Source organism: Mixophyes fleayi, chromosome 2, assembly GCF_038048845.1.
Source record: "Mixophyes fleayi isolate aMixFle1 chromosome 2, aMixFle1.hap1, whole genome shotgun sequence".
NCBI lineage: Eukaryota > Metazoa > Chordata > Amphibia > Anura > Limnodynastidae > Mixophyes > Mixophyes fleayi.
In genome coordinates, this window is record NC_134403.1 from 78,485,107 (window position 1) to 78,557,195 (window position 72,089).

Genomic DNA, 72,089 nt, shown 5'->3' on the forward strand with positions numbered 1-72,089 from the left:
TACTGACAATCATATGCCAGGGAAGGCTTAAAAGTATGCTCTTTATATTTATGTTGTTAATATTATTATTCACAGTGTAACAGTTGTTATGAGTTATAGCCCTGTTGTTGTTCCTAGTTGCATTAAATGAATGATATTGTATTTCATTGTATAGGTATATAGTGTGGGGTAAAACTAAGTACTTGTATAATGTATGGTCTGCTATGCCCATAATACTTCTATACAGATATGTAAAAGAGTTTAGTAATTTACTACATCCTTAATTATTAAATCCATGTTATAGATTATGTGCTTATGTTATAATAAACATTTGTCCATACAATAGGTCATTGTAACTGGATTTACTTGTGGGCTTCGCATAGCCCAATCTTAAAAAAAAGAAATACTTGTATTAACCCTCCAATGAAAAGAAGTAACATAAAAATAACAAATAATCTTAATATAATATGATATAAATGAATCACATTAACATATGCTTAAAATTAAACATAGTTACAATATCCAAATGGTAAATTTTATTACACGAACCTTTCAAAACAACATAAAGATAAAAATACATTTATGACGCAGATTACTCTTACAGTACATTAAACTGTACTTTATGACATTGACGTTATATATTATGTAACTCATAGAGCAGGCGATCTTAACATGGGCTCTATGGGACCCTTAAGTGGTTGGATAGGTGCACGAGCTATGAGAAGAGGTTCATATGCATAACCAGACTGCCAGAGGGGTCCATGGCACAATAAATATTAACATCCCTTTTTCTAGAGTAATTGTGAAACTCCAGACATTTATTTATTTCCCTATAATTTGTATATAAAAATGTAACAGTTTTTACTCACTTCCAACCATATACTCTAGCTGTAGAGACTTAAATTACATTGTATGTATACGGTAGGTATACAGCAGTAACAAGAAGAAATGATAGTTCCCTGCTCCAGAAAACTTTATAATCTATATGGTGTAATGGAAAAACATACAGACACAAAAGTGAAGATTCAAATCTAATTTTAAAGAAGTGTTCATTCAGTTCTAGAATTAGTAAGTGCCGGATTAAGAGACCAGTGGGCCTGGAGCTGAAAATTACAAGGATACGTATTGATATAACTTCCATTGCCAATAATATATTGCACAGATATAACTCCAATTGTCAGTTATATATTACTAGGAGAATATATCCATTGCCAATCATACATATATTGCACAGGAATAACCCCCATTGACACCACCCTTATTAGTGTGACCAATGTCATGTGTGGACTTACATACAGACAGCAATTACATGAGCCCTTGTGTTACTCCTCAATGAGTACGTTGTATGACATAATGGTCAGTTTTGCACTCCCCGCAGTATCTGCTTCGCTTAAATTGACGAAGCTAAGGGGTATGTGGCAGAAAGAGCAGTTGGCCACAGGCCTTTAAGGGAAAAACTAATAACTAATAAATAATAACTTCTCACTAAATAATTAATGGTTTAGCTAGGTAGTGCTTGGGTGGAAACTTAAATAACTGGACTTGTGTTGTAGGCAGGGTAACCAATGCCAGCCAGTGGCCGGTTACTTGTCAAGGGACTGTGTGTCTAGTTAGCAGCAGGAATTGCAAACACTTTTGGTTTGTTTTTGTGAATTGCTGGAACTACAAGAGTTGCTGTTTCTACCATCTTGACATTCCTGAATATACTACAGCAAAGTGGTTCAGCATACCTGTGTCAGCATTGATTGTTTGGTGTGCTTTTCATAGTTGATATATATGGACAGTCTAATTTATAGTACATCATTTATGTAACACCCTTTTTCTCACCCAGGCAAGCGGGTGTTTCTTTTAAAAAAAATGTGTTTGCTAGGCAGTGTAGAATATCCTCTCACCTTGAATATCTATTAGCGCAGTGCCTCCACCTTGGTCAAATTTAGTAGGCTCATCGTCGGGTAATATCCTATGTCAGTGACACCAGAGGGAGACCAAGGAACCCCCTTCCCCCTTCAATGCCGCAGGTACAAGATAAAAGCAAAGGCAATACTACATCGTGGGTTTTGAAAGCCATTTATTGTTTGGCTCAGACCATCAAAACTGGGTTTTATGTCAAGTTTGAATTTTATTAGAAAATTAAAAGCTGTATTAAGAATATCTGCTATAATCTATTTACTCTAACCAGCAAACTAGCATAAAAGAAGTTTCACTATAAACACGTCACAATTTAAACTAGTTTGACAAAATCGGGCTTTTATAGGACCCTCTGCGTTTCATCATAGAGTGCGTCTCTTTAGCACTCTGGAGGCCATACTCCCCCCCCCCCTCCTATAGTTTAGAACCAATTCTCCTTCTCTTGATCCACGCTTGGTGCAGTTTTTCGCTCATTTGCCTTTTTCTGATGGTGGCCTGGAGCTGCAGTTCCATCACCGCTTATGTTAATCCGGCCCTAAAGTTAGAGATAAATGTGTTCTAGGGCATTTTATAATATGATATCCACTGTCCAATAACAGCTTTCAGGAGCTATAAAATGCAGTAACCATAGTTGAAGCCACACAGTATTTTATGACCAATAAATCATTCATCTACCTACATTTTATGAGTGTAAATCCCTAGGTTGCTGCCTAAAATTTCCCCACCAGTAACCAATACAGCACAGTTACACATTAAAAGCCAAGAAACAAAATTCCCACCATGTTATACAAACTTTGTGAGCAGACATGGTAATAAATGTGTAAACATGATAAAACACAAAATAATAAAATACACATACATATTATTATAATTATATAGCATTATAAATGATATCCTTGTGTCAAATATTTTAATAGATACAATGGTTTAAGTTTCAGTTCCCCTGTATGGATAGCTTCTCTCTTCATGCAGTCAGATGATGCTGATTGGTGGCTCGGTGCAAGAAACAGTGAGACTTCCCCAAGAGAGTGGCTACATAAAGAGGTAGCTCTTAAAATGTGGAGGTTAGTGTGGATTTTTTTATTTAAGATGCTTCTTGTTTATTATTTACCTTCTTCATCATCCTTCTCCCTTAATGGGATCTATACCATACAAGTGCCATTCTGTTCAAAGTGGAGCCACAGTAGCTATTTGGATGAAAATGTGTTACACTGATACTGTAATATAAAGTAAAAATAGGACAGAAAAAAATCAGTCATACCAATCTTTTGTGTATCCGTTCTATACATTTCAATTTGTAACAAGTTAATACATGCATGTAATAAGTTAAAATTATGTATGTTCTAGAAGGCCTCAGTTACTTCAGAATTGCATGAATATATTATGTTCTTCAAATATATGATAAACAGCAATGCATTACATAAAGTTTAAAAATGCAAGTCTTCGCATATATTTTTAAAAACTAGTATACTTTCCCAACCTACTCCAATGGCAATAGCTTTAAAGGCAAGTTTAAGGCAAAACTTGTATTTAAAGCTATTGCCACTTTAAATTTACCATGCAAAGTCACCGGCTATCAGGGATTTGCAAAAATCGCTATTTGATACATTTACCCTCGGGAATAAAAAATGTTGTAGACAGAAGCTTTCTTACAGTTTCCATGGAGATTGGAGAATACAATCTACTTTTTGGTATGCAGACACCAGATATGAAGTCTGAGTGAGCCAGCAGAATTCAGTTGGCTATCTTTACATGAAGTTCATATATGTGTAAACATAATTTTGATGCTTTAGGGATAATGAGATTTCCGTGTGGGTGTCTAGAGAATAACAATGCATCAGAAAATGCCCCGCATTAACGGATGTTTGCAATCTATATAAACGTGCTTCAAACCATAATCATTTTTTTGTGCCTCCAGATGTAATTTTACCCAATATGATAAAGTAAGTTTTGCTTCTTGCTGAAACATATATTTACTAATATGGCAACAGAAGCACTCCACAGCATACACCATCAGTAGCTTGTAACAAGCAGCCAATGTATTCAAATTCAACGACTGCTTGATGAAACATAAAGTGATACATATCACCAAGTCCTTCCACCTGCATTCACTTTATGAGGAGCACAGTGACTGTAAATTAGACTGAAGGCAATTAAAGAAGTATTCTACCTCCTATGTACCTTCTCTACTCCTTTCCCCCTGATAAAGTGATTGCAGAAGGAAGTACATATAACCTTGCACATACCTTTGAAGCAGGGTGATATTCAGGAGCCAGGTTAGAAAACACTTGTTTCTGCTAACCTAGAATTGCGCTGTTTCCCTTTTAATGTACAAAACAGCCCTTTCATTAGTGCAAATCTCATTCTAAACTGCATCTGGACCTTTATTTGTGAATATGGTGCAAAGTATCTATTCACTCTTTTCTGTTCTTCTTTAGCTCTATTTTAAAAGGAGTTCTTCTGTGTGTGATATATGTTCGCCTTATTAGACTACTTTTTCATACTACTAACGTAAACTTTTTATTTGTTAAAAAAAACCAACATACAAATTATTGAAACTGAAAGAGTGCAAAATGCTTCTTCTAGTTTGTCATTGTGTCACGGGCACTAGGAGGCTTTACCCAGTATCACCCGCTGATGGTCTTATCAGAGCAGTAGAGTTGGTATATGATACTCTGATGGCAGGGTGATAATGTAACTGGAAACAGCAGATGGTTAGAGAATGCTCAGAAAGTCTATGACTAGCAGCACTGGTAAACAATGGGTAACTGAACACGAGGATCTGGGTGGACAAGGCACGTGAGGGTAGTCAGTGGTCTGCGCACGGCAAGTTGTACCACTGCTATAGTGAGAAGAATGTCCAGGAGTAATAAGGAGGTGGAAGTCAGCGGTCTGCGTATAGCAAGTTGTACCGCTGTCTGTAGTGAAGGAATGGAATCCAGGTGAAGGTCACGGGGAAGTCAGTGGTCTGCGAGTAGCAAGTTGTACCACTGCTTATGTGAGAGGATATATGCAACTGGTGACACAGGGAAACAGGAATCAGTGGTCTGCCTCTAGCAAGTTGTACCACTGAATATATATGTGAGGAAGGACACGAGGAGATAAATGCTATGCAGAGTCTACACGGGTACACTGAACTTGATCCCACGTTGAACTGCACACAATGATAATAATGAATGAACAGCACTGCACAGATAAACAAAGTCACTCAAATAGTCCAGCAAAAGGAAACACAGTCAATAATAGCAATAGTCTCAGAGGATGGAAACTCCGGAGGAGAACAACTCAGTCCAGATGGATATGCAATACACCAGCACAGTCAATGAGAAGTATGCATACCGTGGTTCAGATGAGCAGGCTGTTAGGGATAGCTGCAGGGATACCTGAGCGGCCGGGAACAGACGAGATGCGAAGTCCTTGCAGAATGGAAGCGTCAGGTAGGTGCAGCGCACTGTAGGTAGGCCAGCAAAGATGACAAATACTCAGGAAGCAGTAGTATATTGAATAGAACAGCAGGAGACCACGGGAGAGTTGAAGCGATGTAGCAAAGCTGGAAGCCGAGGAACGTAGACTCGATGCAACAGGCGAATTGACACAAATGGACACACTGTAGAAGCAGTAGGCAGTGGGTCAGCTGACGGCAGGTAGAATGCAGACTGGAGCGCTGAGACGAGCAGACTCTGTAGACACGCTGAAGTAGCGAACAGGAATCAGCGGGAACAGTAGTGATGTAACTCAGGAGAGTTTGCAGTAATCTGTAGCTGTAGACACACGGAGGCAGCGGATAGGAATCAGCTGCTGGAGTCACGAAGAAACACAGGAGAGTTTGCAGTAATCTGTAGCTGTAGATACACGGAGGCAGCGGATAGGAATCAGCTGCTGGAGTCACGAAGTAACACAGGAGAGTTTGCAGAAATCTGTAGCTGTAGATACACGGAGGCAGCGGATAGGAATCAGCTGCTGGAGTCACAATGAAACACAGGAGAGTTTGCAGTAATCTGTAACTGTAGATACACGGAGGCAGCGGATAGGAATCAGCTGCTGGAGTCACGAAGAAACACAGGAGAGTTTGCAGTAATCTGTAGCTGTAGATACACGGAGGCAGCGGATAGGAATCAGCTGCTGAAGTCACTAGGAAACACAGGAATAGAAGTGGTCTGGAAACCACAAACGGCAAACAGGAATCAGCATTAGCTGAACACACGAGGAGGCACTGGAACACCTTCAGAGACTCATGAGGAATGAGACTCCAAGATCAGGCAACGTGGTATTGACCACAGGTGCTTAATATAGGGAGTGTTGCCTGATCAGTCAATTAAGTTAAAGGAACAGAACTAAAGGTTAAAAGGGACTGCACATGCGCAGTACCTCATAATAATGGACGGACACGGTTCCTAGCTACTTTAGAAGTAGCACTCACAGTCCGGTGAGTGACACATTGCTATTAACAACACTCTGCTAATTTAACAATACCACAAAAGCTCTCATTAAATACAATGGCAAAATGAAGGGTCTTCATTGCATCTTTATAAGTCTTCATATGTCATTTGGCACCTGATATGCACAGGGACACTTCATCATAAACAACTTCTTAGGTTTAAAAGCATACACATATGTTTGGTTGCGTGCTAATAAGACCGTATAAAAGAGCATAGTATAGACTAATGGAATACTATCTATTGTTATTGGCCCATGCCTTGGTGTGTTATATATAGGAACATGTGTCCAGCATTACTTCAAACAAATCCTGGGGGCTTCTGTTCTTCTTTTACATCTCCCTTGGATGTGAGATCACGTCAGTACATACAGCAACTATTCATGTCACACAGGTGTATAGAGTTTGTCAAGGTAAGCAATGTTTTCATGAAAATAAATGAAAGCAGGAGACGGTAGTGATGAATAACACAGTATTACAATCACTTCTGGGGAATTGTTAACTGTGTTTGCACGCTTGATTTTTCAGTCATATTCACATAATCTAGTAGTTTTGCTGCATTTGCTGGTAACTGGGGCTGGTATCGGTATTGGTATCCATATGCTCTCAGATGGTAGGTAAAATATTCCAAAGTGTGCATGAGTTCAGCATCAACATAGTGATATGATATGGCCAGGTCTGAGCAGCACTGGGGACCCTGAGAAGAAAAATATTGAAGGGTTAATAGAGTGTTATTATTTAGAGAAATATTAGACATTATTGCAATTATTTCCACAATAACAGATTTATGCTTGGAACAGATATGCAGCAGTTGTGATAAAATAAAAGACAAAATAGCAGAAAAAAATGAAGTAAGACTGTAGGGGAAATGCCATAGGTAATGCATCATAGTTACAGATAAATCTGCAACCCTTTCATATTTACTACATTTGAAAGATGGTATTGCCCCCCACCACTCCTTTGATTTGGCCAGGGCTTCTCCAAGTTAGCTTGTATTCCGCACCACTCCGCCTTTTCAGAGCTGGATAACCTCTGGCTGTCCATTGCATCTACTTTTCTATGTATGGGAGGTATATGTGAATGCTGTAGATCATGGAACATGGTGGGCATGCACTGTTTGATCGTATGCAAAATATGGCACGTATCGATCGTCCTTTACGTGCCTTAATGAATCAGGCCCAGAATGTTTTTGTCCATTTGACTAGATTTAGATCAGAACCTATGCACTTTTAACCTGTTAACCAATATCTTTTATTGTCTCTATTTGCAGTGATAAGAGATATAGTAACTGAGCTATTTATTAGCCAAGTATTGCATGGACAGCTGCTTCAATAAGCCACTGCCCCTGTGAATAGTGTTATACCTTCCACTCAGAGCCGGATTTACACCTCATGGGGCCCTAGACAAGATACTGGTTTGGGCCTCCCCCCCCCCCCCTCCCCTCCCTCCGTGAAACAATCCATAGCATATATTAATTTTTGGTGAGGTATGATACGAGAGAGAAGAGGATGAGACAGAGTAGAGGATAGAGAAGAATGCAGGGGATCTGTGAAGCTGGGGTACATAAATAAGCATTGCAGGTGAAAACTTTTTGCAGTTCATAAATTAACATTCATGTGGGAAGTATTAAACATAGTGGTTGATGTATTAGCATAGAAAATATTGTTACACATACTGTATAACCAGAGATGACAAAAATAATAATAAAAATTACTTCCTGATAATCTTTTATTACTTAGCTACCTGACAACCAGGGGCCTCAAAGGGGGCTTGACGCAGTGTAGTAGCAGGCGTGCGGCAGCGGACTTGCGGCAGGATATGGGTGTCACGGTTCTCAAACAGAAGTACAGCTAGGAGTCATGAATTCGGTGAAAACACTCTGTGTTTATTTGCAGAGAGGTGATAACAACAGGTAATAAGGAGCAGTGATAAATACCAGGTTCCAGCTGATGCAGCAAGTAGCATGAATGTCCAGAAACAATCAGGTAAGGACAACAGGAAATGACATCAGGATTAGGACAACAGGAAAGGACATCACAGGATGGGACAACAATAACCAGCAATGACTGCTGGGAGGAACAGGTATATATAAGGGGAATGAGACACACCCAGGTGCATGAGATAATTAGTGAACATACAGGTTAACTCCTTAAGCACAAGAATAATGCACAATAGCAGCACCTCTGGTGAAAAGAGGTACTACTGGAACACAAAACAGCAATACAAATAATAGAGTCCAAAAGTCCAGGAGGCAGGTTGTTACAATGGGTTAGTGGAATGCAAAGTTTTGCGGCAGAAAAAAGTAGGGATGAGCGGGCTCGGATATCTGAAATCCGAGCCCACCCGAAACTTGCCGATCCGAGCCGGATCCGAGACAGATCCAGGTATTCCCGCCAATTGCAAAACTGAAAGCGAGGCTCCGAGTCATAATCCCGTTGTCGGATCTCGCGATACTCAGATTCTATAAATTCCCCGCTGGCCGCCGCCATCTTCACTCAGGCATTGATCAGGGTAGAGGGAGGTTGTGTTAGGTGGTCCTCTGCCCTGCTATATCCTGTGCTGTGCTGTGCTGTGCTCAGTCCAGTGGTGCTGTGTCCTGTGCTCTGTTCTTCTGAGTTCAGTGGTGCTCCTGGGTCCTGTGCTGTGTCCTGTTCAGTCCAGTGGTGCTGTGTCCTGTGCTCTGTCCTTCTAAGGGCATTGTTATTTCCCCATTATTCCCAAATTATAAAAAATTTAAAAAAAAGTTATAAAAAAAAAAATAATTATAAAAAAAATAAATAAAAAAAAAATATCCTAAAACAATCCTGCAGTATAAGTCCAGTGGTACTGCAATATTACAAAGTTCGCTGATTCTGCAGTATAAGTCCAGTGGTACTCTCCTGTGCCGCATATAATTTTTAAAGGCTTTGCCGAGTGTGTGTGGCTTAGGGGTACACTCTCTTGTGCTACATATAACGGAAAACAAAAATTTGGAGGATAAAGCTGTGAGGAAAAAGCTCAGTTTTCCTAAAATACCCGCTGGCGGGGATGCTGATAACATCTGGTCCGGACTGAAGGACCTGCCAATCATTGCAGACATATCTACTGTTGCTGCATTGGATGCTGTCACAATAGAAAAAATGGTGGAGGATTATTTTGCTGACACCATCCAAATAGACATGTCAGACAGTCCATATTGTTACTGGCAGGAAAAAAAGGCAGTTTGGAAGCCCCTGTACAAACTGGCTCTATTTTACCTGAGTTGTCCCCCCTCCAGTGTGTACTCGGAAAGAGTTTTTAGTGCAGCGGGGAACCTGGTCAGTGAGCGGCGAAGTAGGTTGCTTCCTCACAACGTTGATAAAATGATGTTTATAAAAATGAATAATCAATTCCTCAATGAAGTACAGCACTGCCCTCCAGATACTACAGAGGGACCTGTGGTTGTGGAGTCCAGCGGGGACGAATTGATAATGTGTGAGGAGGAGGAAGTACACACTGTATGGGGAGAGGAATCAGAGGTTGAGGATGAGGACGACATCTTTCCTCAGTAGAGCCTGTTTAGTTTGTACAGGGAGAGATGAATTGTTTTTTTGGTGTGGGGGCCCAAACAAACCAATCATTTCAGCCACAGTTGTTTGGTAGGCCCTGTCGCTGAAATGATTGGTTTGTTAAAGTGTGCATGTCCTATTTCAACAACATAAGGGTGGGTGGGAGGGCCCAAGGACAATTCCATCTTGCAACTCTTTTTTTTCTTTGCCAGCTCTTTTTGTGGGGGACCAAACAAACCAATCATTTCAGCCACAGTTGTTTGGTAGGCCCTGTCGCTGAAATGATTGGTTTGTTAAAGTGTGCATGTCCTATTTCAACAACATATTCCAAGGACAATTCCATCTTGCAACTCTTTTTTTTCTTTGCCAGCTCTTTTTGTGGGGGCCCAAACAAACCAATCATTTCAGCCACAGTTGTTTGGTAGTCCCTGTCGCTGAAATGATTGGTTTGTTAAAGTGTGCATGTCCTATTTCAACAACATATTCCAAGGACAATTCCATCTTGCAACTCTTTTTTTGGCATTATGTGACCATTTAACAGTCGTTTGCCATGTTCAAAAAGTAAAACAAAATGTCAACAAATTCAAAAAATTAAACCAAAAGTAAAATGCCCTGTCATTATTTAAAACAAGAGGTATTGACGTGCTAGAATAACTGTAGTGTTTATATGTTATAAACACTACACTTGGAAGTTGGAGGAGGTATTGTGGCCCCGGTACCAAAATTAGTACCGGGGCCACTCCACTATGCAGTCCAGATAGAGGTGTATCAGATCAGTGCCGTAACTAGACATTTTAGTGCCCTGGGCGAGACAGGGCACCGGCGCCCCCCATCTATGTGGGAGTGGCATTTGACAAGTGGGTGTGGCCAACCTAGTGTGTGGGTGTGGCTAGCACTTTACTGAAAGAATTCTGTTACACATATTTGATTTCTCCTGATGAAGTCTGACAACTAACAGACGAAACGCGTTGAGAACTTATCTGTACACTTGGATTTTATTATTGGACTTTCATTTTATTGCCTATCGCTATGTGTACACAGCCAAGCTGATTTCCAGCTACTTGATATGTAAGTAGATGCTGTGTTTTCAATAAATTGTATTTTTGAGCTATTACACCTGTGGTTTCATTATCTTTGAGATATCTACTGGCTCGTTGGAAATCCTGAAGGATATATGATCAGCTACATCCAGGATGTTCCCCTCATTTGATGAGCTTTAAAGATTATTTATCTGGTACGCACATTCACTACACGAGTGGTTGGTGTTTATGTACTATATATCACATTAAGACCATAGATTTATTCTATTGGTAGTAGGGGATTATTTCAGACCAATCTGGTCTAAAAGTTACTTGTATTGTAACAATATTACACTATTGTGCGCCTCCTCTTTACACTTTGTTTCTAGATCATTCCGTTTTACACCGATTGGCTCAAGGAGGACTGGCTGCTGCCTGCACACGGGAAGTGTTTTATGAGAGATTCACATTTGGACATTTTTGTTTATTTATATTGTTTATTTATATTGATAATTTGCTACAGCGCCATTGTTTTGGTATTGTTTCTTCTTTTTATATATATATATATATATATATATATATATATATATACACATATACATACACACAGTGGTGGGATTGAAATAAATTAACAACCGGCTCTCTGCCCTAATGACCATTTAAAGTATGCAAAAAATATATAGCGAAAGGTATTCTAATATCTCATGCACTTAATACTCACATAAGAATGTGTCTGTCTGTTAGAGAAATTTGGACTGTAAGCCCCAATGGGGCAGTGAGCATTACTATAGGATAACAAACAAAGCTTGTTAGAGCTTATTTTTAGAGCTTATTTTCAAGGGCCCCTATAAAGGATATAATTAATATATATAATGATTATATATTTTTTTTTTATTAAAAACTGGAGAGAGAGACTGAGACAGAGAGAGAGAGACAGAGAGATAGACTGAGACAGAGAGAGAGAGACTGAGAGAGAGAGACTGAGAGAGAGACTGAGACTGAGACTGAGAGAGAGAGAGAAAGAGAGAGAGAGACTGAGAGAGAGAGAGAGAGAGAGAGAGACTGAGAGAGAGAGAGACAGAGAGAGAGAGAGAGACTGAGAGAGAGAGAGAGAGACTGAGAGAGAGAGAGAGACTGAGACTTACTATGAATTCATTTTCAGCTTGCACGGAGGTGGGGAAAAAGGAAAAATAAGCCTAAAGTGAACTTCGTGGACTGAGATACTATTATGATAACAACATTATTCACAACACTTCAGGAAAGCGCTACGTATCTCCATAGCTTACTTGGCTACACTGCGGAAGAACTGCATGCAATGCTTGCCATTCAGCCGGACAACGATGAATAAAAGTATGGAGTACATTTGTCAGAAGCGCACAATTGTACTGTTAAAAAGACCAAACACCCAAAAATGAGCCTTTACAAAAGGAAGACGGCATGAAATTGACAGAGAACAAAAAACAATGTTATTTACCGTCCTATACGGCGATGTGCCTTTAACTTCTGCAGTGGAACGCATGTGCGTTCCACAGACAGGAAGTTCGGCATTTGTGTTCCAAATGCCGAACTTCCTGTCTGTGGAACGCACATGCGTTCCACTGCGGAAGTCAAAGGCTTTTCTTTTCACTGACAAAAGAGCTAGGTAGCGGGCGGCTGCTGCGCCCATTTGGGGCTTGCGCCCTGGGCGACGGCACCGCCCACACCACCCTAGTTACGGCTCTGTATCAGATATTAAACAACGTTGACTGTTGCTGCAAAATTTTTAAATAATATTGTGGGGAACACTACACTATGCAGTCCATAAACTTTTTTGGTGGAATTCAGACCCGTGGAGGGTTTTTTAATTATATTGTGGCCCCGGTAAAAAATTGTGTACCGGGGCCACCCCACTACGCAGTCAAGAAACTTTTTTTTTGGAATTCAGACCCGTGGAGGGTTTTTCAATTACATTGTAAGGACCACTCCTCTACGCAGTCCAGGTACATTTTTTGGTGCGATTCAGACCAGTTGATGGTTTTCTTATTATATTGTGGTGACCACTCCTCTACGCAGTCCAGGTACAATTTTTGGTGTAATCAAGACCAGTTGATGGTTTTCTTATTATATTGTGGTGACCACTCCTCTACGCAGTCCAGGTACATTTTTTGGTGCGATTCAGACCAGTTCAGGGTTTTTAAATTATATTGTGGTGACCACTCCTCTACGCAGTCCAGGTACATTTTTTGGTGCGATTCAGACCAGTTCAGGGTTTTTAAATTATATTGTGGTGACCACTCCTCTACGCAGTCCAGGTACATTTTTTGGTGCGATTCAGACCAGTTCAGGGTTTTTAAATTATATTGTGGTGACCCACTCCTCTACGCAGTCCAGGTACATTTTTGGTGCGATTCAGACCAGTTGAGGGTTGTTAAATTATATTGTGGTGACCATTCCTCTACGCAGTTCAGGTACAATTTTTGGTGTAATTAAGACCAGTTGATGGTTTTCTTATTATATTGTGGTGACCACTCCTCTACGCAGTCCAGGTACATTTTTTGGTGCGATTCAGACCAGTTGATGGTTTTCTTATTATATTGTGGTGACCACTCCTCTACGCAGTCCAGGTACAATTTTTGGTGTAATCAAGACCAGTTGATGGTTTTCTTATTATATTGTGGTGACCACTCCTCTACGCAGTCCAGGAACATTTTTTGGTGCGATTCAGACCAGTTCAGGGTTTTTAAATTATATTGTGGTGACCACTCCTCTACGCAGTCCAGGTACATTTTTTGGTGCGATTCAGACCAGTTCAGGGTTTTTAAATTATATTGTGGTGACCACTCCTCTACGCAGTCCAGGTACATTTTTTGGTGCGATTCAGACCAGTTCAGGGTTTTTAAATTATATTGTGGTGACCCACTCCTCTACGCAGTCCAGGTACATTTTTTGGTGCGATTCAGACCAGTTGAGGGTTGTTAAATTATATTGTGGTGACCATTCCTCTACGCAGTTCAGGTACAATTTTTGGTGTAATTAAGACCAGTTGATGGTTTTCTTATTATATTGTGGTGACCACTCCTCTACGCAGTCCAGGTACATTTTTTGGTGCGATTCAGACCAGTTGATGGTTTTCTTATTATATTGTGGTGACCACTCCTCTACGCAGTCCAGGTACAATTTTTGGTGTAATCAAGACCAGTTGATGGTTTTCTTATTATATTGTGGGGACCACTCCACTACGCAGTCCAGAAAGATACCTCGTTGCAACGTTTTGGACTAATAACAATATTGTGAGGTGTTCAGAATACACTGTAAATTAGTGGAAATGATTGTTATTGAATGTTATTGAGGTTAATAATAGCGTAGGAGTGAAAATAAGCCCAAAAACTTGATTTTTGAACGTTTTATGCTTTTTTAAAAAAAAATCCGAATCCAAAACCTTAAATCCGAACCAAAACCTTTCGGCAGGTGTTTTGCGAAACAAATCCGAACCCAAAACCTCAAGAAAATCCGAATCCAAAACACAAAACATGAGACACCAAAAGTCGCCGGTGCACATCCCTAGAAAAAAGTGGTTGTCTGCTTGACTGTATGCACCTAGAATCACATACACAGTGCATCATTCACCACAGGGGTGGTAGTAGCAGGCTAGTAGCATGATGGGAGAGGACCCGAAGAGAATGCGCATCTGGAGGGAAAAAGCCTGGTGCTAGGTAAGCCCCCACCAGGGGAGTGGAGGCCCCTGCTGAAGAATGCCTTTGATTAGATTGATAGCAGCAATGCAGAGGGGGGGGGGGGGGGGGCAGCTCAGACATATCCACAGTGCTTTTCTTATCCAGGGGGTGCAGGGATTGAAGCAAATCACAGATACTAAGTTAATAGGAGGCATAGTTATACAAGAAGGGGAGGGGTTTAAGGATACATTCAGCATACAGACACATAGAGATACCAATCAGTAAATCACATCTGTGGCAAAAATGGCGGTATGGCACACCGCCGTATAACGTCCCACTTCGAGCACTGTATGTGTATATATATATATATATATATATATATATATTATACACACACACACACATGTGCAATTACATTTTATTATGCTAATATCATGATAGTAGTAATGGGACCAGCAAATAAATGTTCACACATATGCCACATCTAAGTGCTCCAAAATCACATTATGCCACACATAAGTGCCCCCATATCACATTATGCCACATCTAAGTACTCCCAAATCACATTGTGCAATACATAAGTGCTCCCAAATCACATAATGCCCCACATTAATGGCCCAATACACAATATGCCCCACATAAGTGCCCCCAATACCCATTATGCTCATATATATAAAAAATCGAATATAAATTTAATATACCAAATAAGGCAAATATGTAAACATATAAAAATAAATCACACCCTCAAGGTAATACAATTCCCCACTGTTATGTGAATGATAGATATTATACATTCATATATCACTGGATCCAGATGATGTACAAACAAAAACAGTCCAATGAAAAATACATATGAGACCTTGTCCCAATAAAAGCAATGATCCTGATAAATTAGAGACAAACAGTTCCTATGAGGCGAATCGCAAAAAATAGATTGAAGCTGGGCCGTATAGCAAATATGTATAATGTTCCTCCGGCAGAAAAGATAATCAATAATGGCTCTTTACCAGGTTGTTGAATGTCCTGGACCCTCTATAGAGGAAGAGTCTGAATCCACGATAGGAGAGTAGCCGCGGACTTCACCGCTGGTGTTAAGATGATTGTATTCACTTCTCCCTTTCGTGAAGACTTCCTGTTGGCCGTGTATCCTGGCAGGTGCACTTGCTAATTCTGTCGATCGGAACTCTGTATAGTGAAAAAGGTTCCTACTGTAAACGGGTTCTTGGCTTCACTGCAGATTCGATATCCAGACACTAGTGCCACACCATATGGATCTCGCTGACTATGATATAGACATGACTGACTCTCTGGAGAGAACACAAGAGTAGAACGGAATTTAATTACAGGGACGAATGTCGGGGGAGGGCCCCCCTAGTACCGCTGGGCACTAGGCAGGTGCCTAGGTTGCCTAGCGGTAAATCCGGCCCTGCTTCCACTGCTTCCGGATTATGTCCAGGTCTATTAATGAACATGCTTGGCCAATCAAAGGAAGTACTGGAGAAAAGGAGAGGAGGGCCATGCGGTCTACCAGTGAGGGATCAGTAGATCTCACTCCAGCTGGACTTTTACTATAAGGAAGAGCTGCTAATGCCATGTAAGAGAACTATGCAGATGGCTCTTACAAATGTTTTTGGACAGAATGCAGGCGATATCTCAGATATCTCCTGTATTACAGCAATGTTTAATACCTAGCATATTTAAATATTAAGGTAACCCTGAGAACACTGCCATTTTCGCAAGATTTAAGAGCTGGTGGGTATTGATAAATAAGACCCTTAATCTCCTACATGTCCAGGTGTAATCCACATTGAATTCTACAGAGTTAGAAAAACCTGTAAACATCAGAATGTTAACATCACATATTATTTCAGCAGATGCGATCTTGATGGGATGCAGGGACCTGACCACTCGTGTGATTGTTAGTGAGGGCAGGGCTTCATGTGTATCATGATGGGAGAAAGGAAATTGAGGCAATGAGTTACCGGCAGACTTTTATGGAATATACTGGCTTCAGGGGGATTATCTGTCAATTGGGAAACTGCATTTGAACATGTTAAGGTTAGAAATGTTCACTGACCCCCGTGTTTTGGTTTTGGATCTGTACTTATTAGAAAAATTGCTAAAATATGCTAAAATCACATAATTTGGCTCTTTTTATGTTCCTACATTATTATTAACCTCAATAACACTAATTTCCAGTTATTTCCAGTAAATTTTGACCACCTCACAGGTCACAATATTATTTTCAGACAAAGACTGCAGCAAGTGGGCTGGATGTTGATTGACAGAGCAACGACACAAACACACGGCAGTTCACAGCACTTCTAGGAAAAATTACCACACAGCAGTGGCAGAAAAGAAAAGTGGTGAAAAAAGGCAAACTTGCTTTTACAAGCCATCGCCACTTTAAATTTTACCTGCAAAGTCGCCGATTTCCGGCGACTTGCAGAAATCGGACATTCATACATTTACCCCCTTGCATGCGAGAAGAAGAAGGCCATTGTCATACCTGGGCATAAGACCAAAAAATCCACCTCTTATGTGTGGAATTATTTTTACCCAAATCCTGACAACAGTTGTCTAGACATCTGTAGCGCTTATAAAGCCACAGTAATATAAGCATGGATGTCTAAATAGACGTGTATATGTATTACCTTACACTTTGCTGCTGTTTTATCAGTATTGCACAAAGTGTTTGTAATCTGCAGTTTACGTCAAAGGTACATAACTATACTATACAGTGATGAACTTGCATTTTGCTGTAAATTACAATGGCTCTTTTTAGTGCATTGTCTGGCATCCTGGATCGGTCTGGGTCTGATAAAAACACCCATCCCAGGGGGGTCAGTACTCGCTACCACATATTAGCTGTAGAATTAACACAGTTGCCCAAGGAACGGGTGGAGCGATCAAATGAACCATAACTGATTTCATGATCCAAGAACAATTCCATCTTGCACCACTTTTCTTTTCTGCCACTGCTGTGTGGCAATGTTTCCTAGATGTGCTATGAACTGGCGTGTGTTTGAGTCATTGCTCTGTCGCTTAGCATTCAGCCAGGTCGCTGCAGTCTTTATTTGAAAGTGTATGAACATAATATTGTGACCTGTGAGATGGTCAAAATTGACTGCAAATGACTTGAAATTAGTGTTATTGAGGTTAATAATAATGTATGGGGGGAGGGAAATACTTGATTTTAGCAAAAAATAGGGATTTTAGAATTAAAATCTGGTATCCTAAACCAAACCTGAAACCAAAACACGCAAGGGCGGTTTTGCTAAAACCAAAACATGAAGTTAATCCAGACCCAAATCCAAAACCAAAGCCAGAACACGGGGGACAGTGATCATCTTTAATTTATATAAATGGGTCTTGGAGACCACTTTCGCTGCATGTCTCAGGCAGTCCCCTTTACCTTGGCGTTGGTTGAAGTTTCCACCGGGGGGAATGATTTTTCAGCCCTCCCTCCCTATAAATACATACGAGTCCCCCTGGTAAGTAAAACAAGGTAATAAAAGCCACCCATGCATACTCTGGCAATGTACTGTGTGCCTAATCTTTTAATTTTAGTAGTATAGGTGCAGGACAGCTTCATCTCTCAGCATCCTCATTTATTTATATAATGACAGCAAGTTAGGAAACTCTTTACTATTGGTATGTACTTATCTAAGTAACTACGGATTTCTCTGTCCTTCTAATGACATTAGATTGTTACTGTCTCTTCACAGTCCATATTACCTGCTGTATAAAGTTTCAAGTTTAGTGTGTGCATAGCTTTTCAACATTTTTACCTCTTGCACCTTACACTAATTTTTTGTTATTGTTTCATTTATCCAATGGGATATGCTTCAGTTGGTGGCATGGCAGATGACATTTATTTTGCAGCCACTGCATTGTTCTACATGTGTTCACTGAATGTCAAAAATGCCTAGAGGAAAACCGTCATACACAAACTCCCTTTCACTGAATGACCTTTCCAAAATAGACACGTATTGAAAAATAAAAAAGATTAGAATGTAATAATATATAGCCTTTTTTTGGAGTGTGCAACTGCTGCTGAAACTCACACTCAAACTCCTAACAAAGGAATAAAAGATGTATTAGTAGGTACTAAACTCTAAAATGCTGCATGTAAAAATAGTTTAATTACGTTCTTATACTGAGGTGTAGACATCTCAAAATGCATCCGACAATGCACCAATAGCATAAGCGCCAGGTTTACATCAGGCATACTTACACCCAGATACGCTTACACCCAACTAGGTAGTCTAATCTACAGTAAGTGGGAGAAAAGGGTGTTTGTCTTTGAGGGTTTTTTCTGGGCATTTTCCACATTCAGTAACCGCATATAGAATATTGCAGTGGATGCAAAATGAATATCATCTGCCATGCCACCAACTGAAGCTAGCCCATTAGATAAATTAAATAAGAAAAAAAATTTGCTTCCTGATAGACTGCTGCCTCCTGTACTTTAAACTAAGCTATACATAAACTTAGAACCAATAATTAATAATAGAAGGAATAAAGTGAACTAAGCGCTGTTTAAACTCTTCGTGCCCAAAATATGAAAAATATATAATATATTTATTTCAAAAGCGGTGGCAAGATCTTTAATCTTCTTATTTTCCATATATTCAGTCCAACTCAATAAACTTGTGGTACATAAAAAAAACTAAATAAAAAATACCAATAATTGTAACTATGTGACATAAATGATAATAAAATATAAAATAAACTCCTATGGATTTGTATTCATGAGTGCTCCAAATAAGCACCCCCAATGGTAAACAGCTTACAAGATATTTTCTTTCTTTAGGTATCTTTAATATATTATATCTTTATATTGATACACAGTGCAACCTATCTTCCAATATTGAAGCCCCATAATGGTAATAAACTTACAGGAACTATTTTTTGTATGTAGCCTATAGTAAATGTACGTATGAGAAAATATAAATTTTCTCATGACGCAATATTGTTTAAAATTCACAGATATTTTAATGTTTGTAAAAAATGTACACTCACATTGCAATAATTTTCACAAAATTTATATAAAAATATTTGTATATGTACGTTCTCCTTCCAGAATGAGACGTAAACATGCACTGTGTTTTCAAACTTGTTGTTAGTCTCACCGGTGTGACGATAACACAAAGAGATACCTCTTATTCAGATAGAAACAATCTTGGCAAGATACACCAAACAATCGTCATATAACTCCTTCCTTGCAATGCGTTTCGACTCTGAATGAGTTTTTCTCAAGGTTGATGGGAGGTAGCTGAAAAAGGGCTATTTTTATATTCCCCATGTCCAATCCAATCACAAAGATGTTAATATGCTTAAGCTTTAATAAATGTATCTAAATTTATTAAAAATGAATCTTCACATGAATCTTCACTTCCATCTATAAATTCATCCTCTGCTTTACCTTTAAATAAATACATATAAACCAGAAGAAAGTGGCTCCCAATAAAATAGTAATTACTTCCACATTTAGCGACCACATGCAGAACATTGCAGCGGCTGCAAAATAAATGTCATCTTCAAGTGCACCAAGTGAAGCAAGCCCATTAGATAAATTAAATAAACACAAAAAATAGTGCAAGAGATAAAAATACTGAAACACTATGCACACACTAAATTTAGAATGTTAGACAGTATGCATCATGGTAAGTGAAGAAGCAGTAACATTTAGATGTCATAAGATGGACAAAGGCTTCTTTAGACATATAGACAAGTAGATACCCAATTGTAAAGTGCTATGTAATTTGCTGTCACTATATAAATAAATGTTGATGATGATAGACGAAGATGGCTTGCACCTATACTACAAAACTTCAAAGACTACTCACACAATATATTTGGAACATAGTAGGGCATCAATCATAGACACTGATGCTGCAGAAACAGGTAGAGGTCATTGGATAGATAGTGGTATGAATGAATAGAGTTGGACATTTATAAAAGTAAATTGATGAAGGTGGCCTGCACTCATACTAAAACATTCAAAGACTAGTATTATGCACTGCACGAGCATAGCATGCATCAGAGGCAAAGAGCGGAGCTTTCAAATACCTTGTTTTTCTTGAGTTGTTGTTTGTACTACGAGTAAGGAAGATGCGGACCCTTGAGAATCAAATGAGGGGACCCTGATATATGTGCCAGTTACCATGAATGTCTACATCCTGTATGTATCTACATACAGGGGTGCAAAGGGGAGCGGGGGCAAAAATTACCAGGCCCAATCAAAGGGTATTTGAGTGTCTCTTCATTTTTATTGTGTTTTTGTCTTTGTATGGAGTTGTAGAGCCCACGGAGGCAGTCATTTCTGCTATACAGTTACAATTGTTTTATTATCTGACCATTTCCAAACATCTAGATATCTGTGATTATTTTTAACACACATGTTTTATATAGTGTATGATCTGTGCTGTGTGCTGTGTGCTGTGTTAAATAATTATTTTCCATATTTCATGTACCTATACATTTTCCAAACAGGTCCCAACATTCCAGTATCCATACAAGAATCCAATACCACGTTGTGAAAGGTGAAAGGTGCAATAACAGGTAGGTGAAAAAAACATCATTTTAATATACAATGGGAGAATTCAATTTTGGCGATTTGGCACACGGACATTATGCCGCACACATTGCCGGCAATCACAGTAGAAATTTCTGTCAAAATCTACACCATAAAGTGTCTGAGACACTTAGCGGCTCATTGAATTCCCACCATAATGTCATGTGTAAAAAGGCGCAGCCACAGCCCATGTTTGCCACACCCCCATCAATATGTGTCCACACCCCTTTTCATGGCGGCACACATTCCTTCTCCTGCTCTGTATGGAGGAAGGCCCAGAAAGTTGATGTACCGGAGCCCCAAATTCTTCTTGGCGGCCCTGTCTACATACTAATGTCCAGTTTGAGATTAAAATTTCAATCTCGATTTATCCTTTTGGCTAAGCTCAAGTGTAGTGTGTGACCTACGGTTGGTTCAAGATTCCATAAATGGGCCGCTGTCCATGGTCGGATGCCGGAATGCCAATGGTGTTTGGAGCCCAAGGTGCCTGTGCCTCCAGGTAATAGGGTCTGTAGTTGTGGTGGGACTAGAACCCCCATCTTGCATAACCCCGGGGTAAAGGGGACTGTCGCGATTTGTGGTGGATGTGTTCCTAAAGACCCATGTATATAACTATGGAATGAATATAAATTTGTAATGTATAAATAACACAGCCCAACAAAATTGGTTTGCTGATTTTAAAAATGAAAAGCTCTAGTTAGAGATAATGAATACCCTCAATTAAGAGGGAACTTAGTCATAACACGTGCATATGGGAGTCTACTAGAAGATTCTAGAAGGTGAGACACATGAATATTCTAAGTGTTCACTCCGCAATCATTCTAGAATATCCCTCCTCCGTATATAAGTGATCGATCATCCAACCAGCAGTAAGTTGACAGTTGGCTTTTGAGTCGTTTGTGTTGTCTATTGTGATTTTCTTGTTTTTCGCCCATGTAATATATTTGTATACATGTAAATAGTGTAAATAAGTCAAGTTGTAAACATAGTGGTTGTAGTGACATTTTGTATATACCGAATGTTTCAATTAAGAATAAATTCAATTGGTTGACAGTAAAAATATAATTCTCCCACCATTCAATATCCAGCTGGGACTAATGAAAGAATTTGTTAAGCCCTTTGACAAAGATGGTGATTGCTTCAAATACATTTGTAGGTCGTTCCCTGGACTAAGTATGGAAAAACTAATAGCTGGAGTATTTGATGGTCCTCAAATTCGTAAACTTATCAAGGATTCTAAGTTCACAAAATTTATGAATGATATTCTGCCTGGTGCAGTTATGTCTTGGTTGTCAAGAACTTCTTGGGTAACCACAAAGCAGACAATTATGAAGAACAGGTACAAAACATGCTCACAAACTTTCAAAATTTGGGTATCAATTAGAGCATAAAGGTACAATTTCTCCATAGCCACTTACACAGATTTCTGGATAATCTTGGTGATGTTAGTGAGGAACAATGAGAGAGGTATCATCAAGATATAAAGTTGACTATTGCTGGAGCCTCCAACGGGATTGTCTTGATAACCCACATAAAAGAAAATCATCCATACAATGTTTGACTATGCATTCATTGTAATTATCTGATTCAGATTACTATGTTTATCTGTTATTATACCGAATAAAATGCCACTATGTATTTCATGTGTTTACTTTTGTGAACTGTAAGTAGGCTGACATAAATTATTTTTTTCATTTTTATGTTTTTCAATAGGGTACCAATTGTCTAAAAATGAAAGCCAATGTAGTCAAACCAACGTCATATTCGTAAAAAGTGCCACAAAATTACCCCAAAATCACTCTATTATGATTGGCAATAAAAATGAGTGTTGACCAGTGTAATATATATATATATATATATATATATATATATATATATATATATATATATATACGTATAAAGATAGATAGATATATAGATATTAGTGAAGTATAAGAAATATGTAAAACAGACAGTTCAGATAGGCCAATATTTGGTCTTCCCACACAAGTATGTTTGTATAACTGACATTGATGCAGATATGGTTGCCAAAAACATATATCTTAACAAGACAATGCAATTGAAAGTTCACATTCTGAGAAACTAAGAGAGTTGCGGCGGTGCCCGCGGCCACCTCGACTCTCTCTGTGCTGTTTGTGACGTCCTGGCCGTCTCCATGACGACCGGGGCATCCCTTCCGGTTCCTGCGTCCAGGTTGCCTGGGCAACAACAGGGACACATCGGGCTCCCTGCCGCCGCACCCAGCCAGGCGCATGCGTGCAGGTAAGTAAGGATTCAGCCATCTATGGCTGATTAGGGGTGTAATGGTTAGCTCTCCTCATTTATTATACAGCTGAACACTGCATCTCCATTGGTCACCAGCACTACATCCATTAGGCAGAACCTGTGGATACTTTGAGGGCTTTATCCTGATTGGCTCTTAGTATTATTTAAGGCAGTGAGCCTCACTGCCGGATATAGCGTTCTGTCCCAGTACTGCTGCCTGCTCCTGTACTTGTTTGGTGTTGAACCTTGGATTGATTTATCTGTGTATGACTTCTGCCTGTCCCTGGACCCCGAACCATTGCCTGTGACCTGACAATTTGCCTGTCTCCGGATTCTGAACCATTGCCTGTGACCCTGACCTTTTGACTGTACCTGGACTCGGAACCATTGCTGGTGACCCTGACCCTGCTGGTACCTGACATCTCCTCCGGTGCTCTGTCCAGCCCGCAGATCTCTGGCCTGCCCCTGCTCCGTGTGCTACCTCCTGTACCTGTGCGCTGCCGAAAAACAAGAAAATCACGGACAGCGACAGTAGTAGACATTTAGAAGATGATGAGAGGGCACAATTTTAAATGGTTCAAATCAAGATGATATTGTCCTTGGGAACACCTACACACCCATATGTTGAAAAGGACATGCATATAGTCTAACAAACCAAGCACTTCCGCATCAGGGACTGCCACTTTGTGGCTGAAGTGCTTGGCTGCCTGCCCTTTTTTTTGGGCCCCCACAAAAGCCAACTTTTTGGTTGTTGAACTGGAGAATAGATAGGGATTTTAAAAATGGATCATGGGATTTTTGCATAACAGTGGTCACTGGCCATCTTCCTCAATGGTGACAAATGACAATGTTATCATCACCCTCATCATCATCCTCAAAGATGTCTACATACATTACATTTTCATTTAAAAAAAAAGAAAGTACACCAAGTAGGTAACTGTTAGACAGCAAGTGTGACACATTTGAGAGGGTCAGCAGCAATACATTGAGGAGGGTCAGCAGCAACACTTTGGCCAAAATTGGTGAAAATTTGGACAGTTATGAAGAGATCATTAGAAAATAGACTGTAAATTACTGTTAATTCTATAATTAGTAATATAGGTTCATATAGATTCCTTGGTGGGTCACTGGGACAGGTATGTATTCCCCATGAGTACCTAAAACATGTACCAAGTAGGTGCAATAATGCACCTTCCCTATCAAATGCACACTCCGGCAGCATGCGTTCCAGCTTGTATAACAAGTGTTTTGCTTCCATATTTCCCTGGAAATTACGTTTTGCCATGTTTTGAGATCCGTTTTTTGTCATGAAGAATCGAGTCATGTTTTGTATCTACTTAGAACCCCAAATATCGGATCTTTTATTCCTTTGTTATTCTTCAGTTTTAACAGTTCAAAATTAATAACAGTCACAAATAAGACCAAGACCCAATCTGCCAAGACCACACCACAGCAGCCCACAGCAGTGTAGTCCAGCGCCAGGGGTGACATGACAGTTTCACTCCTAAAGCAGCACTGGGGGCTTCAGGGAAGTCCTATGATTTGTCTACTTGTTCTTATATTATTATTATTATTATTATCTTTGACTTATAAGGTGCAACAAAGGGTCCGCAGCGCCGTACATTACAATGTCAGGAATAGCAGGACCTTCCTGCCTGTGATAGTTTTCATGATGCTGATCCACCTGCTGCTGAACCTTCTGGGACATTCTGTGTTAGCTATTACATCTCATACCAACTCTCCACTCTACTCATTGTAATCCTGCTATCTTCTATACTAGTCTACTGGATACCTTAACAGAGCCGGTACATATATAAGTTCCTACTACTGAGTACCAGTGAACATATAGTGCTTCTATAGGAACGGTGGCTGCTATAAGTGAAGACCTCACCTATCTGATTCTAGGAACTTTATGTAGTGTCTGGCATCTGTCCTTACATTGACTGCCCAATTTTTCAACACATGCATATTTATGTTTATCTCCCTATGTATTATACGATTTTTAGTTCATGTGAGTAGGGCGACCACTCTTTCATCTCAAGGTATGCTCCTTTACTGTAAGCAATGTTTGTTCGCTTTTATGTGCACACTGTGCAGCTCTGCAGTATATTTTGCTGTTCTATAAATAAGACATTTCATCGGTGAGAAGGTGTAGATTGGTTCCCCATCTGTTCCTACTTCTTGCTCTGGTTTCCCTCAATCTTGCTCAATTTTCTTTCTTCTCTATCTTTCTCTGTGGGGTTTAAAGGGTGAAAAGACCTCAACATACAATGCAAGTTTAATAACCATTTTTTTTTTTAAATCGGGTAAAATTTTATTGCATTTTTTCTTTTCTTTACATTCTAAACAACAAAAAAGCCCATAACATTAGGCTTAATCCAAAATTATAACCCACACAGTGTTACAGGTATTATCAAATATTCATACACAATAGGATCACAAAAGAAAAAACATTGACATTCAGATATTTAAGCCAAGGTATGCAAATCTTCTACAATTTCAAGATGCAATGGAATAATAATACAGCTTTGATACAGAATATAATCGTTGACCTTAAAGACTCAACAATTGGTGGCTGGATGTCTGCCCCGAGCATTCATTAGGAGAGCTCCACCTCCCTCAACCACTCCGTAACATATGGGGATATCCTCCACCTGTACCATATTCTTTCATACTTATCCACTAGGTTCCTGCTGGTGTACATGAACCTTTCATGGCCGACTGTATCGTTAACAAGGTTAATCCAGCTACTCAAGGTCGGGCCTTCAGGTGCCATCCATTTCCTAGCTATCACCACCTTTGCCAACATAAGTAACGTGTTGATAAGCAGTCTAATAATTTTACGGGTTTTTTTGTTCAAGCCCAAACCGAATATATAAAGTTTTGGAGTCAAGGCCACCACTCCCACCTCCAATCTCTTAATACAGTCCTCCACCTCTCTCCAAAAAGATGAAACCAACGGACACTCCCAGAGCATATGCCAATAGTCTCCTTTCTCACTCCTACACTTGGGACACAGCACCCTCTGACCCCCACTAAACTTAGAAAGCCGAAGAGGGGTGAGATACGCTCTGTGTAACAGAAAAAACTGAGCCTGGCGAAATCTAACTGATGCAGTAACCTCTTTCAGGCTACCTATCACTATATCCCATGCTTTGTCACTAAGACGCCCCAGATCACCCTCCCACCTGCATCGCAGCTCTGGCAAGCCCCCTTCACCAGATCCTTCCACCAATATTGAATACAAAAATGAAATTTTCCGCATTTGGCCCAACCTTGACAGTTGCACCCTTAAGGAATCTGCACTAAAGCTCGGGGCAGCTCCCTGGAACTGCGAGGCCAGAGCATGTCTTAACTGCAAGTATCTATAAAAGTAACCCCTAGGTAGCTCATATAGTCTCTGAAGTTGCTCAAATGAATATAATATCCCATTTTCATACAATTGCCCAATATTTACTATATTGTAGATTCGCCAAGCTCCAGCTCCCTCCATCCTAATCATTTCTCCAAAATCCAAATTATCTCAGAGTGGAGTGCACGGATCCAAATCCAATCCACCCCCAATCTGGGCTGACAATCGCCAAACCTTCATGGCCTGTATTAACAAAGGGGGGTTCCTCCCAACCTTTCTTCCAGCCAGAAGAAACTGTACACGTGTATGACTAGATCCTGTCTCAGAGACTAAAAAATCATGCAAATCTACGGCCAACCACGACCGGAACCATACCTCAATATGCGTCAACTGGGAGGCAAAATAATAAAGCCGTAGATTCGGCAAAGCCAAACCCCCTGACCCTCGAGAACGATACAAAGTAGTAAGCCTAACTCTTGCTCTCTTGCCTGCCCACACCAAAGAAGCCATGAAACGTTCAATGTAGCGAAATATGCTATGGGGGATATATACCGGAGACTGCTGCAAAACAAACAAAAACATTGGTTGGATTATCATTTTAACCAGGTTAATTCTACCTGTGACTGACAGTGGCAGCTGTCTCCACACCCCAATCCGGCTTTTAAGAAAATCAATCTGAGGCTGGACATTACGCTGGATATATTGACCCATATCACTAGAAATCCAGATACCAAGATATTTAAATACCGGGATCCATTTAAGAGAAGTCTGCAAAACTTGACCCGTAGGGCAAGCACCCTTAATCGGAGTTACACTGGATTTATCCCAATTAATCAAAAGCCCCAAGTACCTACCGAACACCGAGACCAAACGGAGTAAGATTGGCAACAATTTATCAGGATACGACAAAAAAAGAAGCATATCATCTGCATAAAGGGCAATCTTGTCCATCCTGCAGCCCATCCTCAATCAAGTAATATCTGACTGCATTCTAATCATACATGCCAATGGCTTTATGGCTAGGGCAAATAGAGTGGGAGACAAAGGGCACCCCTGTCTGGTACCTCTGCCCATAACAAACTGATGCGACACGAAGCCATTTACACAGACTCTAGCTGTAGGGGAGGAGTACAGCAGTCGAACCCATTGAATAAAAACCGGTCCAAACCCGAATTTCAACATCACCACCCACAGGTACCTCCACTCCACAGAGTCAAAGGCCCTAGCAGCATCTAGCGACACCACCACCGCCTCCCCCTCCGCAGGGTGGGGCAGCTGCAGATGGCAAAAAAGCCTACGCAGATTTATAGCCGTAGATTTTCCCGGCATAAAACCAGTTTGGTCAGGATGCACAATCTCACTAATTACCCTGTTCAAACGTGTCGCCAAAATTTTTGACAAAATCTTATTATACGTTGACAATAATGATATAGGTCTGTACGATTCTGGAAACAAGGGATCCTTTCCCGATTTAGGGATAAGGACTATAAGGGCTTCAGACATAGATGGAGATACACATCCCTGATCTCTAAAGCTTGTAAACATGTCTTTCAAGCGAGGCACAAAGAACCCCAGCTCTATGGGTATCCCATCTATGCCCGGAGCCCTGCCATTTGGAAACGAGGCTATCGCAGCTGCAATCTCCTCATCAGTAATTGACAGGTCCAAACTTTCTCTACCATCTGCGCTCAATTTAGGTAAGGAAACAGCCGCCAAATACGTGTCCAAATCAGAGTCTGAGTACTCAGCTCTTGACGCATAAGCATCTTTGAAATACACATAAAAAACATCACTGATCTCTTCAGTCAAGGTATGCACAACACCCAAAGTATCTGTAATCCCCGCCACTACCGCCGCCGCCCTTTCTGACCTCGCTAAATACGCTAAAAACCTACCACATTTATTTGCTTCAAAGTATTGAGTATGTTTAGCAAATAACAGCTTACGCCTTGATTTATCTAACAAATAATCCGACCATTCTCTCTGTACCTCTAACCAAGCCATCCTATCAGAAGCCACACGAGAAGAGAGATACACCTCCTCCAACCGCACAACCTCTTTTTCCAATCTATCACCTCTCAACCTAGACTCTCTTTTGAAACAGTTAATACTTCTAATTAAGGAACCTCTTAAAAAAGCCTTAAATGAATCCCAGACAAGAGGCGGGGCTGCCGTGTCCACATTGGTAACAAAGTACTCCTCCCATTGGGATTCTAAAGTATTTCCATCCTGCAATAATGTCAACCAAAGGGGGTTGAGCCTCCAAAATGCTTGACCTCGAGATACATTAAGTTTAACTGTTAATACCAATGGAGAATGATCTGAAATCCCCCTTGGCAAATATGCAACATCAGAGACAGCCGGCAGTAACTCCTTTGATACAAGTCCTAAAGCAATTCGGGAGAAAGCATTATATGAAGTGGAATAACAGGAGAAACAGACCTCTGCCGGACGCCTCAGACACCACACATCCACCAAACCCATCTCTTCCACCAGATCAGCAAATCACAGGAGTATCAGGAGAGAGAGAGATAAAATCACTACACTTTTTTAGGACCTCACCACTATAAGGGGGGGGAACATAAACTGACAGTAAGTTTATACGCTTAGAATCAAAAATGCCCCTTACAAAAACATATCTACCCAATGGGTCCGACTCCACCATTTCCAAAATAAAATTTACTTATAAGGAGAGATAACCCTCTAGAATGACCCATATGAGTAGCATGATATGCCCATCCAACCCACGGTTTCTTAAGGGCTAACACTTTACTTCCCACTAAATGTGTTTCAGTTAGACATATAACATCCGCCCCATACTTTTTTAATTGGGATATGACCAAAGACCGTTTAATTTTATCATTTAGAACACGAACATTCCAAGTCAGGATTTTAATAGACCCCCTATTCATCTTCCCAGCTGCCATAACACAAGGGAATACACATGAGACATCTCCAAATAAACGTCAACCCCCTCCAGCCCAGGCAGACACCCAGCCACCAGTCAACCACATTAGCATATAACAAAATAGTCAATCTCAGCATCCGAAAATATTTGCATAAAGATAAAGTACCACACCTGTCACTGCATAGAAAAAACCTACCCCACCCTACCCTATTCAAACAACCCCCCTCCCCGTATATGTGTTTCTACTTGCTACCCCTTCATGTTTCTCTCATTACTGACCCCTCCATGACTCTCTCATTACCGCCCCTTACATGTCTCTTTCATTGCTGTTCCCTCCATGTCTCACTCATTGCTGCCCCCTCCATATCTCTCCCATTGCTGCCAACTTCATGTCTCGACCATTGCTGCCCACTCCATGTCTGTACCATTACACCCTCCATATCTCTACCATTTCAGTCACCTCCATGTCTCTCCCTTTGTAGCCACCTGCATGTCTCTCCCATTTCTACCACATTCATGTCTTTCCCATTGCAGCCACTTCCATATCTCTCCCATTGGAGCCCCTTCCATATCTCTCCCATTTGAACCACTTCCATGTATCTCCCATTGCAGCCCACTCCATGTCTTTCTCATTGCAGCCACCTCCATGTCTCTCCCATTGCAACCCCTCCATGTCTAACCATTGCAGCCAGCTCTATGTCTCACCTGTTGCAGCCAACTCCGTAATAAATAATGTCTTGTTTATATTAGAGCTGGCAATTACTGGCCTTGTGCATTGTTCCTCTGCCTTTTGATCTTCTTTCTGTCTCTCCCATAACAGTGTCATTGTTACCCTTATATCTCACTCAATTCCTCCTCTCCTATTCTCTCACTTTGTCTTCTCTATGTCTCTCTCATTACTGTTCTCTTCTTGTCTCTCGCATGGCTGCCCCATCCGTGCCTTTTCCAATTGCTACCCACTCTGTGTCCCTCCCAATGCTGCCCACTCCATGTCTCTACAATTGCCCCCTCCATGTCTCTACCATTGCAGCCCCCTCCACATCTCTCCCGCCCTGCATATCTATAGGGAGGGGGGGGGGGGAACTGCCCTGCATATCTATAGGGAGGGGGGGGGACTGCCCTGCATATCTATAGGGAGGGGGGGGAACTGCCCTGCATATCTATAGGGAGGGGGGGGGGAACTGCCCTGCATATCTATAGGGAGGGGGGGGGGAACTGCCCTGCATATCTATAGGGAGGGGGGGGAACTGCCCTGCATATCTATAGAGAGGGGGGGGAACTACCCTGCATATCTATAGGGAGAGGGGGGGACTACCCTGCATATCTATAGGGAGGGAGAGGGGGGACTGTCATGCATATGTATAGGGAGGGAGAGGGGGACTGTCATACAAATCTATAGGGTGGGAGGGGGGGTCTGCCATGAAAATCTATAGGGAGGAAGAGAGGTTGATATGTATGAAGGAGGGCAGAGGAGGGGGGCTGATATATGTGACTGGGGGAGTTTTGATGTGACGGGGGGGATAGCTAGCTAGCAGAGTGGAGGTAAGGAAAATAGCTGCAAGGGGGATGGATGCAGGATGGGAGGTAAAGAAAATGGCTGCAGCAGGGGTTAAGGAAAATGGCTGTGGGGGGGTTGTGGTTAAGGAAAATGGCTGCAGGGGGTATTTAAAAAATACAGCAGCTTTGGGGGGCAGAATCTCATGATTGTGTGGTGGTCACATGGGTGGCCTCAGCAATCACTAGAATACTAAATATTAGTGAGATGGGGCTGGTAGAGGTTTGTATTTGATTGACAACAAATATTCAGATATTGCTTATATATGCCTGTCCAATGGGGTACTTTTAGCTGGCCATAATGGAGTGTTTTGTTTTAACTAAAGGGCCTAATCATTCAGGGTTTGCATTATAATACATTTTTGCATTTTCAAAACAGGATGCGAACTTTCCAGAAGCCAGCGAGAGGATAACAAAGTTGCAAGAGAGAAGAGCAAGAACAGGTAAGAGACAATGGCACAATCTGTCTAAATTTGAATGCTGGAGAATACACCTGAACATTCATATTCAGGAGTGTTCCTATACACCTATATATTCGGAGGAGGGGGAGGAGGGGGGGGCGTGCTGCGGCCGTATTAGCCTAGGGCGGCCAGAACCCTTAATCAGGCCCTGCTCCCGCTGCAGCACCCTCCATGTCTTTCATATTGCAGCCTCCACAATGTCTTTTACTCACTGCCCCCTCATTGCCCCATCCATGTCTCTTCCTCATTGCCCCCTCCACAGATTCTCAATAACTCTCATTGGACCCCCCTCACTACAGCTCTCTCTGTTTATTGCCCCTCAATATAGCTTTGCAAAGATTGCATGTTACTTACTTTTAGTAATCGCAGGCACCCTTCTTGCTGCTCAGACAGGAATACAATTCCTATCTGAGAATTGGATTGTGGGGCTGCCTAACGTCTTCTTGGATTGCTCAGACAGCGGTCTGAGGAGTTTGTGAAATCCATTAGTTTAATGCATTGTAAAATACATAAAGAAAATAACTGGCTTCGGCAGTAGGCAATGGGGGGGCCTAGGGCAACAGAGTAGGTATATATATTCTATAAAGTGCCAAAAAAATTCACTTCACTCGCCCCGAGGCAGGGCTTTCAGTTAAGCTAAGTTTACTAAACAGTGGTCCGTGGACCTCAAAACTTCAAATATGTAAATCTAATAAGAAATGTTATCTAATAATAATGATAGAAAATCTATATATAAATTAAATATATATAAAAATGTATATTTGTTTTGCATATTTTTTTTATAGAAGGCTACTACAATTACATTTAGTATTTGGAGTAAATACTCAAAAGGGGTTCACTTGCACTGAATTTACCAGGAGTAGGTTCTCAAAATAGTAATTTATTGACCTTTAGGAGTAACATACTGACCGTTTCATCCTACAGACTTCAACACTGGATAGATAAAAAATGCAACTTTCTCCATCCAGAGGACTGCCCATGCTATTTTTACCTACCATGTAATGCAAAGTCAAATACATAGTGGGCTGTACAACCGTTCATGAGTTTAAGCTTTTCAAGTGAACACAACTGTGGCAATGGATATCTTCTGGTGATGCCCTTTAACCCTACATATATACACTAAAAGGACATATTTCAAGTAAATCTGTTATTTACACAGTATAAGCACAAGTATAAGCATCCATTTTATGGACTGAACCAGTTTGTAGCCTATCTATTTGCTGGGAACCAGTACCATAACTGTATCACTACCTAAGTAATATTAATGTGGTACTGATTCCATGGGAAATCCTAGGCTATATTCTCATGAATATTTTATATTTACCATAAATAGATTACGTTTTTATATTTGCATGCATGCAGTTTATCAGTTGATAACCTTTTGTAGAGGAGGCTCAGGTGTTTATAATGGGATAATGTGAAATGTGTCTATATGATATACTGTATGTTTTTACATTCTGTATCATAACCTGTTCAATTAACAGTAAAAAAAAATAAGCTAGAATGGTAATACCCAATAATAATGATGAATAACTTACCTTTATTATAGGATAAAAGCAGTAGCTATTATAAGAACTGCCAACATTACCAGTAATATGAGAATCAGGTGTAAATGGGTGGAAGGTCTCTCTTTTTTCACTGTCCCTGGAATCACCAGGTATTACCCCCATCTTCTCCATACACCGACCCAGTTCTAGATCTTCCACAGATGATGTGTGAGTACAGACCCCTGTCCGAAATCCTTCTATAAAACGTTGCAAGGATTCCTTGTTCAGCACATAACCAGCTCCTCCACTCATGTAGCCCTGGTTAACAAAGGGTTTGAAGCGTTTGCCAAAGTAGACTGGCTCATATGGTGTATAATTAGAGAGCATCCACCGTAAATTGTCCACCACAACATAGGTGTCATCATCCGCCTTTAAGAACCAGTCAGCCTCTTCAAAATGATGTTTATGTATATATTGAAATGCTCGGATGGTCTTCCAGTAGAGCTGATCTCTGCCTTCGGTGGTGTTTAGTCCAATAGTTGGGAGGCCCTCAGTGGATATGGAACTCATGAATAAAATCTTATTGCAGTGACGAGTCCAAGAGTTCTTCACATGAATGGCTCTAGACTCTAAGTGAACTGGTGCTGTCATGACCCAACATAGCACTCTTACTTTGCGTGAAAGCTGCTCACTCAAACTTTTTTCTGCAATTTTCAAAGACAGTAAATTATTACATGATCATTATCAACTCATTAACGCTTCTACAAATAATAAACTAAGATTAATCAAAACAATTATTTTCTTCACATTTAAAGGGATTGGACATCTCCTGCCAAATCACTATATTGGTCTTTGTCCAGGAGGCTTTGTGGCATTAGGGTGTAGCTGGTTGAAAAGGGCATCCCAGAAATAGATTCAAGTGTTACATGGTCAGCTTATATAAGCTCACACATTCATGTGACACCTTATTTGGTTGCATATATCGTGCTGCTGTTAAACATTACAGCCAAAAAGCAATACAAATTGTCATTCACCACCTTTAAAGAAAAAGAAAAATTATGTTGGGAGAAATTTGAATGTTATCTGCTTGCATTGTAAATTTGTTGATTACGATGATTATAGCAATCCAATCAGGTTTATCGACAGCCTTACAATGAATGTAATGGAGTTTCAAACTTCTCCTGGCTCTTAACCATTTAGAAGCAACAAGTGCAGTGCAAGAGGGTGTGAAGAATCTACACTGATCATCCACAACCACTGACAAATTACATGAATAACATTTGTTATCTCGTTACAATGGCACCTGTCAAGGGGCAGCAAGTGAACAGTCAGTTCTTGAAGTTGATGTGTGGGAAGCAGGAAGCGGGAATAATGAGCAAGCTTAAAGATCTGAGCGACTTTGACAAGGGCCAAATTGTGATGGCTAGACAACTAGTTCAGACCATCTCCAAAACTTATTGGGTGTTCCCAGTGTGCAGTGTTTAGTACCTACCAAATTTGGTCCAAGGAAGGACAAACAGTGAGCCAGCGATAGGGTCATGGGTGCCCAAAACTCATTGATACGCATGGGGAGGGATGGCTAAACCATATGATTCAATCACAAGAAGAGCTACTGTAGCACAAATTGCTCAAAAATGTAATGCTGGCTATACAGGTGTCAGAACACACAGTGCATTGCAGTTTTCTACATATGGGGCTGCGTAGTCACAGACCAAGTCAGAGTAACCATGCTGACCCCTGTCCACTGCTGAAAGTGACTATAATGGGCACGTGAGCACCAGAACTGATCCATGAAGCAGGTTGTTTTCCTGGTGAAGACATGGCACCAAGATGCACTATGGGAAGAAGGGACACAGGCAAAGGCAATGTGATTCTCTGGGCAATGTTCTGCTGGACAACCTTGGGCCCTAGCTTTCATGTGAATGTTACTTTACATGTATGAGCTACCTAAACGTTGTTGTAGGCCAAATACACACCTTCATGGCAACAGTATTCCCTGGTGGCAGTGGCCTCTTTCAGCAGGATAATGCACCCTGCCACACTGCAAAAATTGCTCAGGAATTGTTTGTGGAATATGACAAATAGCTCAAGGTGCATGACAAAGAGTTTACTTGACCTCCAAAATCCCCAGATCTCAATTCGATTTAGCATCTGTAGGATGTCCTGGAAAAACAAGTCTGAGCCATGAGACTTAAAGGATCTGCTGCTAACGTTTTGATGCCAGATACCACAGACCACAGCACACCTTCAAAAGTCTTGTGGAGTCCATGCCTTGACAGGTCAGAGCTGTTTTGATGGCACAAGGGTAACATACATAATATTAGGCAGGTGGTTTTAATGTTGTGACTGATCGGTGTATGTAGTTACATAGTGACATCATTATAGTCTCCTTGAGAGGCAGGTCCAGGGTCAAGTGCTATGGAGTCGCAATGTCCGCCCGCTTTATGCAGCCCCCTGGTGGATATTAATTCCTGTGGCACTCACTGCAGGACTGTCATTTCTCAGTGACAGGGAGTCGGCACAGTGAGGATGGTGCCAGACTCCATGCTGATTGTAGTGTAGCTGACTTGCAGCCATGACGCCAGGACGATGTATAGAGGAGTCAGCGCGAAAACAAGAAAAAGCAGGAAGAAGACATAGAAAAAAGAAAAGACAGGGAGGGAAGAGGGGGCTGGAGAGTACAGGGGGAGAGGGAACCGGGGGTTGTAGAGAAGAGGGAGTTTCTTTGAAGGACATAAATATATGCTACGTTACATTTATTATTTAAAAAAAAGTTTAAAAAGTACTATATTCAAAAAGCTGGTAATCTATTTGTTAATAATAATAATTAGAGATGCTCAGGCTCGTTTCCCCGAGAACCGAACACACCCGAACTTAGCAGATCTGAGTACCGAGCTGAGCCAGCTCTCGGAATTGAAAACGAGGCAAAATGTCATCATTACGTCGTTGAATCTCGTGAGTTTTGGATTTTATAAGTACTGCCCTCCATGGTGATCCAGCGACATTTCACAGAGTGACATGGAAGGGGTAGCACGGTTCTTGGCAGTTTCTAGTGCAGTTGGACAGCGTCAAAAGTAGAAAAGAAAGAGGAGGGGTAGCAGTGTTCTTCAAAGTCTCCAGTGAAATTCAGGAGAGCTCCATTGCTCCATTGCTAATTGTCATTATTAAAATAGAAATAATAGGGCTGACAGGCTTGGTCTAAATCTGCAGTCAAATTGTTAAATACTAACACGCTAACAGGAGAGCTGCACTGCTAATTGTCATTGCTGAAATAGAAATAATAGGGCTGGCAGTCTTGGTCTAAATCTGCAGTCACATTGTACTGTGTTATATAGCTTACACACACAAACAGGAGAGCTCCATTGCTCCATTGCTAATTGTCATTGCTGAAATAGAAATAATAGGGTTGGCAGTGGTCTTCAAAATCTGCAGTTATGTTGTACTGTGCCATAGCTCACCCAAAAATAGGAGAGGTTTCAGTGTTTAGTGCTGAAATAGAAATTCAAATAATAGGGCTGACGGTCACACGGCGCTCATTCAGCTTCCATAACCGAAGACTAAGACCTGTCCCTCATTAAACAGACTTCAGCACCTAGTGTTGGATCTGCACATGCGCAGACCTAGTACCTGTCTGTCTGTAGCAAGATTCCTATTGGTTCCAGGTTCTGGCTCTAAACTTGAAAAGGCACTTCCGCCCTTTCTTCTGGGCCTGTTGATCAAGTTACCTGTCTGATTAGGATCCTGCCTATTCCCTGTGCCTCCACCTGGATCGTCAGTGCCTCTGCTGTGTGTTGCTGTTCCACGGGCTATACTGCTCAAGCTGTACCTGTCTCCACTGTGTTGCTGTTTCACGGGCTATACTGCTCAAGATGCACCTGTCTCTGCTGTGTTGCTCTTCCACGGGCTATACTGCTCAAGCTGCACCTGACTCCGCTGTGTTGCTGTTTCACGGGCTATACTACTCAAGCTGCACCTCTCTCCGTTGTATTGCCGTTTCACGGGCTGTGCCGCTCAAGCTACATCTGGCGCTGCTGTGTTACCGCTCCACGGGCTGTACTACTCAAGCTACACCTATCTCCACTGTCTCCAGGCTTCAATGCTCAAATCGTTCCAACTCCTACTGTCGTGCTGCCTGGCTCATCTACTCTGCATCTGTCTCTGTGACTCAGTTGCATTACAGTACGTATTATTCAAGCTGCTTTATCTCATCTACTTCTGTTGGCTGAACCGTTCCTGCTGCACTGTTATCCATGTACATAGTTGTACTACAGGGTATTCCACTTTGGCTGCACTTATCGTGATTACTTTGCTGGCTGGACTGTTATCTCTCTTATCGTACTGCCATATTTGTGGTTCCAAATACCTAAGCTGCATTTGTCATTTACCATACTGCTGCTGGACTGTTCATGCTATTACTACTATTGAATATGCCGTTATATTACTAAAGCTGTATTCCTTCTTATTACGCTGCTAGTGGAATGGTTCACATTGTCATTTGATCTCCCTGTGTCAATATACTAAGATTGTTCGGGTCAACCTCTAGTCATCATTAAACCGCTGATTGTATTGTTCATCCTGCATCTGTCTTCACTCCACTGTTTGGTCTTAGAACTTACATCTCAACATCACCAGTGTGTCTATATATCATTTACAAGCCACTCCCCTGGAACCTTGCCTAACACTCCTGTTAGGGACCGCGACCTGCGGGCGAACGCCGCTAAACCCAAGTCACCTTACGGTGACCGCTGGTGAAGACCATTCATCCATTAGACTCCGCACCCTGCTAGGAGTCCCATCTAGTTGGGCAGGTCCAAGAGTCCAGAGCACCAAACCGTGACAGTATCAACAGGCCGTGATGGATTCTTCTGGGGAACCGTCGGCTAAAGACACACTTCGGCTGTTACTTCATAGAGTAGAATAACAGGATGAACTTCAACACCAGCTCCTTCAGTGTTTTCGAGTATTGGCCTCCAGAGTGGATTCAATTCAATCTGCTATATCCACACTCCTTCCGTTCGTTCCGCCATCTGCACCTCCTATTCCTGAATTACCCATTAATTCCAACTCTACCCTCCGGATTCCATCCCCTGCTAAGTTTGATGGCGACCCTAAGATCTGCAGAGGTTTCCTCAATCAGTGTTCAATCCAATTTGAATTATAACCTCAGAATTTTCCTACCCAGAGGGCTAAAGTTGCTTATTTAATATCCTTACATTCTGGCGAGGCCCTGGCCTGGCTTCTCCTCTCTGGAAGCGTGATGATCCTCTCCTTTCCGATAGCACTGCCTTTATAGCTACATTTCGGAAATTTTTTGATAAACCTGGCCGTGTTACTTCTGCAGCATCAAGTATCCTCAGGCTTTGTCAGGGGTCACGTTCAGGGGCTCAATATGTCATTTCTTTTCGCACTTTGTCATCAAAACTACATTGGAATAATGAAGCCCTGGTGGCTACCTTTTGGCACGGTCTGTCTGACAAGATCAAGGATGCTCTTGCCTCCCAGGAACTACCTACTACTTTAGATGCTCTAATTTCCCTGTGTAACAGTGTAAATCTTCATTTCAGAGAGAGGGCCGCTGAAAAGGATAATTCTCGTCGTCCTGTAACTAGGACATTGACTCGTTATTTCTCTCCAACTCCTGAAGAGGAACCAATGCAATTAGGACGGTCACGCTTGACTCCGGAGGAGCGCGACCGAAGATGTAAAAATAATTTGTGTATATATTGTGCCGACCCAGGACACATGCTTAGCAAGTGTCCCAAGAAATCGAGAAATGCCAAAGCCTAATTTGTTCTGGGGAAGTCAAATTAGGCAATATTAAATCTTCTCCTCAATCAACATTGCCTACAGTGTGTTCGTTTCCTATTATATTGTATGGTCCTTCAGGCCCTATACATTCCTATGCCTTATTGGATTCAGGAGCTGCTGGGAATTTTATTTCTTTCTCTCTCGTGTCTCAGGGTTCCTTGGCTACATCCTTCCTAGAGCATCCTGTATCCATTTCTGCAATTGATGGATCCCATATCTCCAATGGTCTTATTAAGAAATGTACCCAGCCTATTCTTCTGCAAATAGGATCATTACATAAGGAAATGATCTCCTTCCATGTTTTGCCATCCTCCACTAGTCCAGTCATCCTTGGCTTCAACAACACTCACCACAGATGGACTGGACTGCTTCTCAAATCTTATCTTGGAGTTCAATCTGCTGCAAAAATTGTCTTTCACGTGTTTATCCCCTGGCCTCTACTAGCATCTCGTCTGAACTCAAGTCTAATCTCCTTCAAAGTCAATATCTGTCATTTCAGGATGTTTTTGATAAGGCCAGTTCTGAACATCTTCCTCCTCATCGAGCATGGGATTGTCCTCTTGACCTTCTACCTGACAAAATCCCTCCGCGATGTCGGGTATACCCTTTGTCGCTGCCAGAGACTGAAGCCATGTCCAAATATGTCCAAGAGAATCTCCAACGTGGATTTATTAGACCCTCTTCCTCTCCTGCTTGGGCCGGTTTCTTTTTTGTTAAAAAGAAGGATGGGTCTCTCAGACCATGCATCGATTACAGAGGCCTTAATGCCATCACAATTAAGAACCGATACCCCATTCCTCTCTTTACTGAACTGTTCGACCGTATAAAGGGGGCCAAGATATTCACGAAGCTAGACCTTAGGGGAGCTTATAATTAGAATCAAAGCAGGCGATGAATGGAAAACAGCCTTCAACACTCGCGATGGCCACTATGAATATCTAGTGATGTCCTTCGGTTTATGTAATGCCCCTGCGGTGTTTCAGAGCTTTGTTAATGAGATTTTTAAGGGCCCTCCTTTATGACTGTGTTGTTGTATACCTAGATGACATTTTGATTTTCTAGCAAGATATCCACTCACATCGCCTCCATATGGCTGAGGTCTATTCACGACTTTGCAAGAACCAACTCTTTTGCAAACTAGAAAAATGCTTCTTTGAGCAATCTCAGATGTCATTCCTTGGCTATATAATCTCTGGCACAGGACTAGAGATGGATCCGGAGAAAGTACGAGCTATAATCGAGTGGCCTCTCCCCTTGGGGTTGAAGCCTGTACAGCGCTTCTTAGGATTCTCCAATTATTACAGACGTTTTATTAAAGGTTATTCTACCATTGTGGCACCCATTGTGTCCCTCACCCGGAAGGGTGCCAAACCCAAATCCTGGCCTCCAGAGGCTTTAGAAGCTTTTAAGTTCCTTAAAGAAGCATTCTCTATGGCACCAATTCTTCAACAACCTAATATGTCTCAACCGTTCTTCCTCGAGATTGATGCCTCAAGTGTTGGAGTAGGGGCTGTTCTATCCCAAAAGTCTCACCTTAATCAGTTTCATCCTTGTGCATTCTTCTCCAGAAAATTCCTACCAGCAGAAAAGAATTTCGCCATCGGCGATAAAGAGTTGCTTGCCATCAAAATAGCCTTGGAAGAGTGGCATTATCTTTTAGAGGGAGCTAGATATCCTGTCACTATTTTCACGGACCATAAGAACCTTTTGTACCTACAATCTGCCCAATGCCTAAATCCTAGGCAGGCTAGGTGGTCTCTTTTCTCGCTTTGACATTCGAATTACATTTAAACCTGGAGAGAAGATTAAACATGCTGAAGCTTTATCTCGAGCTTTTTCTTGCGATTCCAAGACTGAAGAGGTAAAACCTTGTCCCATCCTATATACCAAGTGTCTGCTAACATCTGCTATGACTTCTGCCAGTACACCACCACCCGGGAAGACTTGTGCCACCCAATCTTCTAAGGAAACTTTTGACCTGGTTCCATTCCACCCACTTTGCTGGCCACACTGGAGTACGTAAAAGCACTGAATTGGTTTCTCGAAATTATTGGTGGCCAAAACTCCATCTTTATGTCAAGGGGCCTGAGTCATTAAAGAGAGCAAAGTATAAAAAAGGAGTAACATTTGCACCTGGGCAAAACCATGTTGCATTGGAGGGGGAGGTAAATTTCAAATATGAGGACAGATTTATAGCTGGGGTAGGGCATGTCCTAGATCAACTTTAAATTTCAGTGTAATAATAAAGCTATTAAGTATTTGTGTGTTAGATGAAAAAACAGCCAGTATTTAACTTATGTGCAAAATAATAAACTCATTTTCACCTCTTGCATTGTAACATTGTTTGTCCAAGAGAACATTTACTCCTTTTTTGCCTTAATGACTCAGGCCCAAGGACTTTGGTTCCTTATGTGACACTTGTAGTCAACATAAGTCATCCCATCAATCACCTACCGTACAATTGATTCCTCTGCCTATCCCGGACAGACCATGGACCCATCTTAGCATGGACTTTATTACCGACCTACCCCCTAGTAAGAAATATAACACCACCTGGGTTGTGGTAGATCAGTTTTCGAAAATGGCTCATTTCATCCCACTCATTGGCCTTCCATCTTCTTCAGTCCTTGCTATGCACTTCATCAAAGAAATATTCTGGTTGCATTGTTGTCCCGTGGAAATTGTCTCAGATCGTGGAGTTCAGTTTGTATCTAAATTTTGGCGAGCCTTATGTAAAGTTCTTGGCATCCAGTTAAATTTTTCATCATCCTACCATCCTCAGTCTAATGGACAGACTGAACGTGTAAATCAAGATTTAGAGACTTTTGTCAAAATGTTCTCTACTGCCAACCAAGACGATTGGGTAGATCTTCTACCTTGGGCTGAGTTTGTGCATAACAATGCCCTGCGTGAATCAACTTCTGCATCACCCTTCTCTACCGCGTATGGGACCCATCCATCTTTTCCTAGGTTTACTTCCCTCCCGCCCACCCAGGTTCCTGCTGTTAATCTTGTTCAATGGAGATTCGTGTCTATCTGGAACCAAGTGAGAAGCTGTCTTATGAAATCTTCTAATCGTTACAAGTTACAAGCGGATAGGAAACGTCGGGCCGCACCTGCTTTCGAGATAGGTGACAAAGTATGGCTCTCCACGAAGAATATCCTTCTCAAAACCCCTTGTATGAAGTTTGCTCCTCGCTTTATTGGTCCTTATACTATTTCTAAAGTTATTAATCCAGCATCTGTGAAATTATCGTTACCAGCTGCTCTTCGGATTTCTAATTATTTTCATGTCTCTTTGTTGAAACCGCTGGTCATCAACCGCTTTTTGTCTACCCATACTTCCTCTACAGTACCTAAAGTCCATCTGAATCAAGAATTTAAGGTTTAACAGATACTGGATTCAAGAGTCTGTAAAGGAGGATTGAAGTACTTGGTAGACTGGAAGGGTTTCGGTCCTGAGGAGCACTTCTGGATCCGCGCAGCGGATGTCCATGCTCCAGTCCTTGTAAAGAACTTTCACAAGAGATTTCCATTAAAGCCGAATCCTAAGTGTGCGGTGCCCACCTTTAAAGGGGGGGGTACTGTCACACGGCGCTCATTCAGCTTCCATAACCGAATGCTAAGACACTTACCTGTCCCTCATTAAACAGATTTCAGCTCCTAGTGTTGGATCTGCACATGCGCAGACCTAGTACCTGTCTGTCTGTAGCAAGATTCCTATTGCTTCCTGGTTCTGGCTCTAAACTTGAAAAGGCACTTCCTCCCTTTCCTCTGGGCCTGTTGATCAAGTTACCTGTCTGATTAGGATCCTGCCTATTCCCTGTGCCTCCACCTGGATCGTCAGTGCCTCTGCTGTGTGTTGCTGTTCCACAGGTTATATATTGCTCAAGCTGCACCTGTCTCTGCTGTGTTGCTGTTCCACGGGCTATACTGCTGGAGCTGCACCTGTCTCCGCTGTATTGCCATTTCACGGGCTGTGCCACTCAAGCTACATCTGACGCTGCTGTGATACCGCTCCACGGGCTGAACTACTCAAGCTACACCTGTCTCCACTGGGTCACAGATTTCCAGGCTTCTCTGCTCAAATCGTTCCAACTCCTACTGTCGTGCTGCCTGGCTCATCTACTCTGCATCTGTCTCTGTGACTCGGTTGCATTACAGGTCCTATTATTCAAGCTGCTTGATCTCATCTACTTCTGTTGGCTGAACCATTACTGTTGCACTGTTATCCATGTACATAGTTGTACTACGGGGTATTCCACTTTGGCTGCACTTTTCGTGATTACTTTGCTAGCTGGACTGTTACCTCTCTTATCGTGCTGCCATATTTGTGGTTCCAAATACCTAAGCTGCATTTGTCATTTACCATACTGCTGCTGGACATTGCCATTTGATCTCATTGTGTCAATATACTAAGACTGTTCTGTTCAACCTTAAGTCATCATTAAATCGCTGATTGTATTGTTCATCCTGCATCTGTCTTCACTCCGCTGTTTGGTCTTAGAACTTACATCTCAACATCACCAGTGTGTCTATATATCATTTACAAGCCACTCCCCTGGGACCTTGCCAAACACTCCTGGTAGGGACCGCGACCTGTGGGCGAACGCCGCTAAACCCAAGTCACCTTGCGGTGAACCCTGGTGAAGACCATTCGTCTGTTAGACTCCGCGCCCTGCTAGGAGTCACATCTAGTTGGGCAGGTCCAAGAGTCCAGAGTACCAAACCGTGACACTGACAGTGTTATTATTAGTTTCTAGTTACAATTTACTGTGCCATAGCTCATACAGAAACAGGAGGGGTGTCAGTGTCCTTGTCACTCTCCAGTCTTCAGTCACATTGTTCTTGTCACTCTCCAGTCTAAGTCATGATGATACTAATCCCTCTACCTCATGTGCTAAAGCCTATGTTCAAGTGCATAGTGGTTTAAGTCAGGGAAACCAAAATATAACTAGAAAGCTTGTAACTTTTTAAAGAAAAAACACCTCTCTTATAAAGGTGAAAGATTTCTGTAGAAAAACATAAATTTGCCAACATGCCATTCTACCCAAAATATTACCAAGCATACCAGCATCAGCTAGCTCCATTCTCTCAGCTACATCTCAGCACCTGTCATCATATTCACCCTCATGAGTGTTTCCATCATCCTCGAACAATATTAATTCATCCCCGCTGGAATCCACCATCAAAGTCTGTGTACTTTGATGTAATTGCCGGTAATGGCCTTCCTCGTGGAATTTGTAGCTCATTTTACGGAAGAGCCGTCATGAATTTTGGGCAATTCTTTTAGACCAGACCAAATGTCAAAATGTTGTAGTCTTCTTCTTGGTCTGCTTCTGGGTTGAAGATTCACTGCCAGCAGAAGCAGCAGCAGTGGGCCTAACACTCAAGGATTCTTCTGAGGAGTTGTGGATAGGGGAGGAGTCATCTCGCCTTAGAAACTTGGATGCAGGAATAACTCTGATCACTTGTGAGGATATTGATAATAAAGGTGTTGGGGTGTGGATTGCAGGTGCTGGGATCTAGCTATGAGAAGGGAGGTAGCTGATGCTGGACTGCTTGTCATTATTTTTTAGCATAAGTTTCTGATTTTCACAAAAGCTTTCCATGAACTTGCTTCAAATGGCGTAACATGGATAAGGTTCCTAGATGGTTAAGGTCCCTACCTCTACTGTCTATGCCTTTACAATGCTACAAATGGCTAGACAACTGTTGTCAGGATTTGTGTAAAAATTCCACACATAAAGGTGGATTTTTTGGTCTTATGCCCAGGCATGACAATGGCCTTTTTCTTATCACTGTCAAGAACTACTTCTATTGGTGCATGACTTGCCACAGTAGAGTTCATTAACAGCACTGTTTGCTTCAGTGCCTTAAGCCCATTGCTAGCGTGTTTTGTGGTGGCCCAAAAAAACCAAGCACTTCAGCCACAAAAGTGGCACTGCTTCTCGCTGGAGTGCTTGCTTTGTTAAACTGTACATGTCCTTTACAATATCTTTCATAAGGGAGGGTGGGAGAGCCCAAGTACAATTCCACCTTGCACCACTTTTATTTTCTGCTACTGCTGTGTGGAAACATTACCTAAATGTGCTATGAACTGCCATGTGTTTGTGTCATTGCTCTGTCACTTAGCATTGAAACAGGTCACTCCAGTCTTTGTTTGAAAGTGTATGAAAATAATATTGTCACCTGTGAGGTGGTCAAAATTGACTGCAAATGACTTGAAATTAGTATTATTGAGGGTAATAATAATGTAGGGAAATAAAAGCATGATGTGATTTTAGCAAAAAAAAATAGGGGATTTAGAAAAAAAATAGGGATCCAAAACCAAAATATGCAAGGGCGGTTTTGCCAAAGCCAAAACACGAAGTTAATCCAGATCCAAAACCAAAACCAGAACACGGGGGCCAGTGAACATATCTAATAATAATCTATTTTATGTTGTGGAAATTTGTAAGCCATTCATTTGAATGTGAGGCTGGTGGGACAAATACGCATTTATAGTAAATGGGAATGCTACTAATGCTGGGGCTAGTGAGGGGTGAAATTGGTTGGTTAATTAAATGTGAATATTATTAATCTAATGTTTGGGTTGGTGAGGGGTTATGTCTGTTTATTAAATGGGAATGCTATTAATTTAATGTTGAGGCTGGTTTGGGGGAAGAAGGCTTATTTATTAAATGTAAGCTCTATTTCATGTCAGCCTGGTTAAGGGGAAGGAGGCCTAATTAGTAAATGTGGGTGCTATTAATTTAAAATTCTTTTTATTCTAGTTCTAATTTGCTAAATTTAAAAATAAAAATAAGCATACTTACATTTGAATTTAACCTGAGCTTTCAAACACTAAACACTAAATTTGAAATAATTAATGTTCTTAGATGTGTTATAGTATTTAAAAATATGGGTGTGCCCCACACATGGCCACGGCCCCTCGACGGACCCCCCTCCCGGAAAGCTGCCTTCAAAAGTAAGCAAGTATGCAATATACTAGTTACAAGTCTTGTTTCATTATTATTTTCTGCAAATCCCCAATTTACTACTTACTATAAAAAAAAATTGTAATCAAAAACTTTAATCTGCAGACAGCAGTACAGTACAGAAAATGTAGTTCATTAAAATGTAAAAACACAATCATTTTCTTTTTCATCCAGGAAGACAAAAGTGAAGAACCCCTGATATATAACCATGTTCAGTTCCTTCAAAACGTATTTTGGACCCATTATATTCACTTGAAAGGGCTTAATATTTGGTTAGTTTGTCAGTCTTGATCAGTCTACCTGGCAGCGATCTTTAGCAAAAGGTTAATTGTGAACATTTTGCAATTAAATTAATTTGCTCTGCTTAGTGTGCATTTATTTGGCTTCCTTTAAATTAATGTCTTGATATTTAACTATAGTGTGGTTTTTCAATCGTCATATTAAGAATTAGTACACTGTAATCTTTAGGGTAGTGACAGACAGGAAATTGCCCTTATTTGGTCACGGTTATCAGGAGCAGACTGTAAAAACAAATTGGCCGAGGGATTTTTCCGCTCATGGTCTGACTAACTGTTAGTCATATATTTACTGTACACATAAAAAAGTAAAAATGGATTCCTACAATACATATTTTAGTTATAATGCTCTCTATATTGTGTATTTACTGTAAAATTCTCCAATTGAAAAGATTCTACTGTATTATATTTACAGCATTAAAAAGTAAGGGTGTGCACCGGCCACTTTTAGTGTTTTGGGTTTTGGGTTTTGGGTTCTGATTAGCTTGAGGTTTTGGGTTCTGATTTGTTTTGCCAAAACACCTGACGAAAGGTTTTGGTTCTGATTTAGGGTTTTGGGTTCTGATTTATTTTTAAAAAAGCATAAAAAGCGCTAAAATCCATTTTTTTGTTTTTCTTACACTCCTACGCTATTATTAACCTCAATAACATTCAATAACAATCATTTCCACTAATTTCCAGTTTATTCTGAATACCTCACACCTCACCGAGGTAGCTTTCTGGACTGCATAGTGGAGTGGGCCTGGTACCCAATTTGGTACCGGGGCCACAATATATCACCCTCAACGGGTCTGAATTCCACTGCACAGCTGCCTGCTCCTACATCCTCTGCAGCATATACAGGGTGTAGTTCGAGCGCGTCAATACTTCTTGTTTTTGACGATGACAGGTCATTTTCATTATTTTGGATTTGGCCCAATATATCACCCTCAACAGTTCTGAATTCCACTGCACAGCTGCCTGCTCCTACATTCTCTGCAGCATATACAGGGTGTAGTTCGAGCGCGTCAATACCTCTTGTTTTTGACGATGACAGGTCATTTTCATTAATTTTGGATTTGGCCCAAACACTGAATGTAGTTGATACGCATCTATCTGGACTGCGTAGTGGAGTGGCCCCGGTACCCAATTTGGTACCGGGGCCACAATATATCACTCTCAACGGGTCTGAATTCCACTGCACAGCTGCCTGCTCCTACATCCTCTGCAGCATATACAGGGTGTAGTTTGAGCGCGTCAATACTTCTTGTTTTTGACGATGACAGGTAATTTTCATTAATTTTGGATTTGGCCCCAATATATCACCCTCAACAGTTCTGAATTCCACTGCACAGCTGCCTGCTCCTACATTCTCTGCAGCATATACAGGGTGTAGTTCGAGCGCGTCAATACCTCTTGTTTTTGACGATGACAGGTCATTTTCATTAATTTTGGATTTGGCCCCAACACTGAATGTAGTTGATACGCATCTATCTGGACTGCGTAGTGGAGTGGCCCCGGTACCCAATTTGGTACCGGGGCCACAATATATCACCCTCAACTGGTCTGAATTCCACTGCACAGATAAAAACAAAGAACATAGTATTAAAAATGGCAGTTCCCCATTTTTGGAACTACAGAAACAAAGAACGTAGTAATAAAAATGGCAGTTCCCCTTTTTTGGAACTACAGAAACAAATAACGTAGTAATAGAAATGGCAGTTCCTCTTTTTTGGAACTATAAAAACAAAGAACATAGTAATAAAACTGGCAGTTCCTATTTTTTGGAACTACACAAACAATGACCGTAGTAATAGAACTGGCAGTTCCTATTTTTTGGAACTACAGAAAGAATGAACAGTATATGAATAAATAAATAGTAAATAGCAGTACCTATTATTTTTTGGTACATCAGCAACAGTGAACGTAGTTTGACTTTGAAATAGCAGTACCTAGTATTTTTTAACAATTTTTTTTATCTTTTTTTTCAATTATTTTTTTATAATTTTTTTTAATTATTTTTGTATAAGTTTTTTATATATTTTTTTTTTAATTTTTTATAACTTTTGAATAATTTATAAATGACAATGCCCTTAGCAGAATAGAGCACAGGACACAGGCAGCACCACTGGACTCAGCAGGACAGAGCACAGGACACAGCACCACTGGATTCAGCAGGACAGAGCACAGGACAAAAGCACCACTGCACTCAGCAGGACAGAGCACTGGAAAAAATAACCACTGGACTGATCAGCAGGACAGAGCACAGGACCAAGTAACCCCTGGATATTAAGCAGGACAGAGTGACAGGACACAGGACACAGGACGGAGCACCACTAAACCTATAACCTCCCTCTTCAATGATCTGAGCCCGACTGAAGATGCCGGGCGCGAGCGGGGAATTTATGCAATCCGAGTCTCGCGAGATCCGACGCGAGACTCAGACGTTTTTTTTTGGCGCCGAAAATACCCGAACAGTGCTCGGATCCCGTCGGATCCACACTGTTCGGGTGGGCTCGTATTAGAGAAATCCGAGTCCGCTCATCCTTATTTAAAAACATTGCATAAAACTGAAAAAATTACCGAAGAGGAGCTGGTGATATCTAATACTTTTATCTCCTACCGGAGACTTAATTTTATACTATATTTTCTTAAAATGTATGAGAGTATTATATTATACCAGGATATGTATCTTACTGTGGATATTAGACATAGATTACATCAAAATGTATGTATGTAATTTCAGAAAGTTCTAGGCATTCCAGTGTTGATCTGTAGGAAGGGAAACAGCCTCATTCCTGCATAAATTAGAGGGAGTATCTGATTTGTCTTTACCACAACTGTTGATTCAAACAGCTTCATTATATGCGAATGTTGGTTCTCTTCTAATTTTTCTATGTATGAACCTCATTTCAGTTAGAATTTTTAACTCCTTTTTCCACTTCTGGTCATGTTTCCCATATCACGCATCTCACCAGTTTCGCCCCGTGTGGTTCACTGTGTGCTTTGGTTTCCCTTGGTTACCGCTATCTGCTGTTCAGCCTGGCCACCATCATGCCTAGTGGTCTGCGCATGCGTTTCCATCAAAACCTCTGCTCCGCAGTGATTGGATCATCTGCAGCCATTTCCCTTTATAAGGGTCCTCCTCCCTTTAATGGGTGTAAGATCATCAGGTCTCTCTACCTGATAGGAAGCATTCCCTCTGACTTCTGTAGTTCCTGAAATTGTGGATAGTGCAGCCTGTTGCTACCAGAATACCTGTGCTGCTTACTGCTTCTCAACAATTTCCTGTGCAGCTCATGTCTACTCAGCAATACCTGTGCTGTTCACTGATTCTCAGCATTACCCGTGCAGCTCAGAATTCCTGTGCTGCTCACTGCTTCTCAGCAACTACCTGTGCAGCTCATCACTACTCAGCAACACCTGTGCAGCTCACCACTTCTCAGCAGTTACCTGTGCAGCTCATTCCTTCCCAGCACTATCGCCGCAGAGCATCGCTCATCATTGGTCCTGTTCCAGTGTTATAACACTTGTGTGGATCTCTGTGCTATTGCTCTCTGCAGCTCATCACTTTACTGCCATGTTGGTTCAGCTTCCCTCACAGTCAAGACCTGTAGATTGACTGCAAAGCATCGCTCCTCATCGGTTCTGTTCCACAGTTATATGCCTATGTGGACCTTAGCGCTCCAGCTCTCTGCCGTGCATCTCTTCACCACAACTACTGTTCTGCCTAAACAACTACTTGGTGGTTCTGCGTAATCTCTACTCAGCGCCCCCTAGAGGACCGCGACCTGCCGTGGAGAGCAGCCAAAGGCCATATTCCCTTGGGAAAATCCATGGTGAACACCTCTCTACTGTTAGACTCCGCACCTCTCTGGGGCTAAGCTGTCACTCTAGCAGCGATCAGGACCATTCCCATTATCTGGCTTTCGTGACAGTATGATCTGACCATTGTGCTTTGGTTTTCCTTGGTTACCGCTATCTGCTGTTCAGCCTGGCGTTCCTGTATCATCGGACGCCATCTTGCCTAGTGGTCTGCGCATGCGTTTCCCTGGGAACCTTCAAAACCTCTGCTCCACAGTGATTGGATCATCTGCAGCCAGTTCCCTTTATAAGGGCCCTCCTCCCTTAATGGGTGTTGGATCAGGTCTCTCTACCCGTTAGGAAGCATTCCCTTTGACTCCTGTAGTTACTGAAATCGTGGATGGTGCAGCCTGTTGCTACTCAGAATACATGTGCTGCTTACTGCTTCTCTGCAATTACCTTTGCAGCTCTTCTCTACTCAGAAATACCTGTGCTGTTCACTGATTCTCAGCATTACCCGTCCAGCTCAGAATTCCTGTGCTGCTCTCTGCTTCTCAGCAACTACCTGTGCAGCTCATCACTACTCAGCAACACCTGTGCAGCTCACCACTTCTCAGCAGTTACCTGTGCAGGTAATTACTTCCCAGCATTATCGCTCATCATTAGTCCTGTTCCAGCCTTATAACACCTGTGTGGATTTCTGTGCTATTGCTCTCTGCAGCTCATCACTTCACCGCCATATTGGTTCAGCTTCCCTCACAGTCAAGACCTGTAGATTCACTGCAGAGGATCGCTCCTCATCGGTTCTGTTTCACAGTTATACGCCTATGTGGACCCTTCAGCGCTCCAGCTCTCTGCCGTGCATCTCTTCACCACTACTACTGTTCTGCCTAAACAACTACTTGGTGGTTCTGCGTATTCTCTGCTCAGCGCCCCCTAGAGGACCGCGACCTGCGGTGCAGAGCAGCCAAAGGCCATATTCCCTTGCGGGAAGCCCTGGTGAACACTTCTCCACCATTAGACTCCGCACCTCTCTGGGGGTAAGCTGTCACTCTAGCAGCGATCAGGACCATTCCCATTATCTGGCTCTCGTGACAACCCATTTATCAAATTATAGGGATCTAATAGCAAACTTTATACTGTCAATCTGTGTACCTGAAATGACAATGAAACGTATCCATTTCCTGTTATTTGTTATTGTACAAGCTAGATTAAATTTTTATTAATTCATCTGAAAAGACAAACTTCTTAAGGGATTCAAATTGGTGATTCACTGTTACCAGATCGAATGCCATTTGGGCATCTAATGACAGTACAAGATTAGGGTCAGCCCCCCAGACAAACCCAAGGATTACAATACTGTTAATACTGTCCTAATATTAGAGATGGGTGGGTCCGGTTCCCCGAGAACCGAACCCACCCGAACTTTGCCTATCCGAGTACCGAGCTGAGTAGCTCGGTACTCTCCCGCCCGCTCCGAATCCAAATCGAGGCCGAACGTCAACATGACGTCGTCAGATCTCGCGGCTCGGTTCTCGTGATACTTCAACATTATAAATACACTCCTCCACAGAAATCCATCGCCATTTGACAGAGGGAGAGAGCAGGGTGTAGTCACAGGCTGATTAGAGCAGGGACAGAGATTATGATATTATTCTTGCAATTGCTCTAACAAAAATCGCTAGAGAAGAGAGGAGGATAGAGGTTTATTATTTATTTAAAATATTTGGCACTCCACAGTGCTTTTGGGGTGTCCCCCATAATTGTGCATAAATATTTCTGGCTGTCAAAAGTCATATCTGTCAGCAGTATCTACCAACTAATTTTTAGCACTCCCCAGTGCTTTTGGGGTGTCCTCCCTAATTGTGCATAAATATTTCTGGCTGTCAAAAGTCATATCTGTCAGCAGTATCTACCAACTAATTTTTAGCACTCCTCAGTGCTTTTGGGGTGTCCCCCATAATTGTGCATAAATATTTCTGGCTGTCAAAAGTCATATCTGTCAGCAATATCTACCAACTAATTTTTACCACTATAAGTGCTTTGCACTCAGAATGGATTCAAAGCAGTCCACATATGATCAGAATGAGCAACCAGGTTCTGTCACCAGTCCTGATGTTAGTGTTCCCAGTACGTCATCTGGCCAAGGCGATGTCAAACAACAGATTGTTTCTAAATCAGTGCAAAAAACAAAAAACAAAAAAAAATTTACTGTATTGAAGCGAAAAAGAAGTGTTACTGAGCAAAAGTAAAGTGCCAATAAATTTTTTTTTTGAAAACATGCCATTCTACACACGCAATGGCAAAGAGAGAATGAGGCCTTCACCTTTGGCTATTAGTGGCAGATCCCAAAAAGTTACCCAGCCTACAATTGGTGCACAACTACTGTTACACGTCAAAGCCGAGCTGCAAGATAACAGTAAGGCATTAGAGGAGAATGTTTGCTCTAATTCACAAATGACAACAATCCCTATGGAGAGTTTATCCAACAATGGGATGTCTAATCGTGAGCATTCTGCTGATGTGTGCCTTAGTAGCCCGAGCGTAACCGGTGATACCCAAATTGAGGATGCCACTTTGGAATTAGAAGAGGATGAGGGGGAGATTTGTGTAGGCGACGAGGGCGCTAATGAGGATGTTGATGAGGATGAGGTTGTTTTTGTAAGTCCTGCACCAGTGGCAACAGTTCTGGCACATGACAAGAAAAAGGCCATTGTCATGCCTGAGCATAAAACAAAAAAATCCACTTCTTATGTGTGGAATTATTTGCACCCATATCCAGACAACAATTGTATAGCCATTTGTAGTGTATGTCAAGCCTCAGTCAGTTGAGGGAGGGACCTTAACCATCTTGGAACCTCGTCTATGTTACGCCATTTAACGAGAGTTCATGGCAAAGTGTTGGGAAAAGCTGAAAGTTCTTCCCAAAAGAATACAAGCACTCCATCATTAGCTAAGACCCTCCGCTCACTGACATCCCGACGGCTACAAAATACACCCACCACACCATCCTCATCAATATCCTCAGTAGCGCTCGGAGTTAGCCCGGCATCCCACTTAAGGCTAGATGACTCCTGCAGTATTATTGATTCCTCTGTAGAAAGCATTAGTCCCACTGCTGCTGCTGTTGCTGCTGCTGGGGGTGAATTGTCATCCCAGAGGAAGGTCAAGAAAATGAGCAGTCCTACATTTCAGCAATTAACTGTGAAACAATCATTTGCGAGGGGAAGCAAATATGACAGCAGTCACTCAGTCACCAAGCGAATCACAGACGCCATGGCTGCAATGTTAGTGTTAGATCTGCGTCCAATCTCCACAATAAATGCAGCTGGTTTTTCACAGTTAATTAAGGTTTTGTGTCCGCGTTACAGAATTCCATCACGACACCATTTCTCCCGTAAAGCAATTTCACAACTATACCAAAAAGTGTGTAAAAATGTAGAGATTGCGCTGAAAAATGCCATTCTGCCCACTGTCCACTTAACCACAGATATGTGGACAAGTGGAAGTGGCCAAACCAAAGACTATATGACTGTGACAGCCCACTTGGTTGGTCATGTACACCACTATGTGACATTTGTCACAGGCAGGCCACTCTTTGTATCACCAGCTTCACTAACAGGCATACGGCTGACAATTTTTTACGCAAACTGAGAGATATGATTGATGCATGGCTTATACCACTCGGACTCTCCCCAGGGATTGTCATTTCTGATAACGCCAACAATATAGTGCGAGCATTACAGCTGGGTGATTTCCAATATATTCCCTGTTTTGCTCACACCATCAACTTGGTGATGCAGAGCTTCCTACGAAATAACCGTGAGGTGCAGGAGATGCTTTCGGTGGCCTGTAAAATTTCAGGCCATTTCAGGCATTCAGCCACAGCAAGTAGGAGATTACAGCAGCTCCAAGAGCAGTTTAACTTGCACTGCCACCAACTTATGCAAGAGGTGGTAACTAGGTGGAATTCCACCCTGTACATGCTTCAGAGGATGAAGGAACAGCGCAAAGCCATCCAAGCATATTGCACAAGCCATGACATTGGAAAAGGAGGGGGGATGTATTTCACTCTTGCACAGTGGAGAATTCTTTCAGTCCTGTGCAAGGTGCTGAAACCATTTGAAGTTGTGACTTGTGAGGTGAGTGCAGACTCTGCTAGTTTGAGCCAAGTCATTACTTTAATTAGACTATTGGAAAAGCAGCTTGAGAAAATGAAGGAGGAGCTGAAAGCATGCAATTCAGCAAAGTATGTTGGCCTTGTCGATCAAGTACTTAATTCGCTTCACAATGAACCTCGAGCTATTAAGATCTTGAACTCGGATCAGTACGTTTTGGCCATTGTGCTTGATCCAAGGATTAAAACCTACATTGGTGCGTATTCAATTGCTCCTCAGGCCGCCGGAAAAACAAGCGCTCTAAAACTATTACCGTTAATACGGTAATTACTCGCTTTCAGCGAGTAAACTACCGTATTAACGTTTTTTGTGCACAATATTACCGTATAAATGGTAATAGTTTTAATGCGCTCGTTTTTCCGGCGGCCGGAGGAACAATTGAATACGCCCCATTGAGTCTTTACTTGTAAATGAGCAAGATGTGAACTTTTGCAAGGTGCTATTGCTCAGCAAGTTGGCCGCTGAACTGGGCCTCGGCTTGACAACGTGTCCTCCTTCACTTCCTCAAGCTGCTGCTGCTCGTAAAAAATAAAATTTCCAAAAAAGAAGCAGGGAAGACGCGCAGGGGGCAGACCAGAACAATTTAACATCTGGGCTGGTTTGAAGGATTTTTCAAAAAAATGTGTCACTTTGCCCATAACTCCATCTAATACGAGTATAAACATGCAAAGGATGGTGGAGGATTACTTTCAAGAGGTAGTTGATATGGAAATGTCAGACAGTCCCTTTCCTTACTGAGAAGAAAAGCAGGCCATTTGGAAACCCATGTACAAACTTGCTTTGCAATACCTAAGCTGCCCACCCTCCAGTGTGTACTCTGAACGAGTGTTCAGCACAGCAGGGAACTTAGTCAGTGATTGCCGTAGAAGGTTACTTCCCAAAAATGTGGAGAAAATGATGTTTATAAAAATGAACTACATCTTCCACGAGGAAGGCCTTCACCATCCAAGACATCCAAGCACTGACTGTTCTCTAATAGCGGATTCAAGCGGCGAGGAATTGATAGTCTGTGATGATGACATACACACTGATGAGGGCAGAGGCGGATCTAGACTTTATGTTTAGGGGGGGCGATTTTGCATAATCACGCCCCTCCTTTGCTCTAATTGGCTGGCCCGCGTTAAACCCCGCCTCCCGTCTGAGATTGGCCCCGCCCCTCCCGTTGTGATCGCCGGCTGGGACCACTCTGATTGGCTGGCCCACATTTAGCCCCCCCTTGCGCTTAGCCCCACCCCTCCCATTTTGATTGGTGGCTGTGACCTAGCTTTTTGCTGCTTGTAGGGGCGAATGCCCCGATCGCCCCCCCCTGGATCCGCCACTGGTTGAGGGTGAGGATGAAGCTGAAGATGATGACGATAACATCTTTTTAAAACTTTCTATGTAAGTGTAGGATGCAATCTACCCCCAAAGAGGAAAGGGACTTGTGGCATTTCCATATCACGTACTGTCTTGAAAGGCTGCTGTTTGGGCAATTTCTCCTTAAGGGTAGGGTGTCATAGACAGAGTGACCCCAAACTGCCTTTGTCCATTTCTCTTAATATTGTACAGTCTATAACGGCTGAATTTTTTTGTATTTTATACAAGTGGAGGGGAGCCTAGAGAGACAGAAACCAAACTGGCTTTCTCCATTTAAATTAATATTGTACAGTCTATAACGGCTGAATTTTTTTGTATTTTCAACAAGTGCAGGGGGGCCTATAGAGCCAGAAACCAAACTGGCTTTGTCCATTTCAATTAATATTGTACAGTCTATAGCGGCTGAATTTTTTTGTATTTTCGACAAGTGGAGGGGGCCTATAGAGCCAGAAACCCAACTGGCTTTGTCCATTTCAAATAATATTGTACAGTCTATAGCGGCTGAATTTTTTTGTATTTTCGACAAGTGGAGAGGGGCCTATAGAGACAGAAAGCAAACTGTCTTTTTCCATTTCTTTACATATTTAACTATAAGTGTAGGGTGTAATATACATCCAAAGACGATGGCTGCATTGCCAATATGCATAGATGGAGAGGAAGACAATCTGTTTTGTGTGTAGAATAAATGAAGGCCTACCAACGAAGAATTAAACTGTTTTTTGGATAATTTATTACCTCTACAATTAGATTACTTATCTCTAAAACAGTTGGAGCACTAAATTGGGTTATTTTAGGCCCAAAAACATTGATTTTACAACAAAATAGCAAAACAAAACCAAACAAAACCAAAACCAAAACCAAAACACGCAATGGCGGTTTTGCAAAACCAAAACCAAAACACGACGGTAATCCAGATCCAAAACCGAATCCAAAACCAAAACACGGGGGTCAGTGACCATCTCTACCTAAAATTAACAACAGAATGTCTTCCTCATACAAAATCTGATTCGTTCTGACCCATAGATTGTAAGCTTGCGAGCAGGGTTCTCTTACCTCTCTGTCTGTATTTATTACCCAGTATTGTTTTATTAATGTTTGTTCCCAATTGTAAAGCGCTACGGAATTTGCTGGCGCTATATAAATAAATGATGATGATGACCTGGTGTTTTTGAGTATTTGAGGGTCTTGATAACTTTGTTAAGTCCTTAAATTGTTATAGGGGATTTGAGTGTATCCAATAATTGGCTGGTTATTTGTGGGAGTTGTGTTTTTTCCCCAAAATATCTGTTAATTTTATCTTGTTTATATAGTGTCTCATAATTTATGTATCTAATATATCAGATCTGAACCAAACCTTCTTGTTCATTACTCAAATCTGCAATATTACTTGGCTTTCTCTATCCTCTCGGAACATTTCAAAAGCCTTCATGATTTGTTACCTAGCTTCTAAAATTGGTATTTTTGGTTTGCTTTGTACCTATCACCAATCTGTAAAACTGTAATCTGTTTTGTTCCCTGTTTTGTTTGTTCCCTGGAGGAGTGGTTTACAATTTTTTGGAGGGCTTCTGTCAATTCATTTTGGGCCTGTAAGTACAACGGAGACTATTTCTTATTGTGCTGTTTGATAAGGAAATAATATCCCCTCTTAATAATACTTTTGCTGCCTGTCATAGTAGTAAGGGTTATCTTCATGTTCTTGGCTGTTTGTAATATTTGTTTGCCAAGCAGGTCCAGCAAGTTTCTAAATTTAAAAGACAAATAAGCTCTTAATCTCCATTGTTTACATAAACCCCACATATTTGAGTATTCTCTTTTTAACCAAATAAGTACAACATGATCTAAGAGCACTATTGGTTCAATGTCTGTCTCTGCTATTTTGGTCATTAAACCGCACGCAGGTACGTGTGTACTAGCTAGCACAGAACATGTGTATGCAAGTAAGATAGACTATAATAAAAGCATTGTATGTACAGTATGCTTTAAGCACATCCTAATTTATGTATCTACTATAGAAAAAAAGGAAAACATATTTTTAAAAAATATGTTTTTATTAATGATTATAATATTTATTAATGATTATAATAGTTGTTAACTTATTTTATAAAATTATATTGCACATGTGCATGTGTGTATCCTGCACTCTGTTCTGCCTGTCTACATATGACAAGTAACATTTAGCCAGAGCGTACTTATACTTAGATTCTAATGAAAACATATCTTTATATCCGCTTGTATTTGAATACAGTCACAAATACGCTCAAGTTCCGTGCTAGTTTTTTAAACGCAGGTTGTGTCCGAAGATGAATCAGGCCCATTGTGTGTCAAATGGGTTTCTTGAACTAATGTGATATCTGCTTCCATCTTGTTTCTTTCCTCTTAATTTCTCTCTCCCACATATTTTTAAATTATTTGTCAAAACAAGGCCGAGATTAGGCCCACTGTTCTTATGTAGTAAGGGAGTTACTACCCGGTATTTGATGAGAGTAAACATTGATCTGTAATATATTTATCTTACTCTTCTTCCTTATCCCACCCAGAGCATAATGTCTTACTGTTTCAAGTTTAGGCGACACCATATTAGTATTTTGTGATCCTGTAAATTTAAAGCAAAACCAACATGTCAATTTGATACAGACTTCATATATAAACTTTTAGTATTAAGGTCATTATATTTTTAAGTTAATTTTGCTCCTTAGCGGCTATGGCAGGGAGCCTTTATATCAGAAATATTTCTTTACAGTGTGTGAAAAGATAAGGAACAAGGCGCCTAACAGTGTAGCACACACTTTCCCACTTTCAAACGCTGGCGTCTGGGAGCTGCGTGGGGGAGGTGGGCGTTTTGGGGCAGGGCTATACAGAACACACCATTTTGGCCCCACCTTGTGATGTAATGACGCAACAGCATAATTTTACAGCGGAGGGGAGGGGCCATGGAATCGTGGCATTATTTATCTAATTCTGACCACTTTACTAGGAAGTGGGCAGATGCGAAAAGCTGCCATACTCTCCAGGGAGTTTGGGTGACCTACCCGGAATCCGGGAGTCTCCCAGACATCCCGAGAGAGTTGGCAAGTATGGTGTAGTAGTTTATATGAATAGTTCTCAGCATGTGCACTATTATACGTGTATCTGATATGTGAAGAACCCAGGCTGATCTACATGTACTCAGTCTGACATCTGGAAACAGTCAGACTGAGCACATTTATATGCTCTTTGAATCATCACATATCTGGTACACATGTAATAAAGCACCTTGCATATACTGGGCACTATACAGTACATGTAAACTACTACACTATTAGGCTCCTTGTACTTTACTTTTGTACAAACATTTAATTTCTTTTCACCAGACAGACCATCATCCATTCAAAGGACGGCAGCCATCTATTGTATTTAGGAAGTGTTCAGAATGGTTTTGAATTTGCTTTGCAAATAATCAACATCTATAAACAAATTTAAAAAAAATTGGTTGAGCACCATTTTCAGGGGTTGATGTTATAACATCATATAAACACTGATGTGGCTATAGTTAAATATATATATCATCATCACCATTTATTTATATAGCACCACTGATTCCGCAGCGCTGTACAGAGAAATTATTCACATCAGTCCCTGCCCCATTGGAGCTTACAGTCTAAATTCCCTAACATACCCACACAGACAGAGAGAGAGACTAGGGTCAATTTTGAATAGCAGACAATTAACCTACTAGTATGTTTTTGGAGTGTGGGAGGAAACCAGAGCACCCGGAGGAACCCACGCAAACACAGGGAGAACATACAAACTCCACACAGAGTGCTGTGAGGCAGAAGGGCTAACCACTAAGCCACCATGCTGCCCGAATATATATATTCCTGTGAAGTACACCATTTACAGGAATCGGACACAGGTATGCTGAAAAATTTTGCTGTTTATTAGCAGTTGTCAGGATGGTAAAACAGCTCCAATGTTGGTACAGCAATCATATCCAGTTACAGTGCACGAAAATCTCCACCACCTACATCTGGCTAGACATTACTACCGTGTCTACTCGCCAGCCACTTACTGGCATCGGTGGTGCCACCCACACATACAGACAGTGTCTTTATCCTCCACCCCAAGCACTACAACAAATCACAGCAAACCAATCACACCCATGTGGAACACCTATGTGTGTGTGTGCTAAGAGAGGAACCTAGGGGAAACTTAACCCTGTCTGCAACCTGCTGCTGCAGACTAACTGTGTTCTTACCTGTTTCCTTACAGGGAACTGTGGAAAATATCCCTCTTTGCCACAATATAGCCACACTGGGGGGTAAATGTATCAAGCTGCGAGTTTGCAACTCCAGTGATTTTCTCAGGAGAGTTGAAACTAGCCGATGTATGAAGCTGAGTTTTCATACAAAATCATCAGAGTTCTGCTACTGTCAAAATTGCTACTTGCAAAATCGCCAGAGATCAAACTCACCACTGTTTGCCACTACAGCTATACAAGTCTACAATGTATGAAGCTGCGAGTTAGCAAACTCAGGAGAGTTTGCTTCTAAACACGCCAGATACAACACGCTGCTTGATAGCAGCGTGTTGTATCAACACATCACTGTTACACTGTCCTGGCAGTGTTAAAATGTTAAAGAACAGATAAAAGTTTTAAAAAAAAAAAAGCGTGGGGTCCCCCCACTATTTATGCTTAACCCTAGTGCTGCCTGACTAGTGCTGGTCCCGTGAAAATCAGGGAAAAATTTTGCGTGGGGTTCCCCCGATTTTCACTTTACCAGCACTAGGCAAACCAGCCAGGGTTGGCGGCACTATAGCAGGGGGACGCACGGCAGGGGTCCCCCTGCCATAATGACTAACCAACCCTAGACCGTTCAGCGCTGGGCTGGATTCCCTAGGGAGTGGGGTCCGCTGAAAAAAAGAGCGCCCCCCCCCCCCCTAGAAAGAACCAGCCTAGTGCTGATAGCACTAGGGCTCTTCCTACTACCCCTGGTCTGTGGTTAGTAGGGTAATACGGCGTAAAGTAGTAAAAAAAACAAACTGACACCAATTTTGCCGCGATTTAAACACATTTACCCCTAGGGGTTGTTGCTTTAATCTGTTGGTGATTAATATTAAATTGTTGTGTAAGTATTTACACATTCACAATTATGCAAATATAAAACTATATGTTTGAGCTGAGATTAGTAATGAAGCAGTTATTTCAAACCCAATGTTATCTAAAGGTGTAGTGGGGCTCTAAGTGGCTTTCATTTTATTTTTATATGATACCAATTAAGTTTCATGGTTATCAGAATTCAGCGCTTTGATTGCCTCTTGCTCCTCATTCAGAAAGGCTCTAGCATCTTCAGCTATTGAAAAGTGTTTGTACTCTTAGAGGTCTATTTATGACTGTGCGATCAGTCATAGAACCGGAAAAAATAGTGTTTTCTCCGAAAAATGGCAATCACACAATTTATGAAGGAGTTAATGCAGGAGAAATCAGAGATTTCTCTTGCATCTACCTACTTCTTGATAGTTACTGTATTCCCCATAGAACTCTATGGGGACGACGATGTTACTAATTTACTAAGCAGTGAAAAGCATAGTTTTTTGCTGCAAACTAACACCATCTCATGATGGTGTTAGGTTAACTGCCTCTATAGGGTCCACTGAAGCCAGAATGCTTTGCATGATCCCTGCCAGGTAAAATCATATGCGCATGCGTGAATTTTAGTTGCGTATGTACAGTTGACATTCTGAATTAGCCGCAGCGTCAGGCTGCCGGTGATGGCATAAAACAAATAGTTTAGAAAGGGGTTTTATCTCCGGGGTTCCCTGAGTATTATTGCTATTATTATTATTATTATCATTATTATTATTTTTATTATTAATAACCTTTATATATAAGGCGCGACAAGATTTCCACAGTGCCTTGCATAATACAAACAGTGGACCATACAGGGTAAAACAGTACAGAACAATAAACGAGTAAATCCAAGACTCCAATTGCTCCAAGTATAACAAGTACAGTGAAGTTGGAGGAGAAGAAATGGTAAAGAGACAGGATTGGAGATGGCCCTGCTAGTAAGAGCTTACTTACTAAAGGGATGGCCAACAGACAGCAGTCTTAAGAAGGAGTCAGTGGAGGGGATCAGGTGCAAGAAAAGTACATACGGAGACATGGGGAAGGGAGGTGAGGAGAACAAGCATGGAGGAGGTTAGAAGGATGGCTGGTAGGCTTTGAGGAACAGATGAGTTTTAAATGCCCATTTGAAGATGCACAGATTAGGGAACAGTTGGATAGAGGGAGGGATGGCCCCGGCATAGTAAATAGCAGCCGTACTACAGTATGTATCACTGCGATTTGCAGCGATATATATAATGAGTGTTATAGCTGCAAAATAATTAATAGACCCCTTAGCCCTTAAAGACTCATAGACAGGCTCGGTGTAATCATCCCTCTTTCACTAAATTCACACATATTTCTGAAAATAATTTTCTTGCTCTGCGGAGTTATCTAGAAAAATATGAATTTTCTTGGCTTCCCATATGTTTTCTAGAAGCAGTTCATAGGTGCAGATTGCAAATTTGTGTATATAATTTAGGCATCCGAATATGACCACCTTTGGGCTTTCCTCAATGTTGTCTGCTGGCAGGCCTAAATGATGATCAGGTTCTATGACCATATCATTACATTCCTCTGATATTTGTAGTATTATTTAGAGACTATCCATAAAAATTTAACTCAAGACAATAATTCAAACAGTCCCATAATGCAAAATGATTGCGCCTGGACCTATTCTACAGGTATTCTTACTTGTTCCACATCGGTTTCTGTCTTTGTGCAGCATAGAAGTGTCCTTTTTAAGGGATGCTATGACTTGATATGCTTCTTCTAATCTTTGCTCGTTGGAGTTAACACTTTGTGTAGCTTGGATCATCTGATCCTTATCTCTTGTATATCCTCTACACATGTACTTACTTGCACCTGCATGACGGGCGCTATAGTTTCTTTTTTGGCACAAACAACTTCCCCATATGACACAGGAGCAGTGGGATGATAATCTCAGAGGGTTGGCACTGGATTACATCAGATTCTCCCACATGCTTTATCTCTGCAAGGCCATTTGTTCTAACTACATTCCTTCTTCCCTTTGCTGTTTTGCAGGTATCCAGGACGACAATAATCTCTCTATTTTTGTTAGGAACTCCCAAGCCAGTACAATGAAACTCGGGGACTACTCTGAAGGCCCGGTGTTCGCTGGAGCCCCTAGTGGTGGGGACAGACTTGGCTGCGGGCCAACCGAGGGTCGAGTAACATATACTGACTTAAAGGAGCACCCAGGAGTGGAGTGATTGGCGGGCTGTAGTGAAGAGGAATCCAAGGTCAAAGGTCACTAGCACAGATACAAAATCCAGGGACAAGCGAAGGGTCAGACACACAGGCAAAGAAGCAAAATCCGGAATCCAGGCAAAAAGGTCAAGGTCAGAAGAGAAGGTTCTCAGGTCCAGGAACAAGCAGAGGTCAAAACACGGGTAGTCAATCCAAGGTAGCAATAACCAAACAGAGAGAACAAGCAGGCAGCAGAACTGAGGGCAGAACGCTATAACCGGCAATGAGGGAGCAGACTTCATTGCCTTAAATAGTGACTCCAACCAATCAGAGCCTAGCTCTGCAAGAATACAGCCCATGTATAAATTAGCCCGCAGGCTGTGTTAAATTACGCGCATGCGCCCGGCCACTAGTAACGCCGGGACGCAGCACCAGATTAGAAGCGTCGGACCGTTGCCTTGGCAACGGCCGACCAGGAACTGGAACTGACGTCCCGGTCATCAAGGTGTCGGCTGGGACACCAGAGGACCCAGGAAGCGAGCAGCGGCGGCTCGTAACAGTACCTCCCCCTCTTGAGGAGGGGTTAAGGAACCCCGACACCCAGGTTTAGTGGGAAATTTCCTGAAAAATTCTTTAATGAGTCTCCCAGCATGGAGACGCCTCCGCGGTATCCAGCATCGCTCCTCAGGGCCATAACCCTTCCAGTGCACCAGGAACTGAACTTGGCCTTGGACCCTCCTTGAGTCAAGGATTCTTTCAATGACATATTCCTGGTCTCCATTCACATCCAAAGGCCGAGGCCTGCTAGAAGAAGGCTGACTGAATCTGCTGGGAGCAACGACTTTCTTCAGAAGCGAACAATGGAATGTCGAGGGTATTTTTAAAGAAGGTGGGAGTTTCAGCCTGAAAGCCACTGAATTTATCTTTTTCTCAATTGAAAATGGTCCAATGTATCGGGGCCCCAGTTTCTTGCAAGGTTGCCTCAACTTGATGTTCCGTGTGGACAACCAAACCCGATCTCCCACTTTCAGAGAACATGGCACACGATGGCGGTCAGCGAAAGCCTTGGATTTTTGAGAGGCTTGACCCAGTGCAGAGTGCACCTTTTTCCAGACAGATCTCAACCTGGCCGTAAAAGCAGGTGTTCCAGAATCCCCACTGGGAACAGCAGTAGAGAAAGAGTTGGACTTCGGGTGAAATCTGAGGTTGCAGAAGAACGGGGATGTGTGTATTGTGGAATGGCAGGAATTGCTGTAAGCGAATTCCGCCCAGGGCAAGAGAGAGGACCAGTTATCGTGAAATTTTGAAACATAGATGCGTAAAAACTGTTCCAAGGACTGGTTAGTTCTTTCCGTCTGTCCATTCGACTGCGGGTGATACGCTGAGGACAGACTGATACTGATCCCAATGGACTTACAAAAAGATCTCCAAAATCGTGCAATAAACTGAGATCCTCGGTCCGAGACGATGTCTTCAGGAAGACCGTGGAGACGAAAGATATGGGTCAGAAACAAGGTAGCCAAGGTCCTGGCATCCGGTGGTTTGGGTAAGGATATAAAATGTGCCAACTTTACTGAATCGGTCCACGACTACCCAAATGGTGTTATGGCCCGCAGATACTGGAAGGTCAACAATAAAATCCATCGAAAGATGGGACCAAGGCCTGCTTGGAGCAGGCAAGGGTAGCAGTAGACCAGAAGGGCGGTTTCTAGCAGATTTATTTCTGGCACACTCAGGACAGGCACGGACGTATGCCTCCACATCATCCGATAAGGTGGGCCACCAAAGCCAGCGAGAAAGAATTTCGATAGTCCTACGAATTCCCGGATGACCAGCAGAGCGGTTGTTGTGACCCTCTATGAGGACAGGTTTCCTTAGATGAACCGGGACAAATAACTTGTTGAGAGGTGTCTGCACTGGAGCAATTTTCTGGAAGTGTTGGATAGTGGCTCCCAGATCCTGGGTGAGTCCGAGATGAATTGAAGTTGAAGGAATAATAGACTGCGAGTCAGAAGACTGAGGATGATGGGCCAAAAAACTTTGGGACAAAGAATCAGCCTTAATATTTTTTGAACCTGGACGAAATGTGATGATGAACCTAAATCTGGTGAAGAATAGGGCCCAGCGAGCCTGCCTGGGATTCAGAGTTTTTGCGGTCTGAATATATTGGAGGTTTTTATGGTCTGTGAAGATGGTAATGGAGTGTGCAGCTCCCTCCAACCAATGTCGCCATTCCTCCAATACCAACTTAATGGCCAATAATTCACGGTTTCCGACGTCATAATTACATTCCGCAGGCAGAAACTTTCTCGAGAAAAATGCACAAGGATGTTACTTTTTACTCTGTGGGTCTTTCTGAGAGAGAATGGCACCAGCACCGACATCCGAAGCGTCCACCTCCACAATAAACGGAAGTCCTGGGTCAGGGTGTCTAAGGACTGGAGCGGAAATGAAGGCAGCTTTGAGAGCTGAGAAACTTGCCAGTGCTTCTGCGGACCACTCCACTGGGTTAGCTCCTTTTCGAGTGAGGGCAGTGATAGGAGCCACTAACGAGAAGAATGAGCCAATAAACCTTCGGTAATAATTGGCGAACCCAAGGAATCTTTGGTTCGCCTTCAAGTTAGTAGGTAGGACCCAATCTTGAATTGCCTGCACCTTGGCGGGATCCATAGTGAATCCTGATGAGGAGATGATATAACCCAGGAATGCCACTGTGGACACCTCAAATTCGCATTTCTCACGTTTTGTGTACAGATGATGTTCTCGTAATTTCAATAAAACCTGGCGGACGTGCTGACGATGCTGAGATAAGGATTCAGAATAAATTAGGATGTCATCCAAATAAACAACAACTGTTTTTCCCAAGAACTCACGTAATACATCGTTAATCAGGTCCTGAAAGACTGCCGGAGCGTTGCACAAACCGAATGGCATTACGAGATATTCGTAATGTCCCGAGTGGGTCTTAAAGGCAGTCTTCCACTCATCCCCCTTCTTGATTCGGATAAGGTTGTAGGCCCTTCGGAGGTCAATTTTAGAGAATACAGTAGCTGTTTTCAGTTGATCGAACAGGACAGAGATCAAGGGTAAAGGATGCATGTTCTTAATCGTGATGCTATTCAGTCCACGGAAATCGATGCAAGGCCTCAGGCTGCCATCTTTTTTGGAAACGAAAAAACAACCTGCGCCTACAGGAGATTTAGAAGGGCGGATGAACCCTTTCTTCAGGTTTTCTTGTACGTATAGTTCCATGGCCTGTGTTTCAGGAAGGGATAGTGAATATAAACGCCCTTTGGGCAACTTAGAACCGGGTACCAATTCAATTGCGCAGTCGTATTCCCGGTGTGGTGGGAGTGAATCAGCTTTCTTCTTGCAAAAGACATCACTGAAGTGCTGGTAGGGTACCGGCAACAATTCTGGACTAGGCTGTATAACTCTAAGAGGCAGGGTCAAGCAGGACGTAGAGCACCCGGGGCTCCAACGGACAATTTCCCCTGTTTTCCAGTCAATAAGGGGGTTATGACTGCGAAGCCAAGGATACCCCAGAATCAATGGAGCAGAGGGACAGGTAATTAAGTAAAAGGAGAGTTCCTCGATATGGAGGGCTCCTACAGACAACCGAACCATTGGAGTCCTGGCAAGAATTCTTCCCCCGGGCAAGGGGTTACCATCCAACCCACAGGTGGAAATGCTTGATCCTAGCTTGATATCCGGAATGTTGAGCTCACAAGCCAAATTTATGTCCAGGAAGTTGCCAGCCGCACCACTATCCAGAAATGCTGACAGATCCATGGATTTACCACGGAAGGCCAATCGTTCAGGCACTAACAAGGAATTCTCTGAAGAGATAATCTGAAGACCTAAGCACATCTCTTCACCTGCACTTAGGCTTTGGAGTTTCCTGGCTTATTGGGACACAGACATACTAAGTGGCCAGGTTGACCACAATACATACAGAGACCTAGTGAGCGTCTCCTGGAACGTTCATCTGGAGGTAAGCGGTAAGCGCCCACCTGCATGGGTTCAGGAGAGTCGGGCAGAGTGGCACAGGAGCTGAAGGATATATCAACAGGTACAGATGATTCCCGTTCAGTCTTCCTTTCTCTGATCCGCTGATCAATTTTAATAACAAGTTACATCAACTCCTCCAGTGACTCGGATACCGGATACTGGACTAAGGAGTCCTTAATCTGCTCGGTAAGTCCCAAGCGAAATTGACTTCGCAATGCTGGATCGTTCCAGGCACTATCAACGGACAATCACCGGAATTCCGCACAATATTCCTCTGCAGAGCGACGTCCTTGCCTCAACGCTCGGAGGTGCGACTCAGCTGAGGCTACCCTGTCTGGGTCATCATACAATAAACCCAAATCTTGGAAAAAGGCATCCACAGACTGCAAGGCTGGGCTGGTTGAAGGCAAGGAGAAGGCCCAAGACTGAGGGTCACCCTGGAGTAAAGAGATGATGATTCCTACCCTTTGTTGTTCAGAACCAGAGGAACATGGTTTCAGGCGGAAGTACAGCTTGCAGCTCTGTTTGAAGTTACGGAAGACTGTCCTGCTTCCAGAGAATCGGTCAGGCAAGTTCATTTTAGGCTCCGGTGTATCACCAGCGAGAACTTACTGGAGCTGCAGGTCTCTGGAAACCCCTTCTTGGGCTGCCAGGCGCTGGGCTAAATTCTGCACCACTTGAGAAAATCGCCTGTATCTGATTTGCCAAGATCTGAGCTGGAGATAGGTTTGACTCGTCGTCGTCCATGGCCGAATGATACCAATCTTCCTAGGCCGGTTATAATGTTAGGAACTCCCAAGCCAGTACAGTGAAACTCGGGTACTACTCTGAAGGCCCGGTGTTCGCTGGAGCCCCTAGTGGTGGGGACAGACTTGGCTGCGGGCCGACCGAGGGTCGAGTAACGTATACTGACTTAAAGGAGCACCCAGGAGTGGAGTGATTGGCGGGCTGTAGTGAAGAGGAATCCAAGGTCAAAGGTCACTAGCACAGATACAAAATCCAGGGACAAGTGAAGGGTTAGACACACAGGCAAAGAAGCAAAATCCGGAATCCAGGCAAAAAGGTCAAGGTCAGAAGAGAAGGTTCTCAGGTCCAGGAACAAGCAGAGGTCAAAACATGGGTAGTCAATCCAAGGTAGCAATAACCAAACAGAGAGAACAAGCAGGCAGCAGAACTGAGGGCAGAACGCTATAACCGGCAATGAGGTAGCAGACCTCATTGCCTTAAATAGTGACCCCAACCAATCAGAGCCTAGCTCTGCAAGAATACAGCCCATGTATAAATTAGCCCGCAGGCTGTGTTAAATTGCGCGCGTGCGCCCGGCCACTAGTACCGCCAGGACGCAGCGCCAGATTAGAAGCGTCAGACCGTTGCCTTGGCAACGGCCGACCAGGAACTGGAAATGACGTCCCGGTCGTCAAGGTGACGGCCAGGACGCCAGAGGACCCAGGAAGCGAGCCAAGGCGGTTTGTAACAATTTTCTGGGGAACACCAAGTGCTGTCAGGTAAGTATTAGGTTTCCACTGTTATGAGCTAAGAATTGGCATTAATCTGCAAGTCACAGCGAGATAAACCTTCAGCAGCTTTATTTTAAGTTTGCTTAATTTTTTTTAAATTTTTTTTTAAAGTAACACAAATCATTTTGTCTCCTATACACTGTTTTATTCTTTTCCTATATGGGAGAAAACCACGTTTGCTAGAAAAGCATTTAACACCTTTCTGTAAAAAAATGACTTGAAGATCTTACTGTCATAATGAATTGAGCTAAATCATTTATTATTTGTGTTATGTTGGTAGAATTTCATACATGATTAGATAAATGTTTATGACCAGGGCCGGACTGGCCATCTGGCACTTCTGGCAAATGCCAGAAGGACCGATGGCCAGATGGGCCGGTTGCTAGCTGGCCGGCCCTATCGCTCAGCGCACAGACTGTCATGCCAGAATCCGGCATGACAGTCTGTGCGCTGAGCGATGGGGCCGGCCCTACACTTACTTCCTGGTGGCCGCGCGTCCCTTCCTCCTCCCCTCCGCTCCTATGACTGGCTCTGATGATGAGTGTCACATGGGACGTGCACCATGTGATCGGTGCCGTCCCATGTGTCTACACAGCGCACCACGTCACATTGTTGGAAATCGAGATCATATTAGCGCTTACCATCGGGTGGTCCACTCTTTTCATCGGGGACATAATCCTGCCCATCTAGTGCAATACTGATCGTATACAAGCCCACAGTGTCTGGAGGACTGTTTTTGACCTGCGAAACCACGCTACTATTCAGATTTGAGCCTACAACGGTACTTTTGAATATTTTACATTTGCCCAGCTATTAATTTCTTTAACCAAATAGTGGGCGTGCACAGGTGCAATACTGTGCACACCATTGGAAAGTTTCATCTTAAAGTGTAGAGACAATGTCTCCAGTTTAGTATGTGCATATCTGTTTATTGTATTTCTATAGGTTCTAGTTATGTTGCTGTTCATGTCCTGGCACTGAGCGCTGTAGAATTGTACGTTAAGGGGGGGAGGGTAGTTTGTGTGATAGTGTATCTATAGTATGTTTTGTGTGTGACAGGGTATCTTTAGTATGTTTTGTGTGTGACAGGGTATGACTACTGTAGGTGTGTGGGGGCCGGCGTATGACCATAATGTGTGTGTGTGGGGGCCGGCGTATGACCACAATGTGTGTGGGGGGGTCGGTGTATGACTATAATGTGTGTGGGTGGGGGCCCGGGATATGACTATAACGTGTGAGGGGGTCAGTGTATGACTATAATGTATGTGTGTGGGGGCCGGTGTATGACTATAATGTGTGTTTGTGTGTGGGGGCCAGTGTATGACCATAATGTGTGTGGGGGCCAGTGTATGACTATAATGTGTGTGTGTGTGTGTGTGTGTGTGTGTGACAGTGTAACTATAGTATGTTTTGTGTTTGACAGGGTATGACTATAGTGTGTGTATGTGTGTGACAAGGTATGGCTACTGTAGGTGTGTGGGGGCCGGCGTATGACCACAATATGTGTGTGTGGGGGCCGGCGTATGATCATAATGTGTGTGTGGGGGGGGGGCGGTGTATGACTATAATGTGTGTGTATGGGGGCCGGTGTATGACTATAATGTGTGTTTGTGTGGGGGCCAGTGTATGACCATAATGTGTGCGTGTGGTGGCCAGTGTATGACTATAATGTGTGTGTGTGGGGGCCAGTGTATGACTATAATGTGTGTGTGTGGGGGCCGGTGTATAACTATAATGTGTGAGGGGGGAGGGTCTTAATATAATGTGGGAGGTAGGCTATTAATCTAATGGTGAATTGCAGATAGGGGCTAATTATTGGGTGCTATTTTATTTGTGGGGTGATGGTGGGGCAATTTAATAGTGGGGCCTAACAATTTAAGATGGGGTGATTGGATTTTTAATTTAATGCTGGGGTGGTTTGGGAGCTATTAATTGAATGTGGGGCTGTTTGGGGAAAATGAGATCTATTTATTAAATGTTATTATGAGTTATTTAATGCCTGGGGTGGTTGTGGGAAATGGATATATTTATTAAACGTAAATGCTATTTAATTTCTTGCTGGAGTTGTTTGGAGAGAGGGAAATAGTTTTATTTATTAAATGGGAATACTATTTAATGTCAGGGCTAGTTGGAGGAAAATAGATGTATTTATCAAATGTGAATACTAGTATTTTAATGTTGGGGCTGGAGCGAGGCCTAATTTTAAAACGTGGATGCTATATTGATTTAACACCGGGGCTAAATTTCATGTACTTATTTTTTTCCAAATAGGGCATCCAACATTCCAGGATCCAGACAAGCAGCAACTGATCTAAAGACACCAGCAGCCACAAGTGGTGACCATGATAAGACAGGTAGGAGAGACCAGGACAGTCTGCCAACTGTTCTGAATTTGGTGGGTGACTGTCCCGCTTAGTCAGGATTTGGTCTGACTACAAGAACAGTTGGGAGATATGTCCTGCTTCACACTGTACTGCTTGCTAAGGCAGAACTGCGTGCACCTAACAGTAGTGCACACAGTATTGCCTGTGTATTTGTCAAAAATGTGTCTAATAGCCAAATTACATCATAGGAGCCCCCCTGACTTAAGTGCCCAGGCCCCCCAGCCTTAATCCAGTTCTGGTTAGCAGGAGGAATCTGTGCTCCCAGTCCCCGACAGAACACAGCCTGCAGAGCAAGCCGAGAAGCTCCAAGTTTCATGAGATTTATTAATCTTGTGAGACAAAGAGCTTCCCTGCTCACTCTACAGGAATGTCAGCAGCATCAGAAGCATAGATAAGTACAGTGGGCAAGGTGTGTCATAATATGTTTGGGGGGGTGGCGTAATGTGGATGGGGAGGGCATGATAAATGTAATGTTTTATTATAATGTATGTATCAGCGCACCATTTTGACCACGCCCCCAACATAATGTAGCTACGCCCTTGGCGGCGCCGTAAATGCGCTGCGGCGCGCATTTTTTCTCATCAACAGAGGTGGGCCTGTGTGCTTTAAACGCCAGGGCTGATTTTTAGTCCCAGTCCGGCCCTGTTTATGACCTTACGAGAAGCAAATGCTACAAATTACAATAGAGCTGAAAATGAGAATTGAGTACATACTGTACCTCGAGTAGGAATAGAATCTGTTTTCCATTTCCACAGATGGGTTGGATTAACCTGCAGAAGTTGGTTGAAATACATTTGTTCTCCAACTGAGAAGAATGTTATGAGGAAACCGACAATGAAGCCAAAGCTGCAATATAACCATGAAAATTTACCCGAAACAGATGGCATTGTCCAGTTCTGTAAAACAGATACAAAGTCACTTATGTAGACAGAATATTTCAGAGGTTCAGTGAGAATGGAAGGTCAAGTGATCAATTTAAAATGAACATTTTCCAGCAGTTTTAATAACATATTAATACATTAGACAATAAAATGAGGAAACTTGCTTTACAGGCATAGGGGTCTGATTATGACCCCAGCAGGGCCTGACTAAGCTGCAGCCTAGGACACAAGGCTTTTTGGGAGGTAAAGGCGCAACATTTTTGGGTTTGCAAAATTGTTACAGGGTGAGATGTAAATTGAAATGTATTTCAACATTGTCACGGCTTGAGGCACTGCCATGACTCACTGGGTACTCTCCAGCCATGCCCCGACCGTCACTATGACGACGGGACGTCACTTCCTCTCAGTCCTGGCCGTTGCCTGCGCTACATCCCAGCATGTTTGACAGCTGGGCGCATGCACAGGAGGTGTAT

General features: G+C 42.2%; 1 protein-coding gene across 1 annotated transcript; it reads right to left on the reverse strand.

Annotated features, from left to right (window-relative positions):
• Positions 1 to 15,685: 15,685 nt before the first annotated feature.
• LOC142140575 (glycoprotein-N-acetylgalactosamine 3-beta-galactosyltransferase 1-like) lies at positions 15,686 to 33,826 on the reverse strand. The gene is made up of 2 exons (XM_075198282.1): positions 33,230 to 33,826; positions 15,686 to 15,828 (listed from the first exon to the last, which is right to left on the reverse strand). Exons 1-2 carry the CDS (start codon positions 33,777 to 33,779, stop codon positions 15,686 to 15,688), a joined length of 693 nt encoding a protein of 230 aa, XP_075054383.1. The 5' UTR covers positions 33,780 to 33,826.
• Positions 33,827 to 72,089: the final 38,263 nt, after the last annotated feature.

Excerpts from the sequence above, each read along its gene's own strand:
- LOC142140575 (XM_075198282.1), bottom strand. The coding sequence starts at position 33,779 with ATGACAGCACCAGTTCACTTAGAGTCTAGAGCCATTCATGTGAAGAAC. Across the intron at positions 15,829-33,229 it reads ACCTGATTCTCATATTACTG|AGAGTCAGTCATGTCTATAT; the intron begins GTAATGTTGGCA and ends TGTTCTCTCCAG.